A 72,089-nucleotide genomic window follows, 5' to 3' on the forward strand; every position below is an offset into this window, starting at 1 on the left:
GTGCCTGGATGTACGAGATGAGGCGAAGGTCTGTGCTATGTTTGTCTTCGTAAATAACTTGGGTTTCGTGATTGGGCAGGTGAAGGCGAACGGCCTTCTCGTGACACATAATTTTAGCATGGTGGGGGCTTAACTAGTCCATGCCAATAATCACATCGAAACTCCTAATGGAAACAGACATTAAGTCTATTCGAAAGACATGTTGACTTAGAGTTAGGGTACATCCGATGTAGATTTCCCTAGTGGATTCGGTTTTCCCATTGGCCATTTCCACCGTAAAGCTTTCATTGAGCTTCTGGGGTTGTTGTTTTAGCAATTGTTTAAAATTAGTGCTCACAAAACTTCTCTTTGCTCTGGTATCAAATAGAATGCATGCATAAATGTGGTTTAGAAGGAACGTACCGGTAACAACAGCAGGATCCTGAATTGCTTCCCCCTGACCCATGTTCAACACCCTTCCTGTTCCTCCATTTTCGGGATTGTTTTTGTTAGGGCAATTTCGACGAAAATGCCCAGTCCTTCCACATCAATAGCAGGTGTGGCTAGGTCCTGCATTGTTGCCACCGGTGTTAGTGATGTTGTTGTTGTGGTTATTGTTGTTGTTGCTTCCTTGTTGTTGATTCTGAGGAGGGTAAGTCCTGCAGTACCTTGCCGTGTGCCCCTTCCGATTGCAACTGGTGCACTGCATCTCTCTGCATTCTCCATTGTGATGGAGACCGCACTTATTGCACTTAGGAAGATTACCGGAATAAGGTCTAGGAGCACTTGGAGCAGCTGAGGCTGGAGCATGTGGTGTGGATGGAACTTGAGCGGTTGCAGCATTAATTCCACTCTTTGCTGCTTCTTGGATGATTCGGATGCTTGACGTCCCCTCCTCTTGTTGTTCTTCCCTTTCTTGCTATCATTTTCCTTCTTAACTTCAGTCTCTACTGGTCTCTCACTCCTCTTGTTGTTGTGGTCATACAACCAATCTCTTAGCACTGTCGAAAGTTTCGGGATTCGCAGCTATCACGTTTCCTTGAATCAGGGAGGTTAGTCCCCAAATGAATTGCTCGATCTTCTTACCCTCTGAGGTAATCATGCCAGGGCATAATAGAGACAGTTCGCTAAACCTTGATATGTAGGCATTTATATATCAGCGTTCCGGACAGTGAGATTCCACAGCTCTTGTTCCATTTTCTGAATTTCACCACGAGGACAGTATTCGGCCATCAACATTTCTTTCATTTCTGCCCATGGCATGGAATTGGCTACGGGGAGTGTCATGGCCTACACGTGTCCGTTCCACCAAGTGAGCGCTTGGTCAACGAAAGTGCATGTGGCAAACTTCACCTTCATCTCTTCAGGGCAATCGCATATCTCGAATACCGATTCCATCTTCTCGATCCATTGTTTCAGGGTGATCATTCTTCCAGTGCCGTTAAAGGTTCATGGTTTGGCGTTTGTGAAGTCTTTGTAGGAACATGTTTTGGTGGGTCCTTGATTCATCCCGTTGTTCGAACTTTTGGCCCCTTGTCCGTTGACTCCTCCATTGTTCCCTTGGTGAATTTGTGCCATTGCTGCGGTGAACGAAGCAGATACAACTGCCTGGAATGCAGCTGAGTTGACTTCGGGTGGGGTTGGTCCAGGGTTTCCGCGAGTGGGTCATGTAGGCATCTTTCTGTCATAGAACAGAAAGATGTTGAGTGTATGTGGTTTTTGTGAGGTTGTGATCCTATAGACTAGGTGCGTGGCACAAACTTAAGTACTTCTACAATTTATCATACAATCATGGATACGTAACACATAGCAGATTATAACGTCATAATAAAACATATAAAATTTTTACTAATATTATCCGCATTAGATACATGAAATTTTTTGCTCGTAAGAGCATACATAAGTGATACTAGTTCGACAGCATAATGGCTCTATTAGTAGTGTAGTCACTTAAACATAGAGTCGGGGTACATATCATAGATCCTAATGACCTAGTAAGATAAGTCTATCCCTAACACTCCATGGTGTGTCCTAACATAGTGGCGAGATCATATGCCAAAGTGTTGAGCCAACAACTGAGCCATCTCAGTCATGTCTCCAATGACCTCATGCCTCTCATGATCAGCTTGCACTGCACGTGCTTCCATGGCGAACAAATGTTGCTGTAGGGCGGCAATCTCAACTTCGGGAGATCGATTCTCCCTTGCGGGGTTCACTGGTGGGGCGGGGTGGTCCGTTTGCGCCTCGCCGACAAATGACATGGTGTTATCTTTGCCCGAGTCTTGTCCTTCCTTCATGTCATCATCATTCTCCTCAAACTCGTATTCAGTGTCCATGTACTCGTCAGGTCCGATGTCGTGTGCTTCCCCTTGATTCCCTTCAGGTTCATCTTCAAGCATCCCGTGAGCCACTAGGACTTGATGAAAATGAATGCTCTGCTGCTCTCCTTCCATGAAGACTGGGAGAAGGTATACGAATAAACTATCATTATCCTATGACTCCACAACTATTGTATAGACTAAACGGATGTTATCTTTTTGGGGATAAAGGGGTATGTTTTTAGGTTCCCTAGCTATCACGATTTCGTCAGGACATGTGATAGTTATACCTTGGAGGAAATGTAGTTGATCAGGCTACATCCATTCCTTGATACGACTAAGAATAGTCCTGGCTTAACCGAGATACTAGCATTATCTTGTTTGGTTCGGTATTATGTTCTTTCCCTAATACAAGCAAGGATGTTTTTATTGTTATGTTTTACTTGTTTTGTTCAGAGTTGTGTTAGTCCCTCTTTTTGGTTTATAGTTGCATATCAATGTTTGGTTAGATATGCCAGTTCACTATAAACAGAGCTCTGATACCAACCTGTCACACCGCCGAACCAGACGGCGGAAACGTCCGAGGGCTCTTGTGACTTAACTTGAATACCATCACAATGATTATACATGAATCATAACATCATTGATCACCATGAATTGAAATATTACAACTGATATTGTTTACATTCAGTACATTGTTTAAACATTACAATTCCATAACATAGACTGTCTAATAGATTGTATAAGCAAAACACCATGACATGACTTGGTACTTATTCTCCGGATTACCTGTTACCTGAGAATACAAGTTATTTTGAAAACGGTCAACATATGAAATGTTGGTGAGTTCATAAGTAATGTTATGGAAAAATGATTTTTGTGAAGTATGAAACACCCAAAAAAATCCGATATTTTCTGAAAAGAGTATTTGTTTACAAAAAAAAAGTGTGAAGATCCGTAAATATGCTTGTCGATTTTGAAAACATGTATAATTTTTGAACTTAGTATACATCACACATGTGAAAATGTTGAACTTTCCAGAAAACCCAATGTTTTCCCAATACGCAAAATACATGACTTGTTTGTTGTTATACGGATAGGACGAATGTTTTTGATTACCCAGGTGACATTGGATTAACTAGGGTTTGTGAGTGGTTACAATCACGCATTAATGAAAATGACTAGTTTATAACTACAGGTTACGAACAATCCCTAAGGCGTCGTCCGCACTACTCATACAATCCAACCACCCTGACTTCTATTTATTAACGCCACAAATCTGATTACTCGAATTCTCATAAGCCCAACAACCGAGGAGAAAGGAGGGTACGGAGCCCCCTTTATTTCCATAAGTTATTCAAGGCTATCGGGAATGCGAAAGGCATTTGGCCCGACTCGCATTTGACTTCTCGACCTCACTAGCAGTACTAATGGACCATTAGGGCCCAATAGCACAATAGAGCTATTGAAAGTCCTTTTACATGTAATTAGGTCATAGAAGGCCCATTAACATGTAAGCGCATTCCCTTCGGACCCAAAGATCATGTTATTGGGCTAGCAAGGCCCAACAAGCACGATTTGAAACCTTCAAGCCCAAAGATTGAATGTTGACTCCTCGTAGTTATCACGTGTTTATTGAAATACTATGGTTTATTGATTTTTGTTTTGTTATTGATTCGAGACCGAATCAATTTGTTTTGTAACGATATTGGTTGTGAGAGTGTGTTTGTTTTTACGTTTCGTCAGTAGTCGTGGATCTTGTATTTTGTCTTAATGAAGTGGTTTGTTTAAAAGTAAGGTTTTTACCTTTTCACAACCTTTATTTTATATAAATAGCACTTTTAGTCCTTTATATAAAAAGAATTTCATTCTTAGTCCTTAAAACATTATTTTGACACTATTGTATCATAAACTTGTTGAAAAGACATTTTTAGCCCAAATTCATTTTGTAAACAGCTTTAGTCTTTCCAGAATTTTGTTTTCTCTGTTAAAACCCTCAATTTCGCAACTTTGTTAGTTTTGGCCAAAAATAGAACATTTTTACATTTTTGATCCTTTTTGAATTTGAAAAAGCATTTTTGACCATTGGAATAGTTTTTATACACTTCAAATCCCCTGTTTTACAGAAAATTTCATTTCCAGCCCCTAAAACTTAGAAATCTCGTGAATTTGAAGCTTATTGGGCCAAAAAGCCCAAATTTAGCCCATTAAATTCAAAATTTACATTTTAAGCCCCTCAAAAATGTTATTGTCCAGAAAAATCAATATTGAATCTGTTTGGACCCTTTTGATCCTCCAGAATTTATAATTTGTCGGTTTGGACCCTAAATTTTGTATTTTTGACAATTTAAGTCAAAAAATGAGTTTTATGTTCAAGTATGTTCATGCTAACCATATAAATTATTTTTCTTGACTTCATTAGTGTAAAATGGTTTAAGTTCTGTTTATTTCCTTCCCCATGTTTTAGATCTCGGTTTTTACACACTTTTTGGATAACATATTCATCACAAACACATAATATCACACACATACATGTGTTAAATCACACATAGCATACATTCACACATAGATCTACACATTTACTTGTATTCTCCCCCATAAAAACTCATAAAAACTGAAAAGAAGGGGGGATGAAACTCACCTTGAGTTGTGGATCGGTTTTAAAGAAGATTTGGAGAAGTTTGGTGTTATTTTCGGCCCTAGCAAGCCTTCCTTTGTTGATTTCGAATTTAGAGGGTTTCTAAGAGAGTGATCATGATTTTGCATGGGTTAGGAAGACATATTTGATAAAACAAACAATCTAGATCATAGATCCAAGCATGATCTTACCTTAGATGAAGAATTTGTGGGATAATTTCCATGAAAAACCTCCTAATCTCGAAAACTTAGTGAAGAAATGAGAGAGTTTCTTGAGAGAATTGTGAGTGAAATGTGTGTGTTTGTGTGTGTGTGTGTGCTTGGATTCGGCCGAGAGCAAGAGAGAGGGAGAAGAAGAGAGAGACCTTAATGAGATGTTTACTTGGGTGTATGGGATTTTCATGGAGAACCAATAAACAAAAATGAGGTGGCAATGCAAAAAAGTCAACTCTTCTTCTTTGGTTGGGCTTGGGCCGAGAATGGAGAGGGAAGAAAGAGTATTTGGGCTTAAATGCTTAAGCCCAAATTTTATAGTTATGTTGAGTGATTTTTGGCCCAAATAAATATAAATATGATATTTATAAACTATTGGGGCTAAATTAGGTTAATTATGGCCCAATATGGTCCATTTAAATAATTTATTTCATTTTAGGCCAAATATGGCCCAAAATATTAAAATAAATGGAAGTGGGTCCAATTTGAGTCCATTTAAGAGCTCTAAGCCCATGATATTCCAATTGGAAGCTTATTGGTCCATTGGGCCCAATAAGGAAGTCCTAGTCCAAAATGGACTTAAACAAGGACTTCTAGGGTTTCCAATTATTTGTTGACTATTTGTTGTGCTTGTATGAAGTGTTTGATTGAAATTATGTTGTCATAGAGTAAGCATCATGCATGCTTTCATGTTTTTGATTCATAGTTGACATAAGTGTTGTAGTTACAAGGTACCAAAAATTTCTAGTTGTGACAAGAAGGGAATGTTGGCCAAGAAGCCAAATCCAAGATATGCTCCCGTGAAGCCAAAATCAAAGTCATCTCAACAGCCGACATCAAGTCCCAAAGCAAGTACTGAGCCACCCATCAGATCGAAAAAGAAATGGGTTAAACCCAACTACAAATGGGTTCCAAAGGCTGACTCTCCCAAATCTACTAACGATTCTAATATTTCTACATCTTCTGTTTGTGATAAGCAGGACATGTCATGGGATAGAGTACAACGCAAGGATGACAAACGTCTACCCAGTTTCAAAATGGACTGGGTTCCAAAGACTAAATGATCCCACTCTGTGTCGGAGTAGCTATGGAGGCATATCATCAGACTTCGGTTTGTTGGTAGTGGCTGTTCCTGGCACTTGATAGGGGACATCTCTCAACTGTACAACATTTAGACATTTGTTTGAGAGTTTGTATCCTTTGCGGGAAGGGAAGAAAGGAAGTGATCACTCACGGGGTTTGTGCTTAATGACATGAAGAATTTTTGGATCTGTTCTGAGATTACGCGTGCTGTTCTTAGACCTTCTGGATGCAAATTCAGTCGGTGACTTACGGTTTGAGTTTTCTTCTCTATACTCCTGAGTTTTTTCTTAATTTGATTTGCTTTAAAGAAAATTTTTTGTTTTAGGATAGTTTAAATTTGCGCATTTACTTTCATTTCTCTCCTATACACAAATTTAGGGGAGAAATAAAAACAAAACAAAAATTAGAAAATTTTTAAAAAAATAAAAAATTAAAAAAAATAATATGTTGGTAATGGAATGTACTTGACGGAGATGTTTTGGGAAGTTAGTGATAACAGGCAATCTAAGTCTACATAACGTACCCAAAGTTGAAGGGTCTATGCTCTGGTTTGATGCGTCGGTAGGCATGAAGAATTTAATAGAATTTACTAGGTGCAGATGAACTTAAGGAATCTAGAGACTTGATAAATCTTGACCTAGATAGTTCCGTTTAGCCTGACAATACGACGCTTGGATAGGTTGAGCATGGAGATATATATGGGAATCTACTTGTCATATTAAAACAACCCGTATCTAGAACCGTGGTTTAACTTTTCCTCGATGTGCGGATTATGTCCTTAATTCCGGTTGGATGGGGCGACTGGTAAATTCCGATAAATTAGGTCTGTAGAAAATCATTATCTTTCTTTCTTACTGTTAGTCATATGTTGCCTCCTCTGCGTGATTAGAAGAGATTTGACCTGGACTGTAACATATGCAACTCTATTTCTCTGCATATTATATATATATATATATGAAAGTCCTCTTATCTGTTAGCCATATGTTGTCTCCTTTGCGTGACTAACAATCCAACCTGGTACACAGCATATGCAACCTTCAACTTCTCAATCCCTCTATGTCACAACTAGAAATTTTTGTGCCTTGTAACTACAACACTTATGTCAACTATGAATCAAAAACATGAAAGCATGCATGATGCTTACTCTATGACAACAAAATTTCAATAAAACACTATATACAAGCACTACAAATAGTCAACAAATAATTGGAAACACTAGAAGTCCTTGTTTAAGTCCATTTTGGACTAGGACTTCCTTATTGGGCCCAATGGACCAATAAGCTTCGAATTTGACTATCTTGGGCTTAGAACTCTTAAATGGGCTCTAATTGGACCCACTTTCATTTATTTTAACATTTTGGGCCATATTGGGACTAGAATGAAATAAAATACCCAAATGGACCTTATTGGGCCAAAAACAAATTTTAATAGCCCTAATGGGCCATAAAACTCATATTATGGTGAATTTTGGGCCGTAAACTAATCTAAAAGGGCCAAGTGGGCCGAAAACAATTAACTTGGGCTCCATATTATGGACATAAACACAAAAAGCCCAAATCTCCATCTTTCTTCTCTACCTCTCAGCCCAAGTAGTAAAAACAAAAAAAGAAGAATTTTAGAATTAAGGAGGATTAGCCACCTCCTTAATACCTATGGGATATCCAAGCAAACTACACATGTCTCCATGCATATCCTTTCACTTGTCTCTCTCTCTTATTCTTCTTCTATTACTTTCGGCTGAGAGTATCACACACACACAAAAATTATTTCACTTCAATACTCTCAAGAACACACTACAAATTCCTTCACTTCTCCTTAAAAAGTTTCGAGATTCAAGGGCTTTGCAAGGAGGATTCTTCACAAAAATCATCATCTTAGGTAAATTGATGCTTGGATTCACACTCTAGACCCTTTGTTCTATCAAAATCTCTTCTTAGCTCATATTAATTCATGATCTTGCACCTTAGAAACTCTTTAAGTTCGAGATCTTCCAAGAAAGGTTGCTAAAGTCGAAAATAACAACAAACTCTTCTCTTTTCTTCTTCAAAACTGATCCACAACTCACGGTGAGTTTCATACCCCCTTCTTTTTGGTTTTTATGAGTTTAATGGGGGAGAATACAAGTAAATGTGTATATCTATGTGTAAATGTATGCTATATGTGATTTGATGCATGTATGTGTGTGATATCATGTGTTTGTGATGAATATGTTATCCAAAAAGTGTGTAAAAACCGAGATCTAAAACATAGGGAAGGAAATAAACATAACTTAAACTATTTTACACTAATCAAGTCAAGAAAAATAGTTTATTTGGTTAGGATGAACATACTTGAACATAAAACTCATTTTTGGGCGTAAATTGTCAAAAATACAAAACTTGGGGTCCAAACCAACAAATTATAAATTCTAGAGGATCAAAAGGGTCCAAACAGTTTCTATGTTTATTTTTCTGGACAACAATAATTTTGAGGGGCTTAAAATGTAAATTTTGAATTTAATGGGCTAAATTTGGGCTTTTCGGCCCAATAAGCTTCAAATTCATGAGATTTCTAAATTTGAGGGGCTGGAAATGAAATTTTCTATAAAACAGGGGATTTGAAGTGTATGAAAACTATTCCAATGGTCAAAAATGCTTTTCAAATTCAAAAAGGATCAAAAATGTAAAAATTTTCTATTTTGGGCTAAAACTGTAACATTTGCGAAATTGAGGGTTTTAACCGAGAAATCATTATTATGGAAGGACTAAAGCTGTTTGCAAAACAAAATATATTTAAAAATGTATTTTCAACAAGTTTATGATACAAAAGTGTCAAAATAATGTTTTAAGGAATAAAATGAAATTCTTTTATATATAGGACCAAAAGTGCTATTTTTATAAAAGAAAGGTTGTGAAAAGGTAAGATATTACTTTTGAACAATTTAATTCATTAAGACAAAATACAAGATCCACGACTACCGACGAAACATAAAAACAAATACACTCTCAACACCTAATATCGTTACAAAACGAATTGATTCGGTCTCGAATCAATAACAAAACAAAAATCAATAAACCAAAGTATTTCAACGAACATGCGACAACCATGATGAATCAATAAACAAGCTTTGGGTTTAAAAGTCTCAAATCGTGCTTGTTGGGCCTTGCTAGCCCAAGAACATGATCTTTGGGCCCGAAGGGAATACACTTACGTGTTAATGGGCCTTCTATGACCCAACTACATGTAAAAGGACTTCAATAGCTCTAATGTGTTATTAGGCCCTAATAGTCCATTAGTACTGCTAGTGAGGTCAAGAAGTCAAATGCAAGTCAGGCCAAGTGTCTTTCGCATTCCCGATATCCTTGAATAACTTATGGAAATAAAGGGGGCTCTGTACCCTCCTTTCTCCTCGGTTGTTGGGCTTATGAGAATTCGAGTAATCAGATTCGTGGCGTTAATCAATAGAAGTCAGGGGGGTGGATTGTGTGAGTAGTACGGATGATGCCTTAGGGATCTTCCGTAACCTGTAGTTATAAACTAGTCATTTTCATTAATGCGTGATTGTAACCACTCACAAACCCTAGTTAATCCAAAATCACCTGGGTAATCAAAAACATTCGTCGTATCGGTATAACAATAAACAAGTCATGTAATTTGCATATTGGGAAAACATCGGGTTTTCCCGGAAAGTTCAACATTTTCACCTGTGTGATGTACACAAAGTTCAACAATTATACATGTTTTCAAAATCTACAAGTATATTTATGGATCTTCACACTTTTTTTTGTAAACAAATACTCTTTTCAGAAAATATCGGATTTTCTGGGTGTTTCAAACTTCACAAAAATCAATTTTCCATAACATTACTTATGAACTCACCAACATTTCATATGTTGACCGTTTTCAAAATAACTTGTATTCTCAGGTAACAGGTAAGCCGGAGAATAAGTACCAAGTCATGTCATGGTGTTTTGCTTATACTATCTATTAGACTGTCTATGTTATGGAATTATAACGTTTAAACAATGTACTGAAGGTAAACAATATCAGTTGTAATATCTCAATGCATGGTGATGAATGATGTTATGATTCATGTATAATCATTGTGATGGTATTCAATTTAAGTCACAAGAGCCCTCGGACGTTTCCGCCGTTCGGTTCGGGGTTGTGACAGGTTGGTATCAGAGCTCTATTTATAGTGAACTGGCATATCTAACCACACATTGATATGCAACTATAAACCAAAAAGAGGGACTAACGCATCTCTGAACAAAACAAGTAAAACATAACAATAAAAACATCCTTGCTTGTAATAGGGAAAGAACATAATACCGAACCAAACAAGATAATGCTAGTATCTCGGTTAAGCCAGGACTGTTCTTAGTCGTATCAAGGAGTGGATGTAGCCTGATCAACTACATTTCCTTCAAGGTACAACTATCACATGTCCTGAAGAGATCGTGATAACTAGGGAACCTAAAAACATACCCCTTTATCACCAAAAAGAGAACATTTGTTTAGTCTATACAATAGTTATAGAGTCATAGGATAATGATAGTTTATTCGTATACCTTCTCCCAGTCTTCATGGAAGGAGAGTAGCAGGGCTTCAGTTTCATCAAGTCCTAGTGGCTTACGGGATGCTTGAGGATGAACCTGAAGGGAATCAAGGGGAAGCACACGACGTTGGACCTGACGAGTACACGGACACTGACTACGAGTTTGAGGAGACCGATGATGACATGAAGGAAGGACAAGACTCGGGCAAAGATAACACCACGTCATTTGTCGGCGAGGCGCAACCGGACCACCCCGCCCCACCAGTGAATCCCGCAAGGGAGGATCGCTCTCCCGAAGCTGAGATTGCCGCCCTACGGCAACAGCTGTTCGCCATGGAAGCACGTGCAGTGCAAGCTGAGCACGAGAGGGATGAGGTCATTGGAGACATGACTGAGATGGCTCAGTTGTTGGCTCAACACTTCGGCATATGATCTCGCCACTATCTTAGGATCACACTCTCACTAAAAGCATAGATACTCAACATCTTTCTGTTCCATGGCAGAAAGATGCCTTGACGACCCACCCGCAGAAACCCTGAGCCAAACCTTCCCGAGTTCAACTCTGTTGCTTTTTCAGGCAGCAGTGTCGGCTGCGGTCACTGCGGCTATGGCCCAAATTCACCAAGGGAACTTTGGAGGAGTCAACGGACCAGGCACCGGAAGTTCGAAAAACGGGACGAATTAAGGACCTACCAAAACATGTTCCTAAAAAGACTTCACCAACACCAAACCACGAACCTTTAACGGAATTGGTGGAATGATCACCCTGAAATGATGGATCGAGAAGGTGGAATCGGTATTCGAGATATGCGATTCCCTGAAGAGATGAAGGTGAAGTTTGCCGCATGCAATTTCGTTGACCAAGCGCTCACTTGGTGGAACGAACACGTGGAAGCCATGACACTCCCCGTAGCCAATTCCATGCCATGGGTAGAAATGAAAGAAATGTTGATGGCTGAATACTGCCCTCGTGGCGAAATTCAGAAAATGGAACAAGAGCTGTGGAACCTCACCGTCCAAAACTCGGATATAGATGCATACATATCAAGGTTCAGTGAACTGTCTTTGCTATGCCCTGGCATGATTACCTCAGAAGGTAAGAAGATCGAGCGATTCATCTGGGGACTAACCTCCCCGATCCAAGGAAACGTGATAGGTGCAAATCCCGAAACTTTCGACAGTGCCAAGAGATTAGCCAAGAAGCAACCACAACAACAAGAAGGGTGAGAAGCCAGTGGAGATTGAAGTTAAGAAGGAAAATGATAGCAAGAAGGGGAAGCACAACAAGAGGAAGGGACGTCAAGGCTCCGAATCGTCCAAGAAGCAGCAAACAGTGGAAGTTAATTCTGCAACCACTCAAGTTCCATCCACACCACATGCTCCAGCCTCAGCTGCTTCAAGTGCCCCAAGACCTTATTCCGGTAATCTTCCCAAGTGCAACAAGTGCAGTCTCCATCACAATGGAGAATGCAGAGAGATGCAGTGCACCAGTTGCAATCGGAAGGGGCACACGACAAGGTACTGCAGGACTTACCCTCCTCAGAATCAACAACAGCGAAGCAACAACAACATCACCAACCCTGGCGGCAACAATGCTGGACCTAGCCACACCTGCTATGGATGTGGAAGGACTGGGAATTTCCGTCGAAATTTCCCTAACAACAACAATCCCGAAAATGGAGAAACAGGAAGGGTGCTGACCATGGGTCAGGGGGAAGCGATTCAGGATTCCGCTGTTGTTACTGGTACGTTCCTCCTAAACCACATTTATGCATGCATTCTATTTGATACCAGAGCAGAGCGAAGTTTTGTAAGCAATAAGTTTAAACAATTTTTAAAACAACAACCCCAGAAGCTCAATGAAACCTTTATGGTGGAAATGGCCAATGGGAAAACCGAATCCGTTGGGGAAATCTACATCGTATGTACCCTAACTCTAAATCAACACGTCTTTCGAATAGACTTAATGCATGTTTCCATTAGGAGTTTCGATGTGATTATTGGCATGGACTGGTTAAGCCCCCACCATGCTGAAATTATGTGTCACGAGAAGGCCCTTCGCCTTCACCTTCCCAATCACGAAACCCTAGTTATTTACGGAGACAAACCTAGCACGAACCTTCGCCTCATCTCGTGCATCCAGGCACAGAAGCATCTGCGAAAGAACAATTTCACATTCCTGGCTCATATAGTGGATAAAACCAAGGAAGAGGTTAGCATTCAAGACATTCCAGTAGCACGTGAATTCCCAGACGTATTTCCTGAAGATCTTCCTGGAGTACCCCCAGAGAGACAAGTTGAATTCCGAATTGATCTTGTTCCAGGAGCAACTCCCCTTGCTAAATCGCCTTACCGACTAGCTCCTGCTGAGATGCAGGAATTGTCCAGCCAACTCAGCGAACTCCTGGGCAAAGGATTCATCCGAACCAGCTACTCGCCATGGGGAGCTCCAATCCTCTTTGTCAAAAAGAAGGACAGATCTTTTAGGATGTGCATCGATTACAGGGAGCTAAACAAGCTCACTGTCAAAAATCGCTATCCACTCCCACGAATCGACGATCTATTTGACCATCTCCAAGGAGCTAGTTACTTCTCTAAGATAGATCTACGATCTGGATACCATCAACTCAAGGTCCGGGAAGAGGATATACCCAAAACCGCTTTCCAAACTCGATACGGACATTATGAATTTATCGTATTGCCCTTCGGTCTAACGAATGCCCCTGCCGTATTTATGGACCTAATGAACCGAATCTGTCGACCATTCCTCGACAACTTTGTTATCATTTTCATTGAAGACATTCTAGTCTATTCCCAAAGCGAAGAAGAGCATGGCCAACATCTCCGACAAATCCTGGAAACCCTGCGAACGGAGAAGCTATACGCAAAACTCTCCAAGTCCGAGTTCTGGCTCCGTAGCGTGAACTTTTTAGGTCATGTTGTTAGTTGTGAAGGAATACATGTGGATCCTTTTAAGGTCAAATCCGTTGAAGGATGGGCAGTTCCGACAACACTCACAAAAATTCGCCAATTCTTAGGCCTAGCAGGCTACTATAGGAGGTTCATTCAAAACTTCTCTAAGATCGCCAAGCCACTTACCTCGCTTACACAAAAGGGCGTACCATTCAAATGGATGGACAAACAAGAAGTTGCATTCCAAACTCTGAAACAAGCACTCTGCAGTGCCCCGGTACTATCTCTACCAGAGGGAACGAAAAATTTCGTGGTCTACTGTGATGCGTCAATTCAGGGTTTAGGTTGTGTTCTCATGCAGCGTGGAAAAGTGATAGCTTATGCATTCCGCCAACTAAAGACACACGAAGTGAACTATACAACCCATGATTTGGAATTGGGAGCAGTGGTCTTCGCTCTGAAGATTTGGAGGCATTACCTCTATGGTATGAAGTGCACCATCTTCATGAACCACAAGAGTCTCCAGCACATCTTGAATCAAAAAGAGCTGAATATGAGGCAACGAAGATGGTTTGAACTATTAAAAGATTACGAGTATGAAATCAAGTACCACCCAGGTAAGACCAACGTGGTAGTTGATCGACTGATGAAATCCGCCCATTTCCTGCCAATAAAGGAATCCTACAAGATGGAGAGACTGACAAGAATGTAAATTTGTGAAATTGTGAGGCTGCACGGAGTGCCAGTGTCTATCATCTCTGATAGAGATAGTAGGTTCACTTCACGTTTTTGGCAATCACTTCAGAAAGCACTGGGAACCCATCTCGACATGAGCACCGCTTATCACCCATAAACGGACGGTCAAAGCGAACGAACCATCCAGACGCTCGAAGACATGCCTCGCACATGTGTGATAGACTTTGGGAAGTCCTGGGATACCTAATTACCCTTAGTTGAATTCTCGTATAACAACAGTTACCATTCGTGCATCAAAGTCGCTCCTTTCAAAGTGCTATATGGACGTAAGTGTAGGTCACCGTTGTGTTGGGCAAAGGTGGGCGACACCCAGCTAGCAAGGGAACTAGCATCAGACAAGACGTTAACAGAACCGGAAATCATACGTGAAACCACGAAAAAGATGGTTCAAATCAGAGCTCGACTACAAGCCTCGCGCGACCGACAAAAGAGCTATGCTAATAGAAAACGAAAGCCCTTAGAATTTCAGGTCGGGAATCAAGTACTGTTAAAAGTTTCACCCTGGAAAGGGGTCATTCGTTTTGGAAAACGGGGAAAACTAAACCCACGATACATTGGACCTTTCGAGATCGTTGCCCGAATAGGTCCAGTGGCGTACAAACTGCAGCTACCCGCTGAGCTCAGCAGTGTACACCCCGTGTTCCATGTTTCCAATCTAAAGAAGTACCTATCTGATGAAAATCTCATCATTCCCCTTGAATAAATTGAAATCAATGAGAATCTCCTGTTCGTTGAAGAACCAGTCGAAATCATGGACAGGGAGGTGAAGCGTACTAAACAAAGTCGCATCCCGATTGTGAAAGTATGGTGGAACCCGAAGTGTGGGCCAGAATTCACGTGGGAACGCGAAGACCAAATGAAGCAAAAGTACCCTCATCTATTCTAACATTCTCAAATCTAGCTTTGAAAAGAATATCGGGACGAAATTCCCTCTAACGGGGGGATGATGTCACAACTAGAAATTTTTGAGCCTTGTAACTACAACACTTATGTCAACTAAGAATCAAAAACATGAAAGCATGCATGATGCTTACTCTATGACAACAGAATTTCAATCAAACACTTCATACAAGCACTACAAATAGTCAACAAATAATTGGAAACCCTAGAAGTCCTTGTTTAAGTCCATTTTGGACTAGGCCTTCCTTATTGGGCCTAATGGACCATTAAGCTTCGAATTTGACTATCTTGGGCTTAGAACTCTTAAATGGGCTCTAATTGGACCCACTTTCATTTATTTTAACATTTTGGGCCATATTGGGTCTAGAATGAAATAAAATACCCAAATGGACCTTATTGGGCCAAAAACAAATTTTAATAGCCCTAATGGGCCATAAAACTCATATTTTGGTGAATTTTGGGTCGTGAATTACTCTAAAAGGGCCAATGGGCCGAAAACCATTAACTTGGGCTCTATATTATGGATTTAAACACAAAAGGCCTAAATCTCCATCTCTCTTCTCTACCTCTCGGCCCAAGTAGTAAAAAAAAAAGAAGAATTTGAGAATTAAGGAGGATTAGCCACCTCTTTAATACCTATGGGATATCCAAGCAAACTACACATGTCTCCATGCGTATCCTTTCACTTCTCTCTCTCTCTCTTCTTCTTCTTCTATTACTTTCGGCCGAGAGTATCACACACACACAAAAATTATTTCACTTCAATACTCTCAAGAACACACTACAAATTCCTTCACTTCTCCTTCAAAAATTTCGAGATTCAAGGGCTTTTCAAGGAGGATTCTTCACAAAAATCATCATCTTAGGTAAATTGATGCTTGGATTCACACTCTAGACCCTTTGTTCTATCAAAATCTCTTCTTAGCTCATATTAATTCATGATCTTGCACCTTAGAAACTCTTTAAGTTCGAGATCTTCCAAGAAAGGTTGCTAAAGTCGAAAATAACAGCAAACTCTTCTCTTTTCTTCTTCAAAACTGATCTACAACTCACGGTGAGTTTCATACCCCCTTCTTTTTGTTTTTTATGAATTTTTATGGGGGATAATACAAGTAAATGTGTAGATCTATGTGTAAATGTATGCTATATGTGATTTGATGCATGTATGTATGTGATATAATGTGTTTGTGATGAATATGTTATCCAAAAAGTGTGTAAAAACCGAGATCTAAAACATAGGGAAGGAAATAAACATAACTTAAACTATTTTACACTAATCAAGTCAAGAAAAATAGTTTATTTGGTTAGGATCAACATACTTGAACATAAAACTCATTTTTGGGCGTAAATTGTCAAAAATACAAAACTTGGGGTCCAAACCGACAAATTATAAATTCTAGAGGATCAAAAGGGTCCAAACAGTTTCTATGTTTATTTTTCTGGACAACAACAATTGTGAGGGGCTTAAAATGTAAATTTTGAATTTACTGGGCTAAATTTGGGCTTTTCGGCCCAATAAGCTTCAAATTCATGAGATTTCTAAATTTGAGGGGCTGGAAATGAAATTTTCTATAAAATAGGGGATTTGAAGTGTATAAAAACTATTCCAATGGTTAAAAATGCTTTTCAAGTTCAAAAAGGATCAAAAATGTAAAATTTTTCTATTTTGGGCCAATACTGTAACATTTGCGAAATTGAGGGTTTTAACCGAGAAATCATTATTTTGGAAGGACTAAAGCTGTTTGCAAAACAAAATATATTTAAAAATGTATTTTCAACAAGTTTATGATACAAAAGTGTCAAAATAATGTTTTAAGGAATAAAATGAAATTCTTTTATATATTGGACCAAAAGTGCTATTTTTATAAAAGAAAGGTTGTGAAAAGGTAAAGATATTACTTTTGAACAATTTATTTCATTAAGACAAAATACAAGATCCACGACTACCGACGAAACATAAAAACAAATACACTCTCAACACCTAATATCGTTACAAAACGAATTGATTCGGTCTCGAATCAATAACAAAACAAAAATCAATAAACCAAAGTATTTCAAATAACACGCGACAACCATGATGAGTCAATAAACAAGCTTTGGGCTTGAAAGTCTCAAATCGTGCTTGTTGGGCCTTGCTAGCCCAATAACATGATCTTTGGGCCCGAAGGGAATACGCTTACATGTTAATGGGCCTTCTATGACCCAATTAGATGTAAAAGGACTTCAATAGCTCTAATGTGCTATTGGGCCCTAATAGTCCATTAGTACTGCTAGTGAGGTCAAGAAGTCATATGCAAGTCGGGCCAAGTGCCTTTCACATTCCCGATAGCCTTGAATAACTTATGGAAATAAAGGGGGCTCCGTACCCTCCTTTCTCCTCGGTTGTTAGGCTTATGAGAATTCGAGTAATCAGATTCGTGGTGTTAATCAATAGAAGTCAGGGGGTTGGATTTTGTGAGTAGTACAGACGACGCCTTAGGGATCGTCCGTAACCTTTAGTTATAAACTAGTCATTTTCATTAATGCGTGATTGTAACCACTCACAAACCCTAGTTAATCCAATGTCACCTGGGTAATCAAAAACATTCGTCGTATCGGTATAACAATAAACAAGACATGTAATTTGCATATTGGGAAAACATCGGATTTTCCCGGAAAGTTCAACATTTTCACCTGTGTGATGTACACAAAGTTCAACAATTATACATGTTTTCAAAATCGACAAGCATATTTACGGATCTTTACACTTTTTTTTTGTAAACAAATAGTCTTTTTTTGTAAACAAATACTCTTTTCCATAACATTACTTATGAACTCACCAACATTTCATATGTTGACCGTTTTCAAAATAACTTCTATTCTCAGGTAACAGATAAGCTAGAGAATAAGTACCAAGTCATGTCATGGTGTTTTGCTTATACTATCTATTAGACAGTCTATGTTATGGAATTGTAACGTTTAAACAATGTACTGAAGGTAAACAATATCAGTTGTAATATTTCAATGCATATTGATGAATGATGTTATGATTCCTGTATAATCATTGTGATGGTATTCAATTTAAGTCACAAGATCCCTCGGACGTTTCTGCCGTCCGGTTCGGGGGTGTGACACTCTACACCTATAAGTGATAATAAACTGAATCTATCTTCTCACCTAATGATGGTCTGCTCACCCGATGTAAGGAGTACTCTGGAAGTCTTTGATTACTGGGGCATATCAGGAAGCAGGAAACATATTCCAGTATAATTAAATTTGAACACTCAAAGATTGTCTATAGATCTCGCTGCTCAATTTAGGTGGACAACAATATCCCTGGTCGTCGTCAGCTGAATGGTCCTTAAGATATAGTATCTAGAAACTTAGGATCATATATATTATCTAGGAACTGAGGATCACATTGTCTTGTCACTTATAGTATGTCCTAATTCTGTCACAATTTTTCGTATTTAAGTGGACAACAATACCGACGATCGACCAGACAAAGATGTGAAGATGGAAGGTACCGACAAGCAGATAAAGGTTGTCTAAAAACTTTGATCCCAAATCATTCTTAAAGTTTGATATCATTTTATTTTTGTTAAATTTGATCATAGTTTTCCTCTATGCATAAATTTTAGGGAGAGAATTAAAAATAATTCAAAAATCAAACAAAAATATTTTTATTTCTTGTTCAGAAAAATCCAAAAATAGTGTTATTTCTTGTTCAAAAAAATCAGAAAATCCAAAAATATTTTTGTTTCTATTTTTATTTTGTGTGTTAATTTTTCTTTTAGTTTTGTTTTGTCTTGAAAAGTGATTTCAGGTATAGATAAGACTCATGGAGTTTGTGTTGAAGATTTCTAAGCCAAGGCTTCATTTGTGAGCATCGAAGAATTCGCATTCAAAGGAGCAAGAAATGAAGATTATTCTTTAAACATTTAATTTGTCAACCCCAGAAGCAAGGTGAAGCTGAAATTGAAGATTATGTCACAGATTGCATTGAAGCCTCCTCAATAAATTTTATGCTATCTATGAACCTGCTGAAGTGATCTAGAAGATTCGTTCTCTCTATTCTCTCTGAAGATTCTCAAGCTGAAAGCGCTATCTTTCAAGAATCAGTACATCAAGCCTCCTCACCCAATGTGCATTCAGAGTCGAATCTTGAAGAAATGCCCAACTGCTCAAGATGAAGTCATTCATGGAAGATTCATATGTTCATCCTGATGTTGTGAAGAAATCGAAGATAAACACTGAAGCCAATCTCCAACTAAAGATTAACAAGAAAAGCCTGCTACTTTTTAGAGGAAGCTTGTTGGGTCAATTAGAAAAGAAAGTTATAAACCAAGGGGGAGATTGTTGGGTCAAAAATATGGTTTATATTTTGCTTTTCTAATAAAATATATTTTTATGTAATGTTGTATGTGTTTGCGGTTTGTGTGTACGGCCGCACACCCTGTGTGCGGCTGTACACATGTGTATGGATGGAGGTCCATATAAATAGAGGAGTGCATGTGAGTGTACAGTTAGATGGTTAGGTAAGAAGAGAGCATCTTGAAGAGAGAGAAAGTTAGAGAGAAGAAGTGTGTGTGTGCGAGAGAATCTATTGTAAGGAGCATAATTCATATCATCAATACATCATTAGATTCATCATCTTCTTCTTCTTCTTCTTCTTCTTCTTCTTCATCTTCTTCTTCTTCTCATTCTCTTCTATTTTGATCTGACATCATCCAATTGATTGGGATTCCATACCATCAATTGGATCTGATTGATACACAAGCAATTTTGGAGACTTACATTGCAAATAAAGGAGCCACATTTACACCTGAGATCTAAACTAAAGCTGATATATACTTAGAAAATAGCATATTATTCGATAGATAATCAACTCAAACAATGTTAATATATGTAATCCAATGATGTAAACAACAAGGATAAAAGGTATGGATAGGTTATGGGCTGATGTGGATGGAAGGTGATGTGTAGTGAACACCACTACGTTACTTTTTTCCCTATATTCATTTGTTTTTTTCACTTGTATACTAAAGTAGTCTCTATCATAAAAAAATTAAAGCTAGTAGGTGACCATCCTATGTGCGATGAAAAATGAGAGGATAAAAAAGAGAATTGACCTAGGGAAATAAAAGGAGAAAATTGGAATTGACACGATGATGAAGAGAATGCATAAAATGATTGATGTGATGTTACTCTACCCCATAAGAGCATCTACAATGGTGAGGTTAATGAGAGAATTGAATGAGGTGACAAATCTATTTGTCATTCAATAGACGAAACTCTACCATTGTGAGATGTTACATTGACATTCAATAGATTTGGAGTTCAATGATCATTGAACTATTTAATAGGAAAAGGAAAGTTTTTAATTCATAAATATTTGTTATAAAATATGTTTTATAACATTGTAGTGAACTTTGTAGAGAGATGAATACATTGTGGGAAAAAAATGATAGAATGATCACTAAAAGAAAAGTCCTTTTTAGTGACGATCGAAAATCAGGTCACTAACAACATCCTTTAGTCACCATATATTAAGTTGTCGTGTTTTGGTAGTGCTACAAAATTTAGTGACCAAATATTAAGTGATCACTGCATTTCAGACTTAGTGACAAAAAATATTCATCAATGAATTTTCAAACCCACTTAACCTTCACCTTCACGTAGAAATATTATGACGACATAGTAGTAGTCATTGAATTATAAAATAAAATAATTTTAATGACCATATAATAATGGTCATTGTATCTAATGCCTGATAACTAAATGTGTTGATCATCATATTTGAGACTTAATGACCAAAAATAGTGGCAACTGTATTTGATGTGTAATGACTAAAAATAGTTGTCACTGCATTGAAGGCGTAGTTATCAATGAATTTTCGAACCCCGTACAAATGTCGCGAAGACATAATAACTATCATTAAAATACATAGTAAAAAACTATGGGGCTGTTTGTTTTTTGTGTGAAGATCTACGCAACCACTTTTGTCTGCGCCGTGCAGACATATGCCCTCGCAGATTGTTTGTTTTTTTGGAAGTGCACAGATCAGAAAACGTCTGCGCGAGGTCTTCCTGGCGCGGACATGGGCCACTGTCTTCAAAGGTCTTTTAGACCTCATTTTAACGTAAACCAAAATATATATATATATATATATGTATATATATATATATATATATATATATATATATATATATATATATATATATATATATATATATATATATATATATATATATATATATGGGCCACCGTGCAGTTTTTTTTTTTTTAAAAAAAAAAAAAAAAAAAAATGCATTTTGAATGTTTATGACATTAAATTAAGTTTAAAAATTCAATTTATTTTAACAGCCCGTAGACGTTGAAAACAAACAGTCTTCTTATTGCAGACTACAGACATTTGGTCCACATCTTCTGCCGCAGATGTTTGCAGATATGATCCGCAGACTACAAACATTTTGATTTAAAAAAAACAAACAAGACCTATAATGAACATCAAATAATACTCAACACCGGAAACATTATAAAAGAATGAGATCTAAGATACTAAAACCTTTAAAGAAAAAAGGAATAAAAATATATTCTACTCCATTTCGTATTTAAATAATTAATCAATTATCGTAATATTTGCGATTTTTTTAAACGATAGTGGAATAATAATAAGAAATCCTTAAATGTATTGATTTTAAACCGGCCCGCATCAAATAAACAGGTCCAAAGGCTAAAGGAAGATGAAAACGCTATACATACGAACCCTAGTTTTGCACTCTTGAAGTTGGGTTTACCATTACCACCACCGCCGTTGTTGTCGACCTTCGCTCTCCTCGTCTTCGTCGGCATTCGTTCTCCTGGTCGTCATTTGCCTTCGTTCTCCTCTACGTCGTCGCTACCTCTTACTTGCAGCGCGAGAACGAAAAGGGCAACAGAGCCACCTGTGGTAAGGTTCGGCCTCCCGTGTTGCCGTCTCCCACATACCGGCGTCACCTCCTCCTTCCCCACATCCTCCACTCTCTCTCTCTCTCTCTATATATATATATATATATATATATATATATATATATATATATATATATATATATATATATATATATATATATATATATATATATATATATCGATCTCCGTCGCGTGATTTCGTCAACTGGATGTGATTTTGAAAGAAGGTAAAATTGACCATTAAATCTATGTTCTTAAGAGCAGAAATCTAATGATTCGTTTCAATTTACCTAATTTTATTTATTCTGTTCTTGTTGTTTTCACAATTTTGACAACTGAATCCATAAGCTTGATGTTCATCGGGAATAATGGTTGCTCAAGGTGTTTTAATATTGCTTTGATTATGATGATAATATGTTCACATATTGTATTTAATTTACCTTATTTTGCTTAAAGTGTTCTGAATATAAAGTATTACTCAGCACTAATAATTACAAGTCTGTTATATCCATAACTGTCATCTAGCATGTGCGGGTTTTTTTTTTTTTTTTTTTTGATTTAATAAGGGTCATTCTTAATTATAAACTTGATAAACAAATTTGTTTAGTTTATGCTTCTACTTAATACGATTTGATTTCTGTAAATTTCATAAGTATATATATATATATATATATATATATATATATATATATATATATATATATATATATATATATATATATATATATATATATATATATATATATATGATTTTATTTTATTTTTTATTTTTAGGAATACGTGATTGTCCTGCTTAAAAATGGTAGGTGGAAGCACAAAGAAGAAACAAGAAATGAGTTGAATGTCTTTTTGTTGACGACAATGACTCTTTTATATCTTGGCAATGCATCTATACTAATTTTTTTCATAAACAATCTTTTAGTACTTTATGCATGGCAAGAAATATCAACATGTTCTCATTTATATTTGTCCTTCTCGTATAAAGAAAAATTGATAGTTTTGGAATCTTTTGTATTTTAGATACAACAAAAATCAATCTTGTTGTGCAGAATTGGAAGAATATTCTAGGCGGTTTAATTTCCATTTTTTTTTTTATAATTTTAATCTTGTTCTTACTACCTCTTATTTATTTTACATTTTGAGGTAATTTTGTTGATCCAATGTTTAATGAAATCATCACAAGGCTAAATTAATCTCCTTAATGTCATTGGGTTACCCTTTTTATGCTCCTGGAATTTTTAACTAACATTATTAGGTGGTTTGGATTCCTTGTTGTTTTAAGATTGGTTTAGTTGTTGAAAAGTCAGGCAAATAAAATGCAATCTTATGTATAGAAGATGTGTTATGCAATGTCTTACATGATAACCATCACAATGAAGCTTAAATTACATGTTTTTCTTTGTGATTTTATAGGTAAGTGGTGATGCCACCCTCTAAATTACATGTTTTGATTTGTAATTACATGTCGGCTTTGACTGTTGTATGTTTCTTTGACTGATGGATTTGTCAATAAAAAAAAGTGAATTTTGTTAATTGAAGTTATTTAATGTTTTGCAATACTATTTGATCCATATTGTTCAATGGATCATGAGAATGCAAACACAATTATTGTAGAAAGAAACGAAAAAAGTTGAATCTTTTTTTTTTCTTTTGGTGTAATTTGCTGGAAATGTGTGTTATTTGAGAATAATTTATGTAGTGTGGGTTCGTTTATATTTAAGAATAGTTTATGTTTACTATTGACTAGTTCCATATAGTTATTTAAACGGGGTTAAATACAAAAATAACAACAAAAATCAATGATGATTTTTTATGGTCACTAGTTTGAAAAATCAATGATAAATTTTATGGTCACTAATTGGATAAGACAGTAACGATTTTTTACAGTCACTAATTGGATAAGACTGCGACGACTTTTTATTGTCACTAATTGTGTAAAACAGTGACGACTTTCATTGATTAGTGACAAAATTTAGTAACAAAATGGATTATCATAGAATTAGTGACCACTATATTTTAGTCACTATTTAGTGACCATTTTATAATTTCCTCACTAATCAATTTTTGTGACGGACCTATAGTGACGAAAGGTGACGACCCAAAGTTTAGTCACTAAATCACTTAGTTACAAACCCTGCTATTGTTACTGACCATTTTGTTTTCGTTACTAATTGACATTTTTTTGTATTGTAGATGGATTGTAGAAAGATAATGTGACAATCCATTATATTCTATAAAGTTTAATACATTGTGGATGTCCTAACTTTGCATTATCTATGTCTCTACAAAAAAGAGAAAATTAATAAATAATAAAATAAAGGGAAAACTGCAATAAAATTCCTATGTATTATCCGTATAATCGATTTAGCCCCTATAATTTTTTTTTTTTTTTTGTTTTTGTTTTTTTTTTTGCAATTTAGTCTTAAATATCGGTAAACGTAATCAAAACGGTATATTTAATGGGTTAGCCGATATTCCACCAGTACTATGCGTATGTGGCACCTTACGTGTACAAGAGAGTTTTACCCTTCCATTTCCATTGCATTCGACGTCTGGTAAGTCAATTGAGAGAAAAAGTTAGGGTTTTTATAGAGTGAAACATGAAGGAAGTAGGGTTTTACTGAGAGAAACGAAAGTAAAACCCAATAGCTGTCAAATCAGAGGAAGTTTACCATGAGTCATTTGAAGAATACGACTCTGAAGAATACGAAGATAATGAGGAGGTGCTCGATACTAAGCACATAGATGTGGAAATTGAAGAAGATGATTTCAAGACATAGGGGTAAAGAGAGATGCAAGGATGCTTTCCTTAACTTCAATTCTGATTATAAAGATAATGAAGCCGACGAATACAATGACTTAGTTGATGAAAAAGGGTTTGGTTCAGAAGAGGAAATCGATGACACAACAGGGGCTAATGATCTTGATTTGGGAGATGCGGTTAGTGCAGGCATTCCCATTCATGACCCATCAGTTAAGTGGAATAAGATGAAGCCCCTTCTTAGTGAAAGGTATGAATCACCACATCAGTTGCAACAATATCTCACTAATTATGCTATTAAGTCAGGGTATAACATTAAATTTGTGAAGTGTGACACTATGAGATTAACTGCCAAATGATGTTCTAAGATGAAGTATCAACCCTGTTCATTCAGAGTTCATGCTTCCTGGAAGACTCAAGAAAGGTCTTTTCAGATTAAAACCTTAGTTGATGAGCACAAATGTGTTAGAAATTTCAACATTTCAAATTTACTGAGTCCCAGCTAGCTATCAAGACACTTTTTGAAGGGGTTGATAAGGAAACCTAACTTGAAGTGTAAGGAGATGCAATCAATGACTAGGATCAAATTTCATTGTGGTGTGTATTGGTCTAAGGCTTACAAAACAAGGTGTAGAGAAACGACCATTATAGATGGTAAACTCACAGAACATTATGCTAGGGCGTGGGACTATTGTCATGAGTTACTAAGGTCAAATCATGGTAGCACTGTCCAAGTGGGTGTCACTGTAAATCCAGATCAAACAACCTACTTTCACAGGATGTATTTGTGTTTTAAAGCAATCAAGGAAGGTTTGAAAATAAGGTGTCGTAGGGTAATTGGTCTAGATGGATCTTTCTTGAAACAGACATGTAAAAGAGAATTACTCACAACAATAGGGAGGGATGCAAACAACCAAGTTTATCCAATTACTTGGGTAGTTGTTGACATTGAAAACAAAGCAAATTGGAAATGGTTTCTGGAACTGCTCACAGAGGATCTTAATCTTCTAGATGGAGGAGGGTTTATTGTAATTTCTGGTCAACATAAGGTTTGTAATTTCTTAGCATATTTATGAATTTTCCTTACCATCATCTTATATGTTTATGTATTCATTACATTGTAAGGATTGCTTGAAGCAACCAAGGAAGTACTACCAAATGTGGAGCATAGATAGTGTGCAAGACACATATATGCTAACTTTAAGAAGACCTATTCTAGAGTGGAGTTCAAGAATATGTTCTAGGCAGCTTCCTTTTCAACTGTAGAGAGTGAATTTATGAGGAAAATGGATGATATAAAAGAGGTTAATCCCAATGCTTATGAACATTTTCTTGCAAGACATCCTCACACATGGTGCAGGGCATTTTTTAGGACTGATGTAGAATGTGAGATAGTTGAAAATGACATTGCAGAGTGCATCAATGCCATTATATTGGATGCTAGAAAGAAACCCCTTCTAGCAATGTTTGAAGAAATTAGGTTGTACATGATGTATAGGCTCTACCAGATGTTACATATGGCAGAAAAGTGGGAATCAATGGTTTGTCCAACTGCTATCAAGAAAATGAACAAGTTTGGAGAGGATTTGAGGTTTATCTTAGCATTTTTATTATTCCTTATCATCATTATTATAATTTCATTGTTCTAATTTCATTTAGTAATGTCATTGTAGGAATTAGAATGTGAATCCAAGTGGACCATCTATTTTTGAAGCCAGGAATGGATTAAAAGGGTACGTGGTTGACTTACAAAGCAACGTGTGCAACTGTAGGCTTTGGGATATCTCAGGAATTCCATGTGTAGATGCATAGTGTGCAATATTATTCACTGGACAAGATCCTGTTTAATTCATAAGTGAGTGGTTTAATGTGGATAGGTTCAAGGCCATATATGCAAACAATATACTAGCTGTGAATGGTAGAAATTTATGGCCTAGAACATCATACATAAAGCCTCTACCCCCTTTAGCTAGAAGAATGCCAGGGAGACCAACTCTAAAAAGAAAGAGGCATGTCACTTAATCTCAAAACAAATACTCCCAAAATAAGATGAAGGTTACTGGAATAAGGACAGTCCAATGCAAAATTATCTTCAAAGGGGTCATAACAAGGCATCTTGTAAGAATCCCAAGGTCACACTAGAACCCAAACCCAAGAAAAAAAAATGTGTAGACCAAGATTGGATCCCGATATCAGTAATTAGACTAGAGGTGGTGTCAGAGGTAGTAGAGGTGGTGCAAGGGGTAGTAGAGGTGGTATAGGGGGTAAGTGAAGTGGTGTAGTGGGTAACACAGGTGGTGCAGTGGGTAACACAAGTGGTGCAAAGGGTAACAGAGGTGGTACAACTAGTAAAAGAGGTTGTAGGGGTAGTAAGACATCTATTGGAATTGGAGGTGGTGGAGTGGCTGAAGTTGAAGGTGGTGGAGTTGAAAATGAGGATGACACTATTCCTGAAAAATATTTAGTCCATTTATGAAAGGCAATGCAAGATTTGAAACTATCAGGGTATTCAATTGAAGAAATTAAAAATTCACTTAATCTGACAGATTCACATATGAAACAGCTCATTAATTACAATGACACTATTTATCATGTTCTTCCTATGTCTATGGTAAACCCTCTATATTACCTTAATGTTAACATTCATTTATGTTATTAATTGCTTGATGTTTTACAGGAAGAGGAGTATGCACCTCCGACTGAGACACAAGATGGGGCTAAAGAAATTATCCCTGAGACATAACCAGAAAGTGAAGAAGAAGAAGACATTAATGACACCTAGGAATTACCAGTACACCTTAGGATTGTCAAAAGAAGAAGGCCCTCTGAGAGGATTGTTAAAATCAAGCTGAAGAAGATGGGACGTGTTGGGACTTCTGTAAATTCAGCATTGGAGTTGAATTAGGGTGTTAAGGTGTTAAGGGTATTAAGGGTATTTTGGTAAATCTTTTGTGAATGCTACTTTTGTGCATCTTTTGTGAATGCTACTTTTGTACATCTTTTGTGAATGCCCTTAAATTACTGATAGCCATATTTTGTACATCTTTTGTAAACACACTGAAACATTGTGAATGCCCTTAACATGGTTGGTAATGACATATTGGAGTTTGTTTAATTATTTTAGCCACAAGTGTGCATACTTCATGGTTATATTTGTCAAGTGTACACCATTTATGCAAACCATAATAACATATTGCCATTTCATTCACCAAAACATTACATGATCCACAAGAACATGTATCCATTACATCATGATAACAAACCAAAAGATTACATCATCCCTACCACACTATAATACCCTACAACTTACACTAAACTAACCATACATCATCCCTACAATGAAAAAATGAAACAAACCATCACCCACTTGCAGAATCCAAATTCATTACCAAGCACATGTATATTCTCACACATTGCAATTTGATTATCAGGTTCAAGAGCATTCACAGGGGCAATAGGGACATCAACATTCACAGAGGCAATATGGCCATCAACAGGTATTTCACCTTCGTTAACAGGGTTATTGAAACGAATAGCTACACCCTCATTAGCAACAGCTCCTAATTCATACATTCTTTCTTTATACCACTTATTCAATAGTGGTGGGTCAATGCAATGAAAATACCCATAGTTCTTCTCTTCATCCTACATAACATAGAAAGATGCATGTTTTAACATAGAAGAATGGTAATTTAGTGAAATAGAAGAATCTGAGTGAGATTTGAGGATTCTATACCATGTAATTTCGGCAACCAAAAAACCTCCGACCTGGATTCTTTCGAGTCCATGATGTCCACATTCCAGCCCTATCTCCACAATAGCACATTCTAATGTTCGTGCTTGACGAACTCGACATCAATTTCCTATTTTCAATTTGCCCTAATCCTTCGCTACTTTGACAGTCGAATGAAGAAGAAGAGCTCGATTCATTGATTTAGCCATCGTAAATGGCACGTAGGATGTTATTTAACATGATGACTTCCACGTTAGCTGCCACATTAGTTAGATACCTGTTAACCCATTAAATATTCCGTTTTGATTACGTTTACCGGTATTTAGGATTAAATTGCAAAAAGAAAAAAAAATTATAGGTACTAAATCGATTATACATATAATATAGAGACTTTATTACAGCTTTACCTAAAATAAAATAAAAAATTTGTGAAAGCATCAAAAATCCAATCTTCCATTGCTTGTGTCTCCACAAAGAACTGTTAACTCGTCAAAAATCCAAAAATAGAAATATAACTTTATAAGTACTAAAAAGTTGTTTTTTTCAACTCTTAAAACATATGAGTATTTCAAAATTAACATATAAAATGTAAAATTTCTATAAATTTATAAAAATAATTTAATAAAACATATGAAACGTCTTTTATTTTATTATTAAATAAAAATCATCTACTCACTTATGTCCCTTGAGCGTATGAGGAAATAGTAAACTACCAGAACATTAGTATTTTCAACAAGAAACGAGTTCTTTGAAATGTTACAAAATACGGTGGAAAGTGATAACGACTTCGAATTCTTTGAGTCGTCAAATTTCGTAGCGATTGCTGTACATGACTAGACCTGGTCTGATCGACCCAAATCCGATCTATAAAATCCAACCCTAAACTCCACTAGCGCTGCACAACCACAATCATCACAGAACTCCACTAGTACTGCGCAACCGCAATAAACACAGATCCAGATGACCGGCAGGAGTTCATCTCTTCCCCGGAAACCGGCCGCTTCTGAAAGACAACGTCGTGATCGGATGAAACACCTCTACTCTACTCTTGCCTCTTTCCTTCATCTTCAACCTTACGTACATCTCTCTCTCTCTCTCTCTCTCTCTCTCTCTCTATGTTTCTTTCTTTTTCTAACATCATAAATACTACAGGAGAGGATGCCTTTGCCAGAGTTCTTGGATCGTGCAGCAAATGCACTGATGCATTGGAAAGAAAGAGTGGAAAGATTGAAGGCTAGGAAAGAAGAGCTTGAAAGCGAACTTAGATATGCTTCGAATAACGGACAGAGTTTGCAGCTTGTTCGAGTGACTGAAATTGATTCGAAACTTGAGGTTAACTTGATCATCTCGGCGAATAACAAGAAAGCGGAGGCTTTTCACGTATTGAGTGTTATAGAGCAAGGTGGTGCTGAAATTACGAACTCTAGTTTCTGCACTGTTGGTCAACTCATCTATTGCACCATCCATGCTCAGGTAACAGTGGGTGTATCAATTTCGAAAACCCTTTAAGTTTATTATAGTACAAAAACAGCTTCCAGTTAAATGAATCATGAATGATTGTTTACACACACAAATAAATATTAATAGTTTTTTCTTTTTATAAAAAAACAAAACAAAACCGCACTACTTTTATGAAAATAAGCGACAACTGTTATTGCATAAACAAAATCTATTGGAATTGGAACATGAATTAATTCATTGTTAATAATCTTCAATTCCAACGCTTCATGTGTTCCTTTTAGCAATGGTATTCAAAGGGATGGAAAGTCGTATCTCAACCATTTCATGGTTGTGTTCAAAAATAAGAATAAAAATAATAAAAACTGTATGCATATATGTGAATTTATCACCACTTTAGCACTAAAACAAAGCCCGTGTATAAAATGCGTATTTAATTAACATAAGCAATTAATAACTTGTGTCCAGCTTCATAACTAATAACTTCATTTTGTATAATGTATGCAGGCTTTTCAAGCTCGGGTAGGGTTTGATGTTGCGTTGATAGAGTCCCGGTTGTTGGAACTGGTTTACTTATCATAAGTAATTGGAATTAATACGATTGTCTGCTGAGTTATTGGATCTCACACTAGAATGTTATAGTAAGATTGGAGGATGATTAAAATATACGCATCAAAGTGGAAAACTACAAGGTTGTAAATTAAGAGATTTTGTACGTATACGTAAGATACGTATTTTAGATTGTATTTGCATAAATACCGTGCATTAATGAATAAAAGTTGTTTATAAGTTCAGAAGAGATTAATTTCATGCATACAGAAAACAGTAATTTACACAACACATCAAGAAAAAACACGGAATATTATATTTTAGTAACACAATGTAATAGAAATTTTATTAAGCGCCAATCTTCATATTTATTCCGTGGGAAACAAAGACATAAAACGAGAATAGCTTTTACAGTTTTTGTGTATGCAAGTTTCTTCAAAAGGATCATAACTATTTTCAGGATACTTTGGTGGAAAGGATGAATAACTTCTATAGAAAATAGTACTTCTTTTCTTCCATTAATATTAATAATTGTGATTTTGAACATTAGAATAGTAATTCTTCTGAATCAAGAATCGCTATTCGTGACTCCATAATAAAATTTTAAACATATCTAACACTTAAAAATATGTATCTAAAATCGAAGACTTGCTATTCCAGCTGCAAAGGTCCATGATCCACATATCTGATGTATCGATTCATTTTGAATATACCAACAACATGTAAGCATTCGGTATTTGTACCATGTTTACTAGCTCATACACCTAATTTTTTAAAGGAGGATCCGACTTCTTGAACATTCCAGAGAGACGACAAGAAAGCAACATCCCTTATCAGAGAATAAAATCATAAAAACACAAATCTTCTAGTATATATAATTAGAAATCACAGTCAGAGCCTATATTTTTAAAGGAGAGTCCAACTTCTTCTTCACGAGGGATATACATAATTCATCAAATCTTCTATATTGTTGACGTCGGATGACATGTCGATCATTTGGTAAAATGATATGTATAATGGTAAACTCGGGATGTGGCTCATGCTTCCCATGAGTCAGGCTTATAAACACCAATAATCCCATACCAAGATTAGTCAAAATTAACACACCTAAGAGAACATACTAGTTGTCATAAAAGGTCAACTTCAATATAGAGGCCAAAATCCGAAAATGACAGTGCAAAGAAAATTTATAGAGAGACCCTAGTGGATTCATCATTTAAGGCTTCAGTTGTTTTTCTTTGAGGTCCCACACAAACAAATGTTGCCACTACCGGTGTAATAGAAAATATCAAATATGCACATGTAGTTTAATTTCACTGTATTTTTTTTTTTATATTCGGTGTAAGTGATCTCTACCGCAAGAACTTCATACTCAAACCCAAGTTGGCTTAAGGGTTATGCCAAGCTTAGTAACATTATTTGATAACGAAAGATCTGAAATTAAAAGATTTAAATTTATATGGCAATGTCACTTGTGTGGAGTATAAGTGTGGTTGAAAAAACTCCGAACATATCATTATTAAGTAGATTATGGCTTGAAATATTCAATCATTCCTAAATATTGCAAATAATGATTGTTAGCCTCTAAATTATTAGTCCACTTGTTTATCGGCTTTTTAGTCTTTAACCCATTAGTATTTTGTCTAACTAATATTTATCTTCGTTTTATTTTTTGTAGTTTTTTGTGCATTTTATTGAGAACCCTTTTACTTTCTTTTTATTATATCATATGATAATGTTATCATGATATCAGAACGGAGGTTTGATATGTTGTTAGAAGCCTTTCTAGCAGTCATCTAGGGTTACTATAGTATTCATTGTTGGTTTGTAACATCACGTTTAAAATAGAATGATTAAATAATAAATCCAGAAACCTCGAAAAATAATAATAATAATTATTTTATATTATAATAGCCAAAATCAAATAATAATTAGGTGGGAATTGGTTTCACGAAGCCAAATGACAAGATTTGAATCTCCAGGGGTTAAAGTGTAACTTTAGGATTTAATTTGTAAAGATTTTCATATATCAATGGGTGTTTGGTATAATTTGGACCTAATATGAAAGGAATTATGGAAGAGTGGAGCTAAATAGTAAATTATGGACTTCATTCGAAAATAAATGTAGAGAGAGGGGCTACTTGGTAAAAGTTGGACTTAATTTGTAAAGGTTTTTAAAAGGCAGGGTTAAGTGGTATTTTATGGGTTCACTTTGAAAGAAAATGGGAAGGGAGGGGTTGAAGACGTCATTATGGAAACAAGTTTGGGGAATCGGGGTATGTAAACCCGTCACCCCCAGTCCCAAAACCTAACCCTAAATGGTGCAGCTGCAGACCTTATAACCCTCACTCTCTCTGGCCGCCACCACGTCAGCCTAGTCGTTCTCCAACCAACGAACACCGTAGAATGATGTTGATAACCGTCTAAGATGGGAACGCAGCTGCATCAGTGAAAATCGAAGGCATGGTGTCGTGGTGGCCACCGTTCGTGACCCCTCTAGCCGCCGTCATCACATCATTTGCCTCTTCTCCATCGGAATTCCACCGCCACTGCCAAATGACGTGCATAACTGAGGGAAAGCCGCCGCAAGGGGTCGACTAAGGCAGTACCGGCTGGGAATCTGAGATGTGCCACCATCCAGGGAATTGTTTCATTGCCATCTGACCACTGTGACCACGACCATGTTGAGCGATGTTGTTGTTGCCCCTTTGACGAAGACATACGAGGATCGAGTGTCTCCTTCTCCTCCATTCTCTTCCGCTATTACATTACAAACTGTCGTCAACCATCGTTGTACGTTGCTAGATCGATGTTTGGATCCGGTTTCAATAAAGTATCATGAGTATGTGTAATTTTGTTGGGTATAAGTGGTGTGCGTGTAGCTTGGTCGGAAATCGAGAACAACCACCACCACCACCGTGAGGTAGTGGCTACCACCATGTGTGATTGTATTTTAGTGTGTGTGTGTGTGTGTGCGTGTACATTTGGTATTTTTATTGTAATATTGTAACTGGAGTTGGAATAATGAAAAGAAAACTGAAACCACCACCGTAAGGTGGTGGCTGCCACCACCAGCCGCTGTGTCGGGTACCGGTGTGCCTTGTTTGTATTGTGACTCGTTCGGATGTTTGGACAAAGGGACTAAAACCCTAATGGCCTAATAAACTCTAATGGTCCCAATGAAGCCCTAATTAACCTAAAAGCCCAAACATGTGACAAATAGGCCTAGTGAACCCTAATTGATCAAAAGACCTAGTTATTGGGCCTATTGGGCTAAGATGGGGTTGGAAACCTTAACTAGGGTTTAGAAAACCCTAATTGGATCTATGGGCTTAGACTTATTGGGACCTACATCTGGGCCATTGGAATGTAATTATATATTAAGCTAATCACACCATATGATTTATTTAGAAGAGTGATGGACTTAATGGATTAAGTCCTTAATGGGTTAAGTGAGAAATACTTAACCCTAATCGTCATTTCATATGGGAACCCTAATTTCACTTGGGCCTTGAGTTGTGTCTTCCTATTGGGCCTTGATGATTTGGTTATTAATGCATCATCCATGATCAAGCAAATGGACTAGAATAATTAATGGACTTTGAGGTAAGGCCCATATGAGGATTTGGGCCCAATTTTAGATAGGTCATAGTTTGGGCCTTTATGATTATGTGATATTGGGCCATTAGAATGTCGACTGTTGGACTGGACTAAGTGGTTGGGCCTTATGGTAAGACCTTCTAAATGTTTGGGCCCAATTTGGAAAATTGGGCCATATGTTGGCCTTTGGCCCATTACTTGATTTTTGGGCCTTTGGAGTGTGAGTTGGACCTTATGCTTGGAACCTAATTTTTAATTGAATATTGTTTGATGTTGGTAGTTCGGGAATCTATCAACCAATAGCTGGAGTTTCATCTGCGGGACTTTTGCAGTGTCAGGTGAGTTCTCCTCACTATATCAACAGGGTCAAAGGCACCAATGTCGGCTCTTATCGAATTCGTATCTGGGTTTATTGCATTATATGCTTATTGATTTGCATCCTGGTAATTGGGATGGTGATATGCTTAGTGACCTGATAGGTATGTATCTTGGTTTATAGGATTATGCTATGTTAGTGATCTGTTAGATCGGTATTATGATTACAGGATGGTTGATATGTTATTGATCGGATAGATCTGTATCCTAGTTAGAGGATGTTGTTATGATTATTGATATGTTAGATCGATATCCTTCTTATAGGATGGTTGCTATGTTATTGATCGGTTAGACATGTATCCTGGTAATAGGATTCTATGGTTATTGATCTGTTAGATTGGTTGACTGTTTTTTTTTTTTGGAAAGGGAACTTCCCTAACGAGGGTTTCCGGGCCAGCTTTCGCGCACCGACTAATCCCCCGCTGCAAACATAAAGCTTTGCTTCATGCCCTGGAGTCACTGCAGGCGAACCTCCATGGCCACAAGGGCTGAGTGGTGCTAGGATTTGAACATGGGTCAATAGGTTATCCACCATATCTTCCACATGCCTTACCAAGTCACCACAACCCAAGTAGTTAAAAGAAGTTGGGAAGAATCGAACTCTCGACTGTTATATATGCTAGTGTATGATAATTATGTGCACATGTTTGTTTGATTTAGGGTTGGGTTGAGGTGGTCCTACTTTGTGTTGAAGGCCAACATACCCAGGGTGGTTCGGGTAACTTGAAAGACCTGCAAAGGGATTCATTAAGGCCGAAGGCCTAACGAGCGGTCAAGATAGGTTGTAGGCCTTGCGAGGCAGACCAGTCATCTCGAAGGCTCGAGAGCAGTTCAGATAGGCTGTAGGCCCTGCGAGGCGGTCCAGTTGGGTTGAATGCTCATTATGCATACTGTTTGTTCTGTATTTGTTATATGATGTGGTTATATTTGTATGGCGTTGGTATTTTGGGGAAACTCAATAAGCTTCGAGGTTACAGTTGTTGATTTTGTTTCAGGTACTTATGATGATCGCGAGAAGACGAAGGCGTAATCGTGCACTTCCTCATATTCTCATGATTTGATTATGGGGATACTCTGATGTTTAAACTATTTGAAACAAATTATAATGACTTAATGGATTTAAACGATTTAAAAAGTTTTAATTGTCTTGAATTTTATGGGTGTTACAAATGTTGGATAAGGTGTCTAAGTCCATAACTTATTTGGTATATACTTGACCCGACCGGCATGGTCCATTTGGGTTGCATCTCATCCAAACTATTATGGATAATTTTATGAGAGTTATACATATATGTTTATTAATATATTATAAGTTATAATATATTAATATGAAGTTACGTTATTTAATTAGTTTTAGTCTTAAATTAATTATGAATTAATTAAGAGATTAAAAGGAAGACTAATTAGATTATGGGCTATTTGTTTTATATAGTGTGGGCTAATACTCATTTGTTAATGGGCTAGGCTTATGTGGAAGTCCATGGATGATCCATGGAGCTTTTAACCCATGGATCCTTGGAAAGGAAAAGACATGGGTTATTAGGGTTTCACCTTAACCATGCACACTATATAAGCATGCTTATGGAGCATGAAATGGAGCCTAAGGAAAAACTAGTGAACTAGTGTGTGTGTGCGCATGTGTGTGGCCGAAATTACAAGAGTGTGTATACTCTCTCAAAGTTTTCCAAGAGTTTGTGGTGTTTTGTGATTCCATTTGAGGCATTCACACTATTGGTGCTTGGCCCTCAAACTCCATAGAACCAAACTCATCAAAAGGTATGTAATCTCTTCTAACTCTTTTATGTTGAAATGTTCCCCATGCCATGTTAGATAGGTTATAAACCTTGGAAAATTTATTATTTTGCATGTATTTAGACAAACATAGATCCAAGGTTTATTAGGGTTGCATGCACACTTAGGAAGTGTTAGATTGCTCAAAACCCAACAGTGGTATCAGAGCCTAGGCTTGCTTGTTTGATACTTGATGCAAAATAGTGAAAAAAGTCAAAATCGTTGTTGTCTGCATGGTGGACTCGCCGAGTCCATGGGGGGGGGGGGACTCAACGAGTCCAAGGCAAACTTCAACCTACTCGTCGAGTAGGTTCATGCACTCGACGAGTAGGATCAAGAGAGTGCATATTTTCGACTTTTGCTGCTGGAAATGGACTAGAAACATTACCCTAAACTGTTTTGGTGTTATAAAACTTATTTTAGTTGGTGTAATGGTTGTTATAATCCATTTACAATAGCATATATCAAAATTCCATGATTTTATGTGTTCATATAATTCTTGAAATTTTTGATGCTCATGTTCATGTTCTTATGAATTTAGAAAATGATAGGAATTATTTGCTGAAGTTTTTAGAATTGATTCTTGATCATTTATGTGTTTTAATGGAGTCCATAATTTGTCCTCAAGTTATGGATTTCCAAAGGTCACCTTTATTTAACACACACTTAAAACACATAAGTTACATGAAAATGAAGAGTCTTCATTTTTATGAACCTTTAATTCATAAGTTATGAAATGAAGAGTTTTGCAAAGTTACAAAACTTGCCCTAAAGTTTTGGAATTTGTAAAGTTTCATACACTTTAATAAACTTTAATTCCAACCCTTAGAGTTTTAATAGTTAAAATTCAGCCCTTATACTATTTATAACATTAATGGTTAATTATTATATATATGTATAAGAATAATTCGTTTTACCATTAGTAGGCCTCATTCACGAAGCCGGTCTATAAGGTGGGTATAAGGTTGTTGCCTATAAAATGGCGACTTAATGGGTGTATACTCTCACCCACCGCTTGCTTGATCGGTGGAGGGTCGTTAGCCGAACGGGTAGAATAATGACTTTAAATCCCCATTAAAAGTATAATGATTATTATAAAGTAACTAAACTCTTTTAATTCCCAATCTTAGTTACCTTAGGAAAAATGTGAACATGGTGCTAGTCCATGGAATTCACACTGTGTACCTTACCAAGTCGTTGGTGGAGCGTGTGTGGTTAACCGGCACACTAACTAGGACTAGTAAGGATCACAAAGGGTGACTTAATGTTTGTCATAGATCAATGGAGCGTGTGTGGTTAACCGGCACATTGATTAGGTGATAATATTAAGGGTACCAAGTGAATTAGCATGGTTATTCACACCTTGTTTTGTGATCCTCGGCATCCCAGTCACAAAACTTGAAGGGCACAATCGAGATTGAAACATGCCATTGAAAAGTTCAATGAATCTCAAAAGAATCTAGGAATTTCAAATCCAATTAAACCTAATAAATCATTTCGTTTTCATGGTGGAAATTGGTGAATCGTCATTCACCTACCTTTTAAATATATTATTACTTAGATTACGGCATCCCTCTTCTAAGTATAATATATTGTGATTGGGTCCTAGCCTTAATATTACATTTGGGTGTCTTATTAAGGATCCTATATATCTAATTTAAACCTACTCTCTTCTTTCAGATGTCTTCCAACACTAATGCCTCGGGCTCTAACCCAACTGGTTCTTTCTCTCTCATGAATCTTTGTGGGAGGGTAACCCAACTGGTTCTTTCTCTCTCATGAATCTTCCAACACTAATGCCTCGGGCTCTAACCCTCGGGATCCTATATATCTAATCTAAACCTACTCTCTTCTTTCAGATGTCTTCCAACACTAATGCCTCGGGCTATAACCCAACTAATGCCTCGTCACTCCTTCTGCCATTCCCAAGGATGATGAATGCTTTTATTGCCATGAAAAAGGCACACTGGAAGCGAAACTGCCCTAAGTACTTGCAGGATCTAAAGGACGGGAAAGTGAAACCCACCCATGCAGGTATTTACACTATATTGTCTAATTACTCAACATATTCTAACTCTTGGGTGCTTGATATAGGATGTGGTATTCACATATGTTCTGATTTGCAGGGCCTAAGAAGAAGTGAGAATGTGGAGCACGGGAAGATAAACTTGATCATGGGGAATAGGAAGGCTTCACCTGTTTCCAATATTGGAGTTTATACTTTGTTGCTTAATAATGGGTTAAAATTAGATTTGAATAAATGTGTGTACTCGTCTGAAATGGCGAGGAATATTATTTCTTTTCATGCTTTGTACAAACAAGGTTTTACCTTTTCGTTTGATAATGAATGTGGTGGTATTAATGCTTTCTTTAATAATGTGTTTTATTTTAAAGCATTACCTTGTGATGATGTGTATGAAACTATGTCGATTGTAGACAACTTAGGAAATAATGTGTTGTATATTGATTCTTCTACTAGCCTAGATAAAGCATCATTGTGGCATTGTCGTCTTGGACATGTAAACAAGAAACGCATAGGCCAACTCCAAAAGAGTGGAGTCTTGGAATCATTTGACCTTAAATCGGATGATAATTGTGAATCTTGTCTACTTGGAAAGATAACAAAATCACCCTTCACTGGAACTTGTGAGAGGGGTGAGGGTTTGTTGGACCTAATACATACTGATGTATGTGGGCCATTCAAAACCGCCACAAGGGATGCTAATCGGTATTATGTGACTTTTATTGATGATTTTAGTAGATATGGGTATGTCTACTTAATCAAACATAAGTCAGAAACCTTTGAAAGGTTTAAGGAATTCAAACAGGAAGTAGAAAATCAATTGGGCAGAAACATTAAGATGCTTCGATCCGATCGAGGTGGTGAGTATCTTAGTACCGAGTTCCTTGACTATCTTAAGGAGTGTGGGATTGTGTCACAATTGACTCCTCCCAGGACATCACAGCTGAATGGTGTAGCTGAGAGGCGTAATCGAACTTTGTTGGACATGGTTCGCTCTATGATGAGTCGTGTTTCGTTACCAATCTCTTTTTGGGGGTATGCCTTAGAGACTGCCGCCCATATCCTTAATCTAGTCCCTACAAAGAAGGTTACCAAAACACCTCATGAGATGTGGACTGGGAAGGTTCCCAATTTGGACCACATCAAAATTTGGGGTTGCGAGGCTTTCGTGAGACGTGAGACTCATGATAAGCTTGAACCCCGAAGTGAAAGGTGTATTTTCATCGACTGCCCACAGAAATCCTTCAGTTACCTCTTCTACAGACCCAGTGAGAATGTGGTCTTTGTAGCATGAAGAGGGGTCTTTCGCGAGAAAGAATTTATAAGCCAAGGAGACAGTGGGAGTCAAATTGATCTTGAAGAAATTCAAGAATCAATTGGTGAAGGAACCTCAGACACTAGCAATCAACCTGAGGAGGAAACTCCTGTTGATCCAGCTGACGAGTCTGTACCTCCGAGGCGTTCCACACGGGTTAGGAACACACCTTCGCTTTATTATGCCTTTCATATTACTACGGAAGGTGATACGTTCATCAGTGATAGTACATTGGTAAATTTGGATGAACCTAACAGTGTTAAGGAAGCCATGGCAGGCCCGGAGTCTGCTAAATGGAAGGAGGCTATGGACAGCAAGATACAGTCCATGTATGACAATCAAGTTTGGAACTTGGTTGACAATGTACCAGGCCGTAAAACAGTCGGGTGCAACTGGATCTTCAAAAGAAGACAGACATGGAAGGAAAAGTGCATACTTATAAGGCTCGACTGGTTGCAAAGGGTTTTACTCAAACTCAAGGTATTGATTATGATGAAACCTTCTCGCCGGTAGCAAAGATTAAGTCTATTAGGGTTATGGTAGCCATCGCAACATTTCATGATTATGAAATATGGCAAATGGATGTCAAAACCACTTTCCTTAACGGAAAGTTGGCTGAGGATGTGTACATGAATCAGCCAGAGGGTTTTGTCAGTGTAGAGTACCCCAATAGAGTATGCAAGCTTGAGAAATCCATTTATGGATTAAAACAAGCATCTCGTAGCTGGAATCTTTGTTTCGATGAGAAGGTCAAAGAGTTTGGTTTCTCGAGAAGCGAAGATGAGTCTTGCGTGTATGTCAGAGCTAGTGTGAGTATAGTTAGCTTCTTAGTACTGTATGTGGATGACGTACTACTTATAGGAAATGACATCCCAACCTTGCAGGAGGTTAAGTCCTGGCTTGGGAAGTGCTTTGCTATGAAGGACCTAGGGGAGGCTGCCTATATCCTAGGGATAAGGATATTAAGAGAAAGGAGTAGAAGACTAATTGGACTTAGTCAGAGTACCTACTTGAATAAGGTGTTGAAAAGGTTCAACATGGAGAATTCCAAGAAAGGAGATTTACTGATCCAATGCAATACCAAACTGAGTAAGACTCAGAGTCCATGTACAGAGGCAGAGATAGCTGAGATGAGCCAATTACCGTATGCTTCCACAGTTGGCTCGATCATGTATGCTATGACTTGTACCCGTCCTGATGTGGCATTTGCTTTGAGCATGGTCAGCAGGTATCAGGGGAACCCTGGCAAGGCTTATTGGACCGCGGTAAAGAACATTCTCAAGTACCTGCGGAGGACTAAGGATTAGGTCCTTATCCTTGGTGGGAGTGATGACTTGAGAGTATTTGGGTATAGCGATGCTAGTTTTCAGACTGATAGGGATAATTTCCGCTCTCAGTCAGGCTAGATCTTTACCTTAAATGGAGGGGCAATCTCTTGGAAGAGTTCCAAGTAGGAGACGGTAGCTGATTCGACTTGTGAATCAGAGTATATAGCAGCGAGTGAAGCAGCAAAGGAGGCGATATGGCTAAAGAACTTCATCGGAGACCTTGGAGTTGTATCAGCTATTAAGGAACCTATGGAGATTTTCTGTGACAATAATAGTGCGGTTGCCTTAGCCAAGGAACCAAGAGATCATGGCAGATCTCGACACATTGACAAAAAATATCACTTCATAAGACACAAGATTGAAGAAGGACTCCTCGTGGCAAGGAGGATATCGTCGGATGAGAATCCTGCAGATCCCCTTACGAAGGGACTGACGAGGGTTAAGCATTTTTAGCATGCGAGACGCATTGGCCTGAGGGACGATATTAGTTTTACAGATTAGATAGTTTTCCTGAAACTTGTAAAATATAATCGACGTTTGATGATGAATAAAATTTGTGATTTATTTATGAGTAAAGTGTTACTATCATTGTCAATTATTTACTATTGTTTCAGTTTTGCATGTTTTGACTTCCAGAATAATTAATTTATTTAAACCTCCACAATCGATCATACGTCGGAAGTAGGTATGAATCAAGATTGTCATGAATTGGGTTTGTAGATGCCTTAAAGGTGTTTAGACATGGCAATGGTTGCTGCAACATTCATGAGTACTCATAAGTTATGAGTATTGGTATAAACCCACGCTCACTTGTATCACTTCATGGAATTTATCTCGAGTGATCGTGAGACGAGAATATCATATAAATCTTCAAACCTAGAGATATGAGTTGTTACCTATGAGTTGGTTGTGCATTGATTGCACGTAAACGCATCAGTAACTTGATGTTATTAAACATGCCTTTGTGTACAATACAATAAGTAGTAGAACAAGCATATCAGTCGAAGTTTATCTGTTCCTTCTAGAAATAGAAGAGATATATGGGCCCCTCGATGATTTTGTGTTGACCCATGTACCGGGCCCGGTCAGAACTAAACCGATGTGTTCAGTGAAGTTCTTCATCAAACAAATTGGAAAATCGAGAAACAACTGCTAGACAATAAGCAAGACATAGTTCCATGTGTTTGTCCGTCTGATATCATGAGAACAGAGGATTATGTGATCACTTGTCTTAAAATGGCGCTTCATAGTTCGACGAAGTTTTCGAGAGCTACTATTGCTGGTTGGTTCCTGAAGTTATAGGCAAATACAATTATTAGACTTATCCAAGTGGGAGTCTGTTGGATAAGGTGTCTAAGTCCATAACTTATTTGGTATATACTTGACCCGACCGGCATGGTCCATTTGGGTTGCATCTCATCCAAAATATTATGGATAATTTTATGAGAGTTATACATATGTTTATTAATATATTATAAGTTATAATATATTAATATGAAGTTACGTTATTTAATTAGTTTTAGTCTTAAATTAATTATGAATTAATTAAGAGATTAAAAGGAAGACTAATTAGATTATGGGCTATTTGTTTTATATAGTGTGGCCTAATACTCATTTGTTAATGGGCTAGGCTTATGTGGAAGTCCATGGATGATCCATGGAGCTTTTAACCCATGGATCCTTGGAAAGGAAAAGACATGGGTTATTAGGGTTTCACCCTAACCATGCACACTATATAAGCATGCTTATGGAGCATGTAATGGAGCCTAAGGAAAAACTAGTGAACTAGTGTGCGTGTGCATGTGTGTGGCCGAAAATACATGAGTGTGTATACTCTCTCAAAGTTTTCCAAGAGTTTGTGGTGTTTTGTGATTCCATTTGAGGCATTCACACTATTGGTGCTTGGCCCTCAAACTCCTTAGAACCAAACTCATCAAAAGGTATGTAATCTCTTCTAACTCTTTTATGTTGAAATGTTCCCCATGCCATGTTAGATAGGTTATAAACCTTGGAAAATTTATTATTTTGCATGTATTTACACAAACATAGATCCAAGGTTTATTAGGGCTGCATGCACACTTAGGAAGTGTTATATTGCTCAAAACCCAACAACAAATTCGTATTATAGCCTTGGTTTGAGTGAATTGGAGGAACACTCGTGTAAATCCAGTCTCAAATCAATGAAAAGATTTTCAAATGGTTTTCAAAATAATAATGGAGGATGCAAGTGTAAAATCAGTCGGAGTCAGTAAGTAGACACCAAAATACCATACAATTATTTGATTATGTGATATGTTAGAAGAGCATGCTAGTGCTAGGCTAGGGATCTTCAAGAATTGCATGACAGAATTGCTTGATTACATGATGCATGCTAGCCTAGGCTTTCCTTTATATGAGATTGACATCATTACTTAGTGTATGCATCACGGTTATACATAATTAAGATCTTATAGCTTGAGAATGTTTGATTTGGCCTGATGTTTGGTTGTTATTTAATTGGGAGCTTAGGGTAGGATTGGATATTCGAAAGTCTATGGGGTCCAACATTAGGTTTGGCTAGCATACACTAGTGCTGCAGGGTTAGTGGAAGTTTCATGGATGGGTGGGTTGTGTGAGACCGGTAGGTCATTTGTGAGACAATTAGGCTTCCTCTCGGAGTGAGGTTGAGTGACCACCATGTGTATGTATATTGTTAGTGTGTTGTGGTGACACTTGAGACAAATATGGGTAGGTGTGGAAGGTAGTATGGGCCCGTACTACTGAAAGCACAAGACCCATATACGTAGCAAGGAAGTCACAACCCCTAGGCTTGCGTTGGGGATTGGTCCCCTGTCATTATATGGATTATAAGAGATCTTCCTGGTGTCTTACCAGAATAGCGATTACAAGACATCTTGAGACCGGATCCAGGTTAGGATTGGGAGCTGGTAGCCAGGATAAGCCAGCATTGTCAAAGGACCATGTCAGTGAGATCATCCGGTAGGGGGTGATTGGGGTTGTCCGGGGATAGTTTTCAGAGATGTTTGGGTCTATTAAGACCGCCATGATTGAGTGTTTAGACGAGCGCTATGCAACCATTGCCGAGACAGTTGTCGCGACAACTATAGCAGCTGTAACGACGACAAGGGGTGGAGCTGGTCGAGCTTTCTAGTACCGGGGCTCGTTACTGGGGCATATTTTGATGATCAGAGGGTTGCAGTTACTAGGGATCAGGGAGATGTTCTGTACTCGTTACATTTTGCGGGTTGAGTGGGAGAGTCTAGCACATGAGTTTCTAGATTTAAGGCTTCGAGGGTTTTGCTCGAGGCCCGAAAGTGAGTTGCGGGGACTCCGAAAAGGAGTAATGATGATGTTCAGCTGGAGTTATACGACTAGAAGTAGAATAGTTAATTGAAAGGCACTAGAATGTCGTTTTCTAGGGCAAGGATTGTGCGCTTTCATTTTACGAGCTCGAAGGATTGAGCAGGCTTGTGACCCCAGGATCAGGTTGTTTTCTAGCTCGGGGTCAGTTGGTCGTAGGGATTGTTGACAGTAGTTTAGCGCTGGTGAGTGTGGGTGGGTCGATGTGGCATAAGTATCTTATGAGATCCGATTCATCTTGGATCTCTTGCATTGGACGGTAAGGATTGATTGTGTGACTCATTGTACTTTTGGGATTGGAGGCTATGTATTGGGAGTAGTTGTGGCCCGGTTTAGGGCAAAGGTTGTTTAAGCTACTACAGTTCATTTGTGGATGATTGAACTGGTGAGTGAGTCAGTGTGTGAGGCCCTAAATGATATGATTTCTAGAGCCTAGAGCAGGAGAATTATTAGAATAGTTTGGGAAGAAGGGTATTATGTGGGAGGTCTACGGATAGGGTCCCATAGGATGATTATTCAACATTGTTAGGATTCAGTGGTCTTAGTAACCGTTATTGATTGGTAGAGGAAGGCACCAATGGAAGCAGCTCGTTGTTGAGACATTGGTTGGAGCATCTATCTTTGGACTTCAAGATTTTGGGAGTGAGATCATTCGAGCATTAAGGACTATTGGTTTCCTAGGGATTCAGAGAGTGTTCATCTAGTTGTTAGAAGCGTGTGATCATTTGGGGTTGGTTAGTAAAGGAGTACTAGTTAGAAAGGTCTGGTTGTCATCAGATCGATCATTGGAAAGTGAGAAGGATTAGGAATTCTTAAATTTTCATGTCTTGTAAAGACTTAGTTGAATCTAAGTGGGGGAGAATCATCCCGGAATACAGAAGCAGGATCGGTTTTGAAACTGGGATAAGTTTTGCATCGTTTTTAGGTAGAAAGACAACCCTAGTGTCTGCTTGGTTTGAGTGTTGTGTGAGTTGGGAGTTCGGTAAAACTCCATAGCAAGTGAATTGCCTCTTCTCAGTACTTGAAAGCAGAACATGGGGAAATCGTGTTGGGATTCTAGCCATGAATTAAGTTCAGTTGTGTATTAGGAAGAGTGTGTGTTCGACTGGTATGGAAAGTGTTGTAAAACTATGGGGGTAGCCGTAGCATTCACTAGCGATTAGTTAGTATCGAAAGTGTTGTAAGACTGCGCGGGTAGCCGTAGCATTCACTAGTGATCAGGTAGCATGGAAAGTGTTGTAAAACTATGCGGGTAGTCGTAGCATTCACTAGTAGGTAGATAGCATGGAGAGTGTTGTAAGACTATGGGGGTACCCATAGCATTCACTAGCAGAAGATAGTGCTAGGAGAGTTGTAAGTCTACGGGTGTAGCCACAACATTCACCTGGTTGGTAGATAATGTGAGAAGTGATGTAAGTCTGTGGGTGTAGCTGTAGCATTAACTAGGTTAGTAGATAACCCGAGCTTGTTGTTAGGACGTGGAAGGAACTGTAGTACCTACCAGTTTGGGTGTAGCAGTACAGATATGGATATCCACAGCTTGGATTTTGGAATTACCCAGATAGATTAGATCTGGTTGAGCTAATGATAAGACTGTAGGAATGCCACTATCGTTATGAGATCGGGGAAGAGATGGACCGTATGAGGCTGTTTGTGATATAAGTCCGTCATTGGTCAGGTAGCAATTACTCTTAGTCTTGGATTTTGGTGACATTAGGACTCGACGTATGGACCCGATCTGTTAGATTAGAAGGTTATTTGAGCCTCAGTGGCATGATAACTAATAGAAACTATTGAAAAACAAGGATTTCATTCAGAAGTCGCATGGAGCGACTACGTGTGAGTCTTTTGACTCCGTAATCGGGTTGGAACCGGATATTTCAGATGACTGACGAATGAAGTGAGACCAGGAAGGTCTCGATAGACTTTGGGAAAGCAATCATGTGACAATATACTGCCTCAGGCAGTTTGATATTTCAGGAAGCTCAGTTCTTCTGTCAGTTGGTATAATGATTCAGTATGAGTGGTCTGTCAAGGATTCATACCCTCTCGAGACAGCAAATTTTAGACAGAATTGATATGATCTTGTTGCAAGAAATTCGTTTACCAACGGATTTTAGGGCTTTACGAAGGTTGGTTACGATTACCCTGGAAAGGCTATGGTGTGCCCAGGATGGTGACCATGTTACTTGAGTAGTTGGACGTGTAAGAAATGATAAGAAATGATTTCAAGGATGAAATCAAACTCAAGTGGGGGAGAGTTGTAACATCCCATTTAAAATAAAATAATAAAATAATAAACCTGGAAACCCTGAGAAATAATAATATTTATTATTTTATATTATAATTGCCAATATCAAATAATAAATAGCTGAGAGTTGGTTCAGGGAAGCCAAATGACAAGATTTGAATCTCCAAGGGTTAAAGTGTAATTTAGGATTTAAGTTGTAAAGAATTCTCATATGTCAAGGGGTTTTTGGTATAATTTGGACCTAATATGAAAGGAATTACGGAAGAGGGGAGCTAAATAATAAATTCTGAACTTCATTTTAAAATAAATGTAGAGAGAGTGGGTACTTGGTAAAAGTTGGACTTAATTTGTAAAGGTTTTTAAGAGGCAGGGTTCAAGTGGTAATTTATGAGTTCACTTTGAAAGAAAATGGGAAGGGAGGGGCTGAAGGTGTCATTATGGAAACAAGTTTGGGGGATCGGGGTATATAAACCCGTCACCCCCAGTCCCAAACCCTAACCCTAAATGGTGCACCCACCGACCTTATGGCTCCCACTCTCTCTGGCTGCCGCCACCTTCAGCCTAGTCATTGTCCAACCATCGAGCACCATCGAATGACATTGATGACTATCTAAGATGGGAGCACAGCTGCATCAGTGAAGATCGAAGGCGTGATGTCGTGGTGGCCATTGTGCGTGACCCTCCAGTCGCCGCCACTACGTCATCTACCTCTTCGCCACCGGAATTCCACCGCCACTGTTGGATGACGTGCGTAACCGAGGCAAAGCCACCGTGAGGGGCCGAATGAGGATTTACTGGCTGGGAATCAGATATGTGCCGCCATCCAGGGATTGTTTCACTACCATCCGACCACCGTGACCACCGCCATGTTGAGCGTCGTTGCTGCTGCCCCTTCGACGAAGACGGACGAGGATCGAGCCCCTCCTTCTCCGCCATTCTCCTCTGTTGTTACATTGCAAAACGTCATCAAACATCATCGTCCCGCTAGACCGATGGCTAGATCCAGTGGCAAGAAACTATCATGGGTGTGTGCATTTTTGTTGAGTATGAGTGGTGTGCATGTAGCATGGTCGGAAAACGAAAACATCCACCACCACCACCGTGAGGTGGTGGCTGCCACCATGTACCAATGTGTACGGTTGTATTTTAATGTGTGTGTGTGCATGTTCATTTGGTATTTTTATTGTAATATTGTAACCAAAGTTGGAATAATTAAAGAAAATTGAAAATCACCACTCTAGGTTGGTGGTTGCTGCCACCGGCCGCCATGTCGGGTGTCGGTGTGCCTTGTTTGGATTGTGACTCGTTCAGATGTTTGGACAAAGGGACTAAAACCTTAATAGGCCTAATAAACCCTAATGGGCCCAATGAAGCCCTAATTGACCAAAAAGCCAAAACATGTGACAAATACGCCTAATGAACCCTAATTGATCAAAAGACCTAGCTATTGGGCCTATTGGGCTAAGATGGGGTTGGAATCCCTAATTAGGGTTTAGAAAACCCTAATATTAGATTTATAGGCTTGGACCTATCGGACCCACATTTGGGCCATTGGATGGGAATTGTGTATTAAGCCCAATCACACCATATGATTTATTTAGAAGAGTGATGGACTTAATGGATTAAGTCCTTAATGGGTTAAGTGAGAAACACTTAACCCTCATCGTCATTTCATGTGGGGACCCTAGTTTCACTTGGGCCTTGAGTTGTGTCTTCCTACTGGGCCTTGATGATTGGGATATTAATGAGCCATCCAAGATCAAGCAAATCGATTAGAATAATTAATGGGCTTTGATGTAAGGCCCATATGAGCAGTTGGGTCCAATTTTAGACGGGCCATAGTTTTGGCCTTTTTGATTATGTCATATTGGGCCATTGGAATGTCGAATGTTGGATTGGACTAAATGGTTGGGCCTTATGGTAAGACCTTATGAAGGTTTTGGGTCCAATTTGGAAAATAGGGCCATATATTAGGCTTTGGCCCATTACTTGACTTTTGAGACTTAGGAGTGTGAGTTGGACCTTGGGCTTGGAACCCAATTATTAATTAAGTATTGTTTGATGTTGGTAGTTAGGGAATCTGTCAACCAGCAGCTGGAGTTTCATCCGTAGGACTTCAACAGTGCCAGGTGAGTTCTCCTCACTATATCAACAGGGTCTAAGGCACCAATGTCGATCCTTATCAGATTTGTATCTGGGTTTATTGCATGATATGCTTATTGATTTACATCCTGGTAATTAGGATGGTGATATGCTTTGTGAACATATAGTTATGTATCTTGGTTTATAGGATTATGCTATGTTAGTGATATGTTAGATCAATATTTTGATTCTAGGATGGTTGATATGTTATTGATCGATTAGATATGTATCCTGGTTATATGATGTTGTTATGACCATTGATATGTTAGATCGGTATCCTGCTTATAGGATGGTTGCTATGTTATTGATCGGTTAGATTTGTATCTTGGTTATTGGATCTGATGGTTATTGATCTGTTAGATCGATTGACTATTATATATGCTAGCGTATGATAATTTATGTGCACATGTTTGTTTGATTTGGGATTGGGTTGAGGCGTTCCTGCTTTGTGCTGAAGGCCAACATACCCATGGCAGTCCGGGTAACCAGAATGCCCTGCAAAGGGATTCAATCAGGCTGAAGGCATGATGAGCGGTCCAAATTGGCTATAAGCCCTATGAGGCATTCCAGTTATGCCGAAGGCTTGAGAGTTGTCTGGATAGGCTATAGGACCTGCGAGGCGGTCTATTCAGACTGAAGGCTCATTAAGCATGATGTGTGTTCTATATTTTTTATATGACGTGGTTATATTTGTATGATGTTGGTATTTTGGGGATACTCACTAAGCTTCGGGCGTACAATTGTTGATGTTGTTTCAACTACTTCTAATGATCGTGGGAAGGCGAAGGCGTGATCGTGCACCTACTAATATTTTCATGATTTGATTATGGGGATACTATGATGTTTAAACAATTTGTCGTTGCTATTGATTCGTTGTTGCTATTTGATTTCTTGTTGTCCGATTGATTGCTTCCACTGGTAAGTTACTCTTCTCATTCTCAGATTGCTATACTATCATTGTGGTTATTTATTCATTGTCAACATGACTGGAAAGGACGATTCCCTTTAGTCAATCAATACTCATTTGGATGGAAAGAATTATACATATTGGAGTTACATTATGAAGAGCTTCCTTCATGGGAAGAGTATGTGAGGCTATGTCACTGGGACTAAAGCCAAACCCTTAATACCTCAAAGTGAGAATTTTGATTTGTTACTTGAAGCTTGGGAGACCGATAACTCCAAGGTAATTACTTGGATTAATAACTCTATCACTCAGTCTATCGGTATGCAGTTAGCTAAATATCACACAACAAAGGAAGTTTGGAATCACTTGGAAAGGTTGTATACTCAGTCTATCTTTGCTAAACAATACTAGTTATTATATGATATTCGTGCTCTTCAACAAAATGACCAGATCATTCATGATTTCTATGCTGCTATATTTGATTTGTAGGATCAATTGGCTCTTACTGAATCTAAAGAGTTAAAAGACTTTGAGCCTCACATTGTTAGGAGGGTAAAACAATGCTTGGTCCAGTTCTTGATAGCCTTGCATTCTGATTTTGAAGGTCTACGTGGAGCAATTCTTCGTCGCTCTCCTCTTCCCTCAGTTGATTATGTTGTCCATGAGTTAATTGCAGAAGAGACTCGTATCAAGTCTCATGCGGATAAAGGGTTTAAAGAAACCTTTATTCCTACTCCTGTTCCTGATGTGCTTGTTGTTTCCTCTAATTAGTCTCGACAACCTTCAAGGGTTGCTTATGATGAGTGTGCATTTTACAAACAGAAAAATCATCGGAAAGCTCAGTGTCCACTATTAGTTAACAAGTGTAAATATGGTCAACCTTAGTTGGGGCAACAAAATAGGCTTGGTCAACAGAAGTTTCAGCCATGTTCCTCTGGTACTCCTCCATGGGCCCCTCGTCCTCAACAGTTTTCTACAGCTATACCGCCAGTTGATACAATTTTTTTTTGGAAATATGCCACCATCTACATTGGAACCCAAGGTGTTTTAAAGTTTCAGTCAATATTTGGCCTTTAATTCCACTGCTATATCTGCATCTATGTCTCATTTTGGTTCTACTTCATCTGGTACATTAGGTATTCCCTCAACTTTGTGGATTTTAGATTCTGGGGTAACCCATCATATGACTCCTCATTTGTCATCATTTACTTCGTTTTCGTAAGTGTCATCTATTTTTGTTAAGTCCGCTAGTGATGCATCTATGATAATTGAGGGTGTTAGGCCTGTCTCTATTTCTCATATCACTCTCCCTAATGTTTACTACATTCCTAAACTTAATTTGAATCTTGTTTCAGTTAGTCTATTATGTAAGTCTAGTAACACAATGTTCTTTTCTGATTCTGTCTGTGTTATATAGGATCAACACACCCATAAGGTGATCAGGATCAGTCGTAGGGTGGGGCAACTGTATGTCTTGGAAGTTCTCAAAGTATATGATGTTGCTGCCTCCGACATTGATTTATCTTCTTTCCGTTTGAGTCCTTTGTCGTATGAGTTTTTGTTGGATTAGGTGTCTAAGCCCATAACTATTTTTGGTTTGTACTTGATTTGATTATGAGCATGGTCTTTTTGGGTTGCCTTCACTCATGCAACTTGATAGGATGACAAAAGGAGAGAGAGAGTAGAACTTATTATATGACTAATAAATTGGTACTCAAAATGGTTTTTTTTAATGTATTACAAGATTAATATATTATTTGGAAATCATATTATTTAATTAGTATTGATCATAAATTAATTTGGTAATCAAAAGAGACTGATTAAATAATTAGGGGATTGTTATGCAAATCATTGATAGTTGCATAATTAGGCTTATGGACTCCATAAAGTGGAGTGGACGAAATTTATGGGGAAGCCCATATGATTTCATCCATGGGCTCTAAGGAAAGAGTTCATGGGCTGCTTGTTTCCTTAGCATTCACATTAGGGTTTCCACCTAAAACCCTAGCAGCCACAAGTATAAATAAACCCCATGGCTATGGATTTTTGGCTTTATGAGGTTTTGTGAGAAACCCTAGCCAAAATCCTTCCTCTCTAAGTCTTCCTTTGCATTGGGTGTTTGTGACTCCACTAAATGTGCACCATTTGGGGCACTAGGCTTTCAGAAGTCAAGATTAAGAAGGATTAAACTTGTTTTTGCTACATAATAAGAGAAGTAAAGATTCTAACCCTAATCATATGTGATTTTCGATATATGTATGCTAGTTATTGGGTTATTGCTTTGGTATTCATGGTTGTATGTTCAAATAAGAAAAAAGCTAGATCCAAAAGAATTAGGGTTGCATGTACACCATAGGAATGATGGTATGCTAAAACCCAAATAGTGGCATCATAGGAATGATATATATATATATATATATATATATATATATATATATATATCCCTCTGGTCCAAAACTCTATTGCAACAAGCCTAAACTCCAGGCCCAACACTCAAGGCCCAAAATGAGACATAACCCAAAAGTCCACAGTGAGGTTACGCGGGGCGTACCTCCCATGGCTGAAATAGTCACAAACACCCAAAACACTCAGTCTCTTATCTCAAGAAGCTCATAACACATGCATGGCTTGAATCCAACGTCTAGGATTTGATTTTTATGACAATACACCACTAATTACACTCAAAGGGGTTGATCATAGTCTCTGGAGCTCAATATCTCATAAAGTCTCCACCTTCTGGGACATAAACGCTAAAATACTCTAGTATAATACTCAAAATAAAAGTGTGGGAAAGCTTTAAGCTTTATACCTCTATATTAATCTTCCAACTCAGATATGCTTAGATCAAAGGCCTGGAGTTCTCTCTCCTTCTTCTCTAAAGCTACTTCTTTACTCCAAGAACACACAAAATCATTTACGGCTCTCAAATGCACTCACAAGCTCCATGAACAAAGTATTAGGGTTTTAGAGGGTTTATTGACTGAGGACCGTGGCCAGGAATGAGGCCATCTCATTCGTTATATAGGGACACATCCAAAATTAGGGTTTACACTCTATGGCTAGTTGGCCCAACGTACTAGGTGGCTTCGCTTAGAAATCACGCACATGAGTACGCTAACCGTACACAGCTGTATGCCCAACGTACTCAGCTGCCACCTTTCTCAAATAAGGGACGTATCCTTCCACAACTTCAAACTTCCATCACTTTCTTGATATAACTCCGTTTCCAATGAACGTCATACCCACGGAAAGGTGTCGAGATGCCTTACACTTCTAGCACTCATCGTAACCCCATGATTTCCTCATGCCCGGTTCGTAGCCCAGGAACCCTAATCATGGATGATCCGAAACAGAATGTTACAAAATCTAATTTTTCATTTCGTTTTTCATGGTGGAAATTGGTAAATCATCATTTACCTACCTTCAAATATTCTGCAATTAGATTACGGCATCCCTCTTGTGAATTGTAGAATCTTGTGTTGGGTCCTAGCCTCCATATTTTATTTAGGAGCTATATTAAGGACTCAAATCAACTAACTTGAATTTCTCTATTTTGTAGATGTCAAATTCTAACAACTATGGTCTTCCTGAATCCTTTTGAAAATGCTTTCCACATGAAGATAATATTCCACGATTGAATCATGGAAACAAAAATCATTTTTCAGTTCCTCAACCTCCTGCAATAATTCTCCCTGACCCACGTGTTTGAAGACTTGAAAATTTCAAGGTCAATCAAGCCCTATTGGCAAGCAAACACGAAGATGGAAAGTCTATATGTGCTCAAGTCTTTGAGATGAAGTTGGATATTGACTATTTAGGAATGTTGGGTGTCGTTGTCTCAAGGAAGTTGGTTGTTGACTTGGTTCTTCAATCACTTCCTAACTCATATAGTAAGTTCATTAATGATTACTATATGATGGACCACGACGTGAACCTCATTGATTTGACTTATTTGCTAATTACTACTGAATCAGCAATAATTTGGCGCACCGGTAAAGCATATTTGACTGGTGGATCAACCTCCCAAGTTACCATGGACATAGGCAATGCCATGGATATCCCAAAAATGATTTCTTCTCCTAAAGGAAAGGAATTGGGCATGATTGAAAGTTGTGATCATAAGAGGAAAGCCAGTTCTGAAATAGTTCCATGTGCAAATGTCATAGAGTCCATTTGTTTCTATTACCATTTGAATAGACATTGGAAATGAAGCTGCCATGACTACCTGAGATATCTAAGAGAGGGTAAAATCAAATTGTATGGTTCTACTTCAGGTAAATCCACTATCTAACTCTATTAAGTTCCTATTTATAGATTCTTAATACATGATGTGATAAGATTACATTTTGATTTTTTATAGGATCGAAGAAAAGAAAGGAAGCTTAAAGGAAGAGATAGGATGAGTCTGATCGCGAAGAAACAGATTTCGATTGCATGGTTCGATGATAGGATTTTTGAGCTGCTGCATAAGAGTTATGATAGATTGATTAGGAACATTTATTAACATAGTTTTCATTTGTAATTGCGTTGTAAGGACAAGTTTTTTCTACACTTTTTGTAAATAAAATAAATTTAGAATTTTGGCTTATTTTATATATCCTTGCAATGACTTTGTGAAAATTGATGTTTTCATGTTTCTATTGTTAGCAATATTGAAAATGGATGTGATTCTTAGTTATGTTATTTGTGGTAGTGTCGAAAATTTACCAAATAATAAACGATTCTCATCACCCAAGTTTCAATTGGATAGAAACTTGGAATCATGCGACTTGTATTGTATGATGAATAAGAATCTTCGTATTTGAAATTTATGACTAATTACTTGTTCACATAAGTATGCGAGTTAAGTGAAGGACTAAAGGATCTAGTACGCGTTGTTGTGCACTAGGTCAAGTCCACTACAAGGAACGATAAGGATGTTCATCATGATTTGTTAAAAGTTTAGTAAATGTTGTTATGCTTACAAGATTAAGTGCAATTCTGAATCATTGAAAAGGTTTCAATGTAAAGCAGAATGAATATGAAGAATCAATTAGGTACAAAGATAAAATTCTCTCTAATATAAAAAGAAGGGAGAGTACTTAAGTATCGTTTTTATGATTTACTTAGTGATTATGAAATCGCGTCACAATTGATCCTCTAAGGACACCGTAGTGCACTAGTATGGCTAAGAAGAGGAATCGACAATTGTTGAAATGGTTAAATCAAAAGGAGAATCATACTTCATTTCAAAATCGAGTCTTAGAGTTAAACTCCAAGATTGTGACTTGAGTAACACATCTTATGAAAGTTTATAACACACTCCTCCAATGTGGAGTAGAAAATGTCTTCTAATTCCTACACATTTGAAATTGGTAAGTTGTGATGTCTTGAATAAGACGATCAACTAAGAAAAATTATGGGAAGTGTTTGTCTCGATAAGAATCCGCACTAACTTTTGAATATTTGTTTGTTGAGGAATGTTGCTTGACAAGAAAATATTATATGTCAAGAGGTCAGTGGGAGCCTAAATGATCTTGAAAAGTTTCAAGAACTAATCAAGAATAAACCTATTTTTTATCACTAGCACACGACTTGAGGTTTGTAACCTATCATGTTGACATACTCTTGTTTCTATGCCATTCCAGTTTAGTTGACTGTGCATGTGAGTTCTATGATTCTTATTTGAATGCATAAAGGCAAAGCACCTTAATCAATGAAAGTTCATTGATCTTTATGAATGAGCTGCTCAACTACTTGGAAGACATGGTAGGCCCTTGTGCTTCTAGATGGCAAGAAATTAGAGTTGAACAAGTTCAGTCCATATGAAGTTGGATTTGTCACAAACCTTGTCTTGTGATTATGGTTATGACAAATTCACAGGGATAGGAACACATACACCATAAAATCTTAGTGGTAAGGTTTCTCTCCAATTCATGAAAATGATTATGAGGAACCGCTTTCACTAAAATGATTTTAAGGAGATAGCGATTTTGTAAATTGCATTCTCAAATTCAATTATGATTACGACATCCCTCTTCATAGTTAGAATTGTGAGATTTGGCAACTAGTCTGAACATTTGAGGCTTATTGATATATGTTCTAAAATAGTTTAGACACACATATGAGGTTTCTAGTAAAAGGTGTATGAGCTTAGACAAAGTCTTATCGAAGCATCACATATCAGAATTATGAACTTTGGTAACAAAGTCAATAAATATTGATTTCTAGAAGTCCAACTGTTTTCTGAGTACATGTCAAAGCTAGTGGGAGCATAATTGTTATGCTGGTAAGGATATAATGATCATATTAGTGGGAGCATGATTACTATGTTAAGTGTTGCAAGTTAGCAATAATAATTATAGAAAACAAAAGTTTCAATTTGCAAAGCTGCAGAAGTTTAAAGGTTGCTTCACTATAATTAAGGGAGAGAAATTTATAGTTCATTTCAAATCTAAAAGCCTAGATCGAGAAATTTTAATCAAATTTAGTCAAAGGACATATACGAATGTTACGTTAAAAGGTTCAACATAAGGAAATTCTATATATGGTAATATTATACAGGAGATTGGTAAAATATCTGTTGGATTAGTGTCTAAGTGCATAACTATAATTGGTATGTACTTGACCCGACTCGGCATGGTCCATTTAGGTTGCATGGCATCGGAACATTTGGATAAACCATTTGTGAGAAGAGGACATTTGTGACATATTAGTATATTATAAGTTCTAATATATTAATATGAAATCATGTTATTTAATTAGTATTGATCAAGAATTAATATGGAATTAATTAGGTGGTCAAAAGGAGACTAATTAAATATATAGGGATTGATTGTGTAAATCATTCATTCTTATATATGTGTGCTTATGATCCATGATTCCTTATGTTGGGTTTAACACATATGGTGACCCATGGATACTCCATGGATGTTCAAACCCATAGAGCATAAGGAATGGGTAAAGTCATGAGTTATATGGTGTAACCCTAATAGCCACACTATATAAAGACCCCATTGGTTGGTGAAATTGGAACTAGTGATACATATATGAGGACTAGTCGATTTGAGCATGAGTGTCTTCTTTTCATGGTTATTCCAAGTGTTGATGATGTTGTGTGAACCATTTGAGGTGTCACACTTCGGGAACTAGGCTCTCAAGCTTCATGGAGTCAATCTACATCAACAAGGTATGTATTCTATCTATTTTATTATCCAAGTATCAAAGATTGTATGCTAGTTAGGGTAATACCTTGAAATATTCATATTTGCATGTAAAATAGAGAAAACATATCTCCAATGTATTTAAGGTTGCATGTACACCATAGGAGTGTTAGAATGCTCAAAACCCAACAGTGGTATTAGAGCCTAGGCTTGTTTTCTTGTTATACTTGTTTAAATTGCTGAAAAATCGAAGTGTTGTGCTGTCTGGACAGGGGACTCAACGAGTCCAAATACAAACTCATCCAACTCGCCGAGTTGGTTCATGCACTCAACGAGTTGGACCCCCTGATAGCATATCTTCGAGTTTTAAAGTTGGAATTGGTCTAGAATCATTACCTTAAGTTGTTTTGGACTTTTAAAACCTCTTTTTAAAGTGGTAATGATTATAGCAAACCAATTTCAAGGTTAAAATCAAAATTTCAAGATTTATGTAATTTTTGAAATTGTTGATATGGATTGTTCATGCTTATGAGTGTTGGTAGATCATAGGAATTGTTTACAAAAGTGTTCGTTAGTTAATTCTTGATCTAAATGTATTTTAATGGAGTCCATAATCTGTCCTCATGTTATGGGGTACCAAAAGTTCTTTTGTGTTACATTGTTTTATGAGTTATTTTAGATTAATGAAAATATATGTGTTAGTTGTTTTCAATCCAAATTAATCGAAAAGTTGTTCATAAAATGTGCTTTTGTAACTTGTTCTCAAGGTATATGAAAAGCCACATTTATGAATCTTAAAACTCATAAAAATGCCTTATGTTACAAAAATGAAGAGTCCCTTTCTTATAAATAGTTTTTATGGCTCCATAACTTGTCCTCAAGTTATGGATGTTGAAGAATCTCTTCATTAAAAGTTTTTTAAAACTTTAATTAAACTCATAAGTTATGAAAATCCAAGAGTTTTGAAGAGTTTCAAAACTTGCCCTCAAGTTTTGGAAATTGTAAAGTTTTCCCCATGAATACTTTAGTTCGAAGTTAAGCCCTTAGAATTTTAAAAGTTAAAATGCAACCCTTATACTTTATAATATTATAAGTTAATAATATATATATATATATATATATATATATATATATATATATATATATATATGTGTGTGTGTGTATGTGTGTGTAAGAGCAAGTTGTCTTACGATTAGTAGGCCTCGTTCACGAAGCCGGTCTATAAGGGGGGTATAAGGTTACTGCCTATAATATGGCAGTTTAATGGGTGTCGACTCTCACCCACCGCTTCCTTGACTGAGGGCCGTTAGCCGAACGGGTAGGACAAGGACTATAATTCTCCATTCATTAAAAGTATTAATGATATTTACTATGTAACTAAACTCTTATTAATACCAGTCTTATTTACTTAGGAAAATGTGAATTAGGTGCTAACCCATGAAATTACACTTTGCACTTTGCTTAAGTCGGTTAGTGGAGCGTGTGTGGTTAACTGACACACTAGCTTGATTTAACAAGGTTGGAAAAAGGTAAATTAATGTTTATTATAGTATCGGTGGAGCGTCTGTGGTTAACCGGCACATCGATTGAGGGGTACCAAGTATATTTGCATGGTTATTCACACCTTGTTTTGTGATCCTCAACATCCTAATCACAAAACTTGAGAGGGCACAATTGAGATTGAAACATGCCATTGAAAAGTTCAATGAATCTCAAAAGATCTTGGAGTTTCAAATCCAATTAAAAACCTAATAAATTATTTCGTTTTTCATGGTGGAAATTGGTGAATCGTCATTCACCTACCTTCAAATATTCTATAGCTTGGGTTACAACATCCCTCTTCCAAGTTATAAAATATTGTGTTGGGTCCTAGACTTAATATTTCATATTGGGTGCTATATTAAGGACTTTAAATTAACTATCTTGAATATCTCCCAAAAGATGTCTAGTTCAGACATCTAAGATCTTCCCAAATCTCTTGTAACTTCAATTCCTCCACCTCCTCCAATTATCCTGCCTAACCCACAAGCTCAAGGTCACTCAATCCCTATTGGAAAGCAAGGTCTATGTGTGATTGCATCTTAGAGATGAAGGAACATATTGACAAGCCAGTAGAGTTGGGTGTCAAAGTCTTAAGAAAGTTTGATGTTCAATCACTTTCTAAGTCACATAGTGAGTTACCTATGCGACTACTATAAAATAGACTATGACATGACTCTTAATGATCTTATCTATTTTCTTGGTACCGCTAAATCAGAAATGATTTGGTGCTTTGGTAAAGCAAATTTGATTAGTAGATCAACTTTCCAAACCTTCAATGGACATTGACAATGGTTGCATTGGATACATAGTAAAAGCTTTCTCTTCCTAATGGAAAGGGATTGGCCCTAGTCAACTCGGTTGACCAAATGGTAAAGAGAAAGGCTAAGTCTGAGATTGTCCCATGTACCATTCCCAAAAGGGTCCATATGGTTCTATTGCCAAAAGGAAAGGGAATTGGTTGCGAAGCTGCCAAATTTACCTGAAAGTTCATAAGGCTGGTAAAGTCAACAAGTTTGACTCTACTTTAGGTAAAGTCCACTATCTAACTTGATTAAGTTTCGATTATGATATTCTTATTACATGATGTGACTATGTCACATGTTGATGTTTTAAGAATCAAAGGAGAATTGAAGGAAACTTAAAGAAAGAGTATGTTGAATCTGATCGCGAAGATGGATTTCTATCGCCTGAATAAAGATCGGATTCTTGAGCTACTCTTAGGAGTTATGATAGATTGCTAGGAAACATGTAATAGCATAGTTTTCATTTAACGTTGCATTGTAAGGAAATGTTTTTTCTGCATTTTATAAATATATAAAAGTTTGTTTTACTTTAATTTATATCTCCTTGCAATGGCATTTATGAAAACTTGATCTTTGTATCTTTCTAGCAATATTGAAAATATGAATTTGACTCTTTCATTTGTGGTAGTGTCTAAATTTACCAAATAAGGAGAGCTTCTCCTCATCCAAGTTTTCAGTTGGATAGAAACTTGGAATCATACAAGTTGTACAGTATGATGAATGAGAACTTTCAACTTTGGAAAATTCAGACAAGTTCTTTGTTCACATTTTAATGTGAGTCAAGTAAAGGACTAAGGGATCGAGTGTACATTCTTCCGCACTGATAAAGTCCACCACGAAAGATCTATAAGACTATTCGTCATGTTTTACTAAAGTTTAGTAAATATGGTTACACTTACAAGTTTAAGTGTAATTCTGATACATTGGAAATTTTCGATGTATGGCAGAACTAATGAGGAGAATCAAATTAGGCAGAAGGATAAAAGTTTCTCAAATATAAAAAGATGGGAGAGTACTTTAGTATCATGTTATATGATCATGTTATATGATCATCTTAATGATTAAGAGACCTTATCATAATTCATCCTCTAAGTGCATTCTGATAGCTAAGAAGAGGAGCTATGAATTGTTGAAGTGGTCAAATCAAGAAGATGATTCATGCCTCATTCCAAAAACAATTCTTAGAGTCATACTCCAAGATTGTAACTTGAGTGACATATCTTAAAGGAAGGTTTCTTAACACTAGTCAAATGTAAGAGTAAAAGTATCCTACTCTAGTACATTTGAAATTGGTATGTTGTAATGTTTTGGATAAAACAAAGACCAACTAAGACCAATTGTGTGAAGTGTTTGTCTTGATAAAGAATCCAAACTATCGATTCAATATTTGGCAAGATACTCTTATATGTCAAGAGGACAGTGGGAGTCTTAAAGATCCTAAAAATAATTTGAAGATCTAATCAAGAATAAAAACTTGTAGCTTAACACTAGCACACGACATGAGGTTTGTAACCTATCGTGTTGACATATTCCTATTTATGTGCCCATTCCAGTGAAAGTTAGCTTCACATATGAGTTCTGAGAGTTCTTAATTGGTTACATAACAACTTGGAAGCAATGGCAGGCCCTTGAGATGCCAGGTGGCAAGAAATTATGATTGAGTTCAGTCCATATGAGTTTGGGTTTGTCATTATCCTTGTCTTGTGACTATGGTTTTGACAATTCACATGGATAAGAACACATACACCATAAAATCTAAGCACCATAAGGTTTCTCTCCGATTCATGAAAATGATGGTGAGGAAACATTTCCACCAAGTAGATTTGAATTACATAGCAAAGATCTAAACAATTGAGACTATGATTACTGTCACACCCCCGAACCAGATGGTGGAAACGCCCGAGGGCTCGCATGACTTAATTGAATATCATCGCAATGAATATACATGAATCAAAACATAAATATCACCAAGCATCAATAAATTACAACCGACATTGTTCACATCAAGTACATTGTTTAAACATTACATATCCATAGCATAAATTGTTTAATAGTTTTCAAAAGCATAACACCCTAACATACTTGGTGTTACTCCTCAGATTACCTGTTACCTGAGAATACAAATTATTTTGAAAAATCTCAACATATGGAATGTTGGTGAGTTCATAAGCATGGTTGTTATGAAAATGTTTTGTGTAGTTTGTAAAACCCAGAAAATCCGTTATTTTCTGAAAAAGACAATTGTTTATACCAAAGTGTGAAGATCCATAGGTTTATGCGTGAATGATTTCAAAGCGTTATTGAAAAGTACAAATGAATGGTGTTGATTTTCCTCGAAAAACCCGATGTTTTCCGATCATAAAATATAATTGTTTCAAATTGTTATATATCGTCACAACGAATGATTATGATTTTTCCTTGATTACTTGGATAGTATTAGATTTGTTTATGTGAGTCATTATAACCATGCATGATAATGACTAGTTCGTCTGTCTTGGCATTCTAACGAACGTCGGAATTGATCTTAAGATTTTGTCACCCTAGACTAGCCAAGTCTAACTTTAGCGAAAAGCTGAGGTGTGGGGGTAGTCACCCCCGTATAGATCTATACACAAACTATCGCTCTCCCTCCAGGAGACTTTGATTATAACTACAGACTACGAACGACCCATAGAGGTTCCACCCGTTATTACTCACTGAATCCAACATGAATTTGATTATCATTAATTTACGACCTGTATATGTTTACTAAACTGAAGGTAAGCCTAATAAACGAGGAGCAGAGGATTACAAGGTCCTACTAATCCCACGTATTATTTATGCCTACTGGGCATATGAAGGACACGTTGGACCGTTTCGCATTTGATTTATTTGGACCTTACTAGCAATTCTAATGGGCCACTAAGGCCTTATAGCACTTGAAAGCCATTGAGGGTCCCATAAATATGAAATTGGGTCACAGGATGCCCAATAAACACTTATTATTATCATTGGGCCCTAAAGTCATGTTAATGGGTCACAAAGGCCCAATAAGCATGTTTAGGAACTTTCAAGCTGAAAGATTTCAATATTGACTTGTTTTAGGTATTGTATAACTGTCGGAAAGATTGATTTAACAATGTTTAGATTTGTAATGGCACGAGGCCGATCGGTTGTTTATAACGATATTCGGGAATTATATGTATATTCATCTTTCTATTTTCGTAAGTTGTCATTTGGTGTTTTTGACTCAATATCTTAAAAACAAACTGATTGACTCAAAAATATTGGTTTGACCCATTTTGCCCTTCTTTAATAAAAATGACAATTGTAGTCTTAAAAAGACATTTTGGACCCTTAACCCATTTTCTTGACACTTTTGACCCATAGACTTGTTCAAGTGATGTTTTTAGCTCAAAATTATTCTTTGGCAGTTTCAGCCCCTCCATAAAAGTGTCTTTCAGTTAAAGCCCAAACTTTTTGCAACTTTTACAATTTTGGCCCAAAATCTAAAAACTTTCATTTTTTATATTTGTTTGGAAAAATATCATTTTAACCCCTGAATTAGTTTTGTTTACCCTTTTTCCCCTTGTTTTTAGAATTTTACCATTTCAATTCCTTGAAAAGCACATTTTTCGCAATTTTGGGCCTAAAGGCCGAAAAGCCCAAAGTTTAGCCTATTAGGCTAAAATTTAAACTTTTAGTCCTTTAAAAATCAAGATTGTTATAATAACTCATATTTTAACTGATTTGACCTTTTTGACCCTTATAAAACTGTAAATGACATCTATTTCCCATCTTTTGGTTATTTGTCAAAAATGGTTCATATTTTGGATTTGTGTTTTGTTTTGCATATTTGGATCTTGTATAATGCTTTGGTCTTGATAATAACATGATTTAAGATGTCTTAGAACATATATTTCCTAATCATGGTTAAGGATCTCGGCTAGATTATGATTTTCACACATATTTATCAAATGAATTCAAGAAATCACACATATCATACAAAAACACATAGATCTACCTTGGTTTTGTTGTTTCAATTTTTAAGGAAGAAATGGAGAGATCTTGGCTTTTAGGAAGTTTCCTTGAGTGGATTCCGAACTCAAGAAGTTCTAGGAGGCTAAATCACAAATTTTAGGTGGTAAGAGTAATGAATGAGTGTAGAAAGAAAATATGTTACATAGGTTTGTAAGATCTTACCATTAAAATGTAACTTGAAGTGGTTTTTGAATGAAAAAATCCTTGGAATACTTATAATTCTCGAAAATTTGGATGAAATGAAGGAGGGTGTTTTTATGTGTTTGGGAGAGATTTTTCAGAGTGTATGGGTGCTCTTGAGTTGGTTGCATAGTTATATGTTGTATAATAAGCTTGGCTGTCCCGTAAACAAAGATGAGGTCATCTCCCCCTTAATCCTCCACTAATCTTTTTTTTTTTTTTTTTTTTTTTTTTTTTTTTTTTTTAACTTCAGGCCAAGAGTGAGAAAGAGGAGATGTGCTTTGGGCCTTTTGTGCTTGATTTCGATAGTATGAGGCCCAATTTGATGGTTTTCAACCCATTGGGCCTTTTGGGTAGCTTACGACCAGATAACATAAAAATGGGTTTTATGGTCCATTAAGGTTAATTAGATTTTTTGTGGCCCAATAAGGCCCCTTAGAGATAAACTAGTCCATCCTAGGCTTATGAGGCCCAAAATGCTAAGTTTCATGCAAATGGGTCCAATTAGAGTCCATTTAAGAGTTCTAAGCCCAAAATAGTCAATTTGGAAGCTTAATGGTCCATTAGGCCCAATAAGAAAATCCTAGTCGAAAATGGACTTAAACCGGGAATTTTTTTTAGGGTTTCCAACTTTTGTTGACTAATTGAAAGTTTGTATAGGGTATTTGATGGAATTTTGTTGTCATTGAATAAACACCATACACGTTTTAGCTACAATGTCATTCTTTGTTAAGTGTTTAAATGTATTAGAATTCCTAGTTGTGACATCATCCGCGCGTTAGACGGAATTTCTTCCCGAAATTCTTTTTGAAGGTAGATTCAAGGATGCGAGAATAGGTGAGGGTACTTCTGCTTCATCTGGGCTTTGTGTTCCCATGTGAATTCTGGTCCATGCTTCGCGTTCCACCGAACTTTCACAATCGGAATGCGACTTTGCTTTGTACGCCTCACCTCCCTGTTCATGATTTCGACTGGTTCTTCGGTGAATAGGAGATTATCGTTGATTTCGATTTCTTCAAGTGGAATGACGAGGGTTTCGTCGGATAAACAATATTTCAAATTGGAAACATGGAACACGGGGTGTACACTATTGAGCTCGACAAGTAGATGCAGTCTATAGGCCACTGGACCAATTCGAGCAAGAATCTCGAAGGGTCCAATGTATTGTGGGTTTAGTTTCCCCGTTTCCTAAAACGAATCACCCCTTTCCAGGGAGAGACTTTTAACAACACCCAATCCCCGACTTGAAATTCTAAGGGCTTTCGTCGTTTATCAGCATAGCTCTTATGTCAGTCTCGTGATGCTTGTAGTTGATTTTTGATTTGTATTATTTTCTCCGTTGTTTCACGTATGATCTCCGATCCCATTAAAGCACTGCTCGATGTGTGTCTTCCTGCTAGCTGAGTATCACCTACCTCAGCCCAACACAACGGTGATCTGCATTTATGCCCGTATAGTGCTTCTAAAAGAGCAACTTTGATGCCTGAGTGATAACTGTTGTTATATGAGAATTCGATTAAAGTCAAGTGGGTATCCCATGACTATCCAAAGTCTATCACACATGCGCGAAGCATATCTTCAAGAGTTTGAATGGTTCGCTCACTTTGACTATCCGTTTATGGATGATAAGCAGTGCTCATGTCGAGATGTGTTCTCATAGCCTTTTGAAGTGATTGCCAAAAACGCAAAGTGAATCTACTATCTCGGTCGGAGATGGTAGATATTAGCACTCCATGAAGTCTCACCACTTCTTTGATGTATATTCTGGTCAACCTTTCCATCTTATAGGATTCTTTTATTGGCAAGAAATGAGCGAATTTCATCAATCTCTCGACTATTACCCATATGGTATCCAATCCATCTGTTGACTTGGGTAATTTGGTCACAAAGTCCATAGTAATCCTTTCCCATTTCCACTCGGGAATTACTGGTTGTTGTATTAATCTTATGGGCTTCAGATATTCCACCTTCACTTTAGCGCAAGTAAGCCATTTGCTAACACAGGTGGCAATCTCTGCCTTATTGATGGGCCACCAATAATGCTGCTTGATATCCAAGTACATTTTATATGAACCTGGATGGATGGAGTAATGTGTCTTATGGGGTTCATTCATGACTACTTCTCTAAATACTCCGAGCTTAGGGATCCAAATGCGGTTCATGTAATAGGCTCCATCCTCCTTAACTTCGAAATTCTTTTCCATTCCACGTAACGCTTCACTTGTTCTGTTTTCTATCTTCAGAGCATTCAACTGGGTTATTTTGATGTGTGTGGTCAGGTGGGATTAAATGGTTATGGAGAGAGTTTTTACATGACGATTTGAGTATTCTTCCTACTCAAGGCATCAACTACCATGTTAGCCTTTCCTGAGTGGTACTTGATTTCGCACTCATAATCGTTTAGCAGTTCGACCCATCTTCGTTGTCTCATGTTCAACTCTTTTTGATTTAAAATGTGTTGGAGACTCTTGTGGTTAGTGAAAATAGTGCACTTTGTACCATAAAGGTAGTGCCTCCAAATATTCAAGGCGAAGACCACAACTCCCAGTTCGAGATCATGGGTGGTATAATTCACCTCATGTGTCTTTAGCTATTGGGACGCGTAAGCTATCACCTTCCCACACTGCATAAGTATGCAACCTAAACCCTGATTCGATGCATCGCAGTAAACTACGAAGTCCTCTGTTCCCTCTATTAGTGATAGTACCAGTGTGTTGTAGAGTGCTTGCTTCAGAGTTTGGATTGCAACTTCTTGCTTATTTGTCCATTCAAAGGGTGTGCCCTTTTGTGTAAGCATGGTAAGTGGCTTGGATGTTTTAGAGAAGTTCTGGAAGAACCTCCTGTAACAGCCTATGAGACCTAAAAATTGACAAATTTTTGTGGGTGTCATTGGGATCACCCATCATTCAATGGATTTGACCTTAGAAGTATCCACATGTATCCCTTCTTGACTAACGACATGTCCCAAAAAGTTCACACTACGGAGCCAGAATTCAAACTTAGAGAGTTTTGCATATATCTTTTCGGTTTGCAGGATTTGCCGGAGATGTTGGCCATGCTCCTCTTCGCTTCAAGAATAGAATAGAATAGAATGTCGTCAATGAAAACGATGACAAATTTGTCGATGAATGGTCGGAAAATTCAATTCATTAGGTCCATCAATGCAGCAGGGGCATTCCTTAAGCCAAAGGGCATTATGACAAATTCATAATGTCCATAACGAGTTCGGAAAGTGGTTTTGGGGATATCCTCTTCCCGGAATTTGATTTGGTGGTATCCGGATTGCAGATCTATCTTAGAGAAGTAGCTTGCGCCTTAGAGTTGGTCAAATAGATCGTCAATTCATGGAAGTGGATAGCGATTTTTGATAGTGAGCTTATTTAGTTCCATGTAGTTAATACACATCCTAAAGGAACCATCTTTCTTCTTAACAAAGAGAACCGGAGCTCCCCATGGTGGGAAGCTGGTTCGGATAAATCCTTTGTTTAGGAGCTCATTGAGTTGGTTGGAAAACTCTTGCATCTCCATAGGAGCCAATCTATAGGGTGATTTAGTGATGGGTGTAGCTCCTGGCACGATATCGATTCGGAACTCGACTTGTCTTTCTAGGGGTATTCGCGGGAGATCTTCAGGAAAAACATCTGGGAAATCGAAAGCCATTGGGATGTCTCGAATATTCACCTCTTCTTTGGACTTATCCATTATATGAGCTAGAAACATCAAATCTTTCTTTCGTAGATACTTCTGTGCCTTAATGCACGAGATAAGACGAAGGTTCGTGCTAGGTTTGTCTCCGTATATAATTAGGCTTTCGTGATTCGGAAGGTGAAGGCGAACGCCCTTCTCGTGACACATAATTTTGTCATGGTGGGGGCTTAACTAGTCCATGCCGATAATCACATCAAAACTCCTAATGGAAACAGGCATTAGGTTTATTTGAAATATGTGCTGGCTCAAGGTTAGGGTACATCCGATGTAGATTTCCTTAGTGGATTCTATTTTCCCATTATCCATTTCCACCGTAAAGGTTTCATTAAGCTTCAGGGGTCATTGTTTTAACAAGTGTTTGAATCTATTACTCACAAAGCTTCGTTCTGCTCGGTATCAAATAGGATGCATGCATAAGTGTGGTTTAGGAGGAACGTACCAGTGACAACAACAGGGTCATGAACTGCTCCTCCCTGACCCATGGTCATCACTCTTCCTATACCTCCATTCCGGGGGTTGTTGTTGTTGGGGCAGTTTCGACAGAAATGCCCAGTCTTTCCACATCCATAGTAAGTGTGTCTTGGTCCCGCATTATTGCTGTTGTTGTTGTTGTTGTTGTTGTTGTTGTTGTTTCCTTGCTACTAGTTCCGGGAAGGATAGGTCCTACAATATTTTTCCGTGTGACCCTTTCGATTGCAACTGGTACCATGCATCTCCCTGCATTCGCCATGGTGATGGAGATTGCACTTGTTGCAATTTGGGAGATTACCGGAATACTATCTAGGGGCACTTAGAGTAGCTGAGACTGGAGCATGTGACTGTTTTTTTTCTTTGATGACTCTGAGCCTTGTCTCCCCTTTCTCTTTTTATTCTTTCCATTCTTTTTCTCACTCTCCTTCTTGCCTTCAGTTTCCCGTAGTTTCTTGCCCCTCTTGTTGTTGTAGTTGTACAATTTCTTGGCCAACCTCTTGGCACTGTCGAATGTTTCCAGATTTGCAGCTATCACATTTCCTTGAATTGGGGAGGTTAATCCCCAATTGAATCATTCGATTTTCTTTCCCTCTGAAGTAAGTATGCCAGGGCACAACAGTGACAGTTCGCTAAACCTTGATATGTATGCATCAATATTGGAGTTTTGGAGAGTAAGGTTCCACAACACTTGCTCCATCTTCTGAATTTCACCTTGCGGGCAATACTCGGCAATCAACATTTTTTTCAACTCCGCCCACGACATGGAGTTGGCTATGGGGAGAGTCATGGCTTCCACATGTCCGTTGCACCAGGTGAGAGCTTGATCAACAAACGTGCATGCGACAAACTTCACCTTCATCTCCTTGGGGCATTCCCATATCTCAAATACCGATTCCACTTTTTCTATCCATCTTTTTAGGGTTATCATTCCACCCGTGTCATTAAAGGTTCGTGGCTTGGCGTTGGTGAAGTCTTTGTAAGAGCATATCTTGGTAGGCCCTTGATTTATTCCGTTGTTCAAACTTCCAGCCCCTTGTCCAATTGCTCCACCATTGTGACAACCGCAAATACCGCTGCTTGAAATGCCGTTGAATTGATTTCTAGTGGGGTTGGCCCAAGGTTCGCACGAGCAGGTTGTTGCGGCATCTTTCTGTCATGGAGCAGAAAGATGTTGAGTGCCTAGAATTTTGTGAGTTCATGGTCCTATAGACTAAGTGTATAACACATACTCAAGTAGTTTCACATATTAACATACAATCATGGAAACATAACACATAATGGACAACAACATCACAATAGAACACATATATTTTTCCACAAATAATATCCGTACTTTGATACATTGAAAATTTGCTTGAAAGAGCATACATAAGTGGTGCAAGTTCGGTAGCATAACAGAACTATGAGTAGTGTAATCAATTAAACATAGAGTCGATGATACATAGCATAGATCATAGTACTAGTAGGGTAAGGCTGGTCCTAACACTCTAAGGAGCGCCAGACGACGGCAGCGAGGTCATACACCGAAGTGTTGTGCCAACAACTTGGCCATCTCAGTCATTTCTCCAATGACTTCATCTCTTTCCTGTTAAGCCTGCACCACTCGTGCTTCCATGGAAAATAGTTGTTGCTGCAGAGCGGCAATCTCAGCTTCCGGAGAATGATTTTCTCTTGCGGGATTCCCAGGTGGGGCAGGGTGGTTCTACTGCGTCTCGCTGGTAGGTGGTGTGATAGAATCCTCGCCTGTGTCTTGTTCTTCCTCCATGTCGTCATGGGTCCCACCAAACTCGTAGTCCATGTCCGTGTACTCGTCAGGCCCAACGTCGTGTGCTCCCCGATGATCTCTCGCGGGTTCATCCTCGATCATCCCGTGGGCCACTAGTGCATGGTAGAAGTGTACTCGTTGTTGATTATCATCCATCGCGACTGCATGGGGCGCAGGAACGAGTCAGGTTTTGATTATTATGTAAATTTAGTTAATGTTCTATTCTTGGTAATCAAAGGGGTATGTTTTTAGGTTTACCGGCCATCACGATTTCCTCGGGGCATGTGATATGTGACAAGCTGGAATTTATTCCGTCACTATAACTCGTTTCCATTAATAAAACCCGTCTTTATCAAATTTTTCTGTTAGCATTTGGATTAGGGCATTTAAATTGAGAATTTTATTATGACTTCATGAGTGTCCAAACACATTAGAAACACGTGAAAACACCCTCGATATTCATTTGGAAAAATTTAGTTTACGACTAAGTCGGGTTATGACAACTTAATTTGGTACGACCATAAGCCCCGTTTAACGTCATTATCAGGTAGATTTCCACTAGGCCTCAAACTCAAACCATATATAAAGTTGAGAGGACTTCATTTGAAGCTTTTTCACTCTCTCTCACTACTCTCTCTCTACAAATCCAAGTTTTGATCCAAAATCACCCATTCCAAGCTCCAAATTGGTAAGTAATCCCTCCTAGCTGATAGTGTACTTTTTTAACATTCAAATCCATGTCTGAATCATCCAAAAGGACCAAAGACTTGTGTTTACGGCCCAGGAACAGCCCCAAACCGTAAACACACTTAAATGGGGTTTTGAAGCCCCAAAACCCTCCCAAATCACTTCTAGTGTTTAATATGACTTAGGGGGTTGCATGAATGGACTTAGAACACCAAAAACTTAACATATGGGGAGTAAACATGAGTTTACAGCCCAAGATCATGCTTGGACTGTAAACACCCCTTCTAAGGCTGTAAACACCATTTAAGGTGTTAAAATGCCCCTTAAGCACCTCCTATGGGTTGGAATAATGTCTAGAACTAACCACCATTGTGTTAGGGACCTTCAACATGAAAGAAACCACCTCCTTAGGAGATTACGGCCGTAAACCCCCCAAGGAATGGTTCATGGGCCATAAACTCCTCTAAAGTGGTCAATGGTGCCCTACCTTCCTTCCATGACTTGTACTTTAGACTAGAACCACTTGTGCTTAACCTAGGATCACCAAAACACAAAAGGAAAGTGCATGTGAGAGTTTGCGGCTATAAAATCCTAGTTTACAGCCGTAAACTCCTTAAAATGGTCCCTTTGATGGTTTAGTCACTTCCAATGACTTAGAACTGTACCTAGCCTAATTCCACAAGTGTTGTAAGACCATTAAGCATCCAAGAACACACCACCCATCATTTTACGGCCGTAAACTCATGGGGACATGGTCATTGGGCTGAAAAATCCCTTAGGAGTTTACACTTGAAGAGCAAACTCTATATCTAGGCCTTACACCTCCTTAGATGCCACCCGGATCACTCCTAACACTTGAGATAAAGTGTTTTCACGCCTTGGAATGTACTATCTTAATTAATTAGTGGTTCAAACTCTAATTAGATACAATTATGTATCTCTTCATATTACATAGGAACCTAGCATGTATTCAAGCCTCGAACTGAAACTTAGTACCCTAACCGGCACATTTCTTGTCTGGTGAGTTCATACCCCTACACTTTTTCCGTGTTTTCAATGTTTTCAGGGGGGAATACAAGCAAAAGTACAAGAATATCTTGTACTCAAACATATTATTTCATTTGAAATGTTTCATATTCAGTATACTTTTAACACTGGAAATCATATTAACCAACCGTTTGCCTTATAGAGTTAGTTTTCAAACTAATTGCAAAACGCGTTATAAAATGTTATAATTTATATTTCACAAATGATTTTCCACGTCATTACTGTTAAAATCATAAATCTTAGAACTTTTGATACGTCCTCTGTAACACTCCACAGAGATACGCGAGTGGAGGACCACCTTTGTAACTAGAATCTAAAACAAGATTTTCCGCATTATTACTTGTAAATTCGTTAATCTTAAAAATTGGAGACACGTCCTATGAAACATTCCACAAAGATACACAAGTGGAGGACTACCCCTGTAACCAGAATCTCCTGGACGGAGAGCGTGACTTGAGCGTATAGATCTATATGGGGCTGACTACCCTGCACCTTGCTGCTAGGTACAGTGGGACCAGCAGGTCTACCAGTGACAAAAGTCATAAAATGATACTGGACTTCTTATTGCCATATCTAGTCTATCGTATGGTTATGGAACTCGCAATTTAGATAACGGAGATTTACTTGTTAGTAATAATGAACCTAGTGAACTAATAACCTTAAGAATTAGTTTACTTTCCACTTATTAGTTTTATATACGTGTTAAAACTAATGCTCTTTACAAGGATAACTAGGCTTTCAGAATACTTCATTAACACTACAAGTATGGTAGATACTTGTACACTTCATTCCGAATTGATAACCAACTACAAACTTTTAAGGAAAATAAGGGTTTTTCCTGGGATAACTAAACTGTTCTTAATCG

General features: G+C 37.7%; 2 protein-coding genes across 2 annotated transcripts; both read left to right on the plus strand.

Moving 5' to 3' along the window:
- Positions 1–29,720: 29,720 nt before the first annotated feature.
- Positions 29,721–30,800, plus strand: LOC145010613 (transcription factor bHLH168-like). Its single transcript, XM_078969134.1, has 3 exons — positions 29,721–29,837; positions 29,913–30,233; positions 30,726–30,800. The coding sequence occupies exons 1-3, from the start codon at positions 29,721–29,723 to the stop codon at positions 30,798–30,800; spliced, it is 513 nt and encodes a 170-aa protein (XP_078825260.1).
- Positions 30,801–47,802: 17,002 nt separating this feature from the next.
- LOC145010614 (uncharacterized) lies at positions 47,803–50,630 on the plus strand. Its single transcript, XM_078969135.1, has 2 exons — positions 47,803–47,943; positions 50,349–50,630. The coding sequence occupies exons 1-2, from the start codon at positions 47,803–47,805 to the stop codon at positions 50,628–50,630; spliced, it is 423 nt and encodes a 140-aa protein (XP_078825261.1).
- Positions 50,631–72,089: the final 21,459 nt, after the last annotated feature.

Source organism: Lactuca saligna, chromosome 8 (assembly GCF_052625555.1).
Source record: "Lactuca saligna cultivar CGN05327 chromosome 8, ASM5262555v1, whole genome shotgun sequence".
Classification (NCBI taxonomy): domain Eukaryota; kingdom Viridiplantae; phylum Streptophyta; class Magnoliopsida; order Asterales; family Asteraceae; genus Lactuca; species Lactuca saligna.

Bases quoted from the DNA above. Each gene is read 5' to 3' on its own strand.
- LOC145010613 (XM_078969134.1), top strand. From the start codon at position 29,721: ATGACCGGCAGGAGTTCATCTCTTCCCCGGAAACCGGCCGCTTCTGAA. The intron at 29,838-29,912 runs GTACATCTCTCT...TAAATACTACAG, and splicing joins TCCTTCATCTTCAACCTTAC to GAGAGGATGCCTTTGCCAGA. The intron at 30,234-30,725 runs GTAACAGTGGGT...TAATGTATGCAG, and splicing joins ATTGCACCATCCATGCTCAG to GCTTTTCAAGCTCGGGTAGG.
- LOC145010614 (XM_078969135.1), top strand. From the start codon at position 47,803: ATGGCTAGATCCAGTGGCAAGAAACTATCATGGGTGTGTGCATTTTTG. The intron at 47,944-50,348 runs GTACGGTTGTAT...TTTGATTTGTAG, and splicing joins CTGCCACCATGTACCAATGT to GATCAATTGGCTCTTACTGA.